Genomic DNA, 63280 nt, shown 5'->3' on the forward strand with positions numbered 1-63280 from the left:
AAATAACAAAAAAAAACTGAACTCCAAGAAAAATTCAAAACGGAAAGTTCCTTATCAAATGGCAGAATCAAAAGCTCAAACACATCAAACGAATGGAAAACAACTGTCATATTCCTGACTTGGTACAGGCATTTCCTTATGTAGAAAATGGTGGATTAATCCTGGTTGTATAGCTAGCTAAACCTCTCACTGGTATGACATTCGCATAAAATTCCATTATAATGACAACAATGTGTGAACAAAACAAACAGACATAATAAGTAAAAATGTCAAAAATAGGGATACAGCAGTCAACATTGTGTTATAATCTTAATCACTATAAAAGCAAACAAATATGCCAATAAAGAAATTCAAAATGGCATATAGACAACGAACATAGGCAAATATGAAAGACAAAAATACAAACAATGACCATAGCACAATACCACAATGACGGGATGTATAAGTACGGAGCCACGCCAAAGGGATATTACCAAAAATGCACCAAACATTAAAAGTAATAATTTACAACGACAAATAAAAGAACGCTATAACACGTAATCAAGACGATAAACAACATCAGTACCTAAAATATAGGGTTGAGCGCTCACAAACATGTTTAACCCCGCCACATTCTTTATGTGCCTGTCCCAAGTCAGGAGTTTGTAGTTCAGTGGTTGTCGTTGGTTCATGTCTGTCATATTTGTTTTTCGTAAATTGTTTTGTAATGAATGAGGCCGTTAGTTTTCTCAATTGAATTGTTAAATATTTTTCATGTTGGGGCCTTTTATAGCCGACCATACGGTATGGGGTTATTCTCATTGTTGAAAGCCACACGGTTGCCTATAATTGCTTACATCCACTTCATGTGAACTTTGGTGGATAGTTGTCTCATTGCCAACCATACCACATCTCCTTATCTTTATATTCAAGACCATTATGTATTATTTGTGAAGCTGATACGGAATATTTATGAACAAGGTCTTGGTATCTTCCGATGATTTTTTTTTGAAAAAGGACGAGACGTTATTTGAGATAACCCTGGTTCATCAGCTTTCTGCTCAGACACTGGTGACATTTTTATAAAGCTTGAGTAGCAGCTGCAATCTCTTTAGTACCGAATGAGTTTGGAAATGTATATTCCATAAACAGGTGAAGTTGGTATATTGCTACTGAGGTGGGAGAAATTGATAATTTCAAAATTAAAATCGTTTCGTTTGTCATAGATTCTGGTACTTAGATGACCGCTTATGTCAAATTCGAGGTATAAGTCTAAAAAATGAGGCGGAGGAAGCCGTGTCTGTTGTTTCTTTCATTTCTAGTTCTGGAGGATTTATAAAAGAACCCAATCAGAAAAGTTCTGATTGTTAATAGAAATAACATCATCAATATATCTAAGTGTGAAATTAAATGATCTGGCTTCTTTTGTCGTCTTGTTTTTGACAAGTGTCTGAAGGAATTCCGTTTTATATCAAAATAAGAAGAGGTCGGCGAGGAGATGCGCACAGTTCGTTTCCATAGAAATGCCGACAATTTGTTGAAAAAGTCTACCTCCAAATTCAATATTTATGTTGTCAATAAGAAACTCCAGCATTCTGATCACTTGTTCCTCTGTGTAGCATGTTTAACCTTTTTGTTTACTATTAACAAACTATGCTATATTAGGTCGATGTCAGAAAATATCAACTTTTCTGGGATGCTTAAACCGGGGATAGGCTAGATCTAACGTGTCCTTCAACGGTTTATTGCCGACTACTAAGGAGTTCTTTTTTCAAATTGATTTTAATTGTTGTTTTATAACTACAGTTATAATTGCTACAATAAAATCAATTACAATGGTTACACTGAAACAAAGAAATGAAACATGAAATTAACACTATTGCTATATTTTGGAAGGAAATACAACATGAAGGGTGCCAACTGCATTACAGTCTATTAATTTTCTGCTACAAAAAAAAATATATATAAAAGTATCAGTTTATATGACTGCTAAGTAATCAGGTTTCATAATCCCATTTATCGAAACTAGACAACTTGATCCAAATGTTGACCTTCAGGGACACTATGAAATGTATAATTTTCAATGATAATAAGAGTCTCATGATGTACATGTTGACACTGAGCAAAAAGCAAACGATGGACAGTAGAACTGTCAATGTACTTTAGTACTGTAAGCCTTTTCTTATATCTACTTTAGATAATATCGACAAAAGAGAAAAGTAATTCATACTTTTAAAATGGCTTTCAGTTTTGTAAGTTTCTCATTATTTATTGATAGTATATATCGTTAAGTTGTTTGTCACTTATTAGACATCGAACCGCAATTATTGTAATAATGTTGATTGTGTATAAAAATGTCGAACATTTTATATCAATATATTGTATATAAGTACTCGAAAAGTAATGCAACCACCATGAAAAAATATATAGATTTGTGCTAAGAATTCATACTAAGCAGTATGGAAACATAAATATGTATGCTCTCTTCTGATCAGAAACCTTATATGCGGTACACAAGATAATTGCCGTATATTTTTACGAAATATGTATTTTTCACTGCAAATCAGAATATCTGAATGACATTGTTCGACCGATTTTTTCTTAAACATCTTTCTTATTCAACATTTAATATTGATATTGTCGCCATTATCATTCTTTGCAACAAACCCCTGAGAACGCCGTCTTCCGTTTGTTAGCCGGCATGGCGTAACAACGACGAATCATTTGTTATTTACCATCTTCTCTCTATGACATCAATAGAAATTATTAAGTACTTAATAGTATATTATTGAAAGCAACTTCAATGGTGATATATTTGAGTAAGAAGTTTAAGAATATGCCTTTGTTTTATTTAAAATCAAATCCCTGAACTAATGTAAATGTATAAAAAGTGTAAGACGATACCAATGGGCCCAAACAGAATATACAGGAAAATATAGATAGACAAATACACAGTAAAATTAAAGCAAAAACGACTAAAAACACTATAACAACAAATATAGAGCAAATATAACCCCATCAAAACAGGTTTTCAACACAGACGTCCCGATAAGTTAAGCAGTTCTAGTGTACCTAGTAGTACTGGTATATTAATCTAAACGTTAATGCCTTGGAAGAGTCATAGGTTTATCCGAAACTAGTGACAGACATCTTAACAATCCTTTGAGAATTAATCGACGGGTTCTAACCAGTTCAATACCTAAATAAAAGGTAGCGTTTTACACAATTTACATTCAGATATCACTGCGGACATTGATACATATTTCTTGCACTAACTGGGAGAAAAACATAAATTTAATCTTATTTTGAAATTGTTCCAGACCAGTCAAAATAAATTCCATGTTTTCTTTACCTTTTTAAGGTTTTTGTCTTTATCAAAGCTTCATTTTTTATGTTCTGCTTTATATAGAAGGTGGTTAGATTTCCTGCTTGTACCCCCCTCCAACTGCCTTCCGGTATCAGGTTTGAGTTCTGGTTATATATTCTGTACCATAAATTTGAGTCATATCAACTTGAAACTCAGTACAAAGGTTTGTTATTATATGTGCTTTGTAAAATATATACAATTTTGAGGCATTTTTCGCGTTTTACCGGATATGGAAAAGAGACAGCGACTGAATAGATCTGCAAAAAATTCACTTGGTAAAAAAAAGACATGATAAAAAAACCGAGACTATCAAAACCGTTTCAAATCAAAGTGCGTATTACATGTTATAATCTGCATACCTATTTGACGTATCATCACCAATATTGTAATATTATAAGGGACCTTTAACAGCTTGCTACGCGGTATAGGTTTTACTCATTGTTGAGGGTCGTACGGTGATTGATAGTCATTTACTTTTACGTCATTTGGTCTTTGGTAGAGAGTTGTCTCGTTGGCAATTATATCACATCTAAGGTCAATTTTGCTTGAGGAATTGAAATCTAAAAATGTATTAACCTAAATACCGAGCTGCAAGTTTAATTCAGAAAGGGAGAAGTCTACAAAACCTTATATAACTATATGGAGTTATTTCCTTCAGAACGACAGGTCAATCTTTTGAAGAATCAACCTGGACGATACCAAGTTTCAATGAAAATGCGCTTCATGGCATTACATAATGACCTGCATCAGGTCATTATTTTCCATGATCAAAATGCAAAATACAGAGAAATTAAACATTTAATTCGTGTGTTGTTGAGAATTGGGGTTTTACTGTACAATTTTCTATCTTGAACATAAAAGAAGGAGTATAATATTTGATTTTAATTCTCAAGAAAAAAATTATATTGCCAGACATAAGGGAGAAAAACAATTATTCAAAAAATTGTGGAAAAAATAGTCTGCTTTTCCGTGATAAAATTGTCATGAAACAAGAGAAAAAAGATAACAACCCCTTTATATAGTTTATATGAGAAATTACTTACAAAATTACCTGTATTTTTCATCATCTTACAATTTATTTGCTTCTTACTTCATGCAATTACTGTAACATTTATATTGAAACTGGACAGTGATTTGTAACGTTTATATCTAGATTAATTAGTGAGTTTTAATTCACATAAAAAATGAGCCGTAGGGTGTGTTTATGTCTGAACGCTGAAGAAAAGAATATCCCACTTCAATGTGATCGGTAAAATAGGATACAATTCGTAAAAATATTAGCAAAAAATAATATTTTTTGACGGTATATAAGTCAGATAATGCATATTTTAAGGTGTTTCTTGTCGTATAACACACCTCGTGGTGTCAGGATTGCCTTTCATCTGATCAATCCTGATCAATCCTGACACCCTCGGCGTGTTATACGACAAGAAAAACCTTAAAATATGCATTATCTATAACATGATCAAACGCACGACTATATCAACAACAACAAAAACGAACAGAAGACATATTTCTGACTTGATACGCGCATTTTCTGAAGAAATTGTGCGCTAAACCTTGTTTTCTAGCTAGATAAACCTCCATCTTGAATGACAGTGCTTTGTAGTTCCGTTATATTTACAACAGGTGTCAACTTGGCTACAACGCAACCCAAACAACCATAATTGTTTAACGTTACAATAATTGTCATTCAGCAGCCAAAACTGTGTAAACATACATCACACACATTCAATCATAAAACTAACCTCTTAATCAACTTGGACTTTTGTTTGAATATATCATAAATCATTTAAGTACCGAATCACTGACTACTGTGCTGGAGATACTTTTTGGAACTAAAAGTAAACCGGCAGTGGTATCGAACAAGTGCTGGTTAATGAAAATAACACTTAAATACATATTTCGCTTGTTCAAAGCGCTTTTCATTATTTGCATACATAATAAACTCTAAAAAAAACTGAAAGTGTCAAAGCCTAGGATGTACAAGTACATAAAACATGATGAGCTACATGACCAAAAATGGACCTACAAGAATGCCCAAATTCGTAAATGGTCAACTACTTTGCCTGACGGAGTTCTAATCAGATTTTTTTAAAATTTATTAACGAGAATTTATAGTTTATGACAGTACGACAGCACTGACGACTGATACAGAGCAAACAAAAAAAAGAAGATACAAAAACCAAAAAAATAGAAAGTGATTGCTTTTGGAATATAAGAAAATGAGAGTAATACTATATGTAATATTTACCTGAGTTTAAGGTATTATACATTTAAGAACAATTTGTTATCAAAATGACGAAAAAAGAGGAAAAACGTGATATGGCCTTACAATTTAATATATTTAAGAGTATAGAAATAAAGATTCAAGATTCAAAATTCATAACCTAATGGGTTATTATCTAGCAGAACTATGGAACATTGTAAAGATTTATTGCAAAATTTATTTTCGTAATAACTTTCTCAAAGTTGAATTTGAGGAGAAATATATCAATAAACCTAACAAAATTCGTAGCATTCCTTTCAAATATTTGCATCTCAAATATGAATTGATATTATAACTTCTTTTTAGCTATAAATAACATTGTAAAAACATTTAAATAACCCTAGCGTTTAATGGAAATCAAAATCGAAAAAAGAAAAACGTAAACAAAAATACGTTTCGCATCATATGTTTTAATATTCAGAACTACCATATCCTATTCACTAACAATACGGATTTTCTTTATAGGGGAGACTGGAGAGAAAATCTTCCTATTTTGCGTTTTGTGTTTTCGACGTGTCCTAGAAATAGTAAAATAGATTAAAAATCCCTTTTGTTCAAAATAATTGCAATGTTAATTATCTCTTCGTCCTATTTTTGGGGCTTATTTTGGGCTTTCGTATGACCAATAACCTCTATAATTGTGCCACTGTTAACTTTAACTTATGGTAAAAAGACGTTAAAGTTTCATAATTTACGAAATATGATATAGCGCTACACATTGCTTTTGGGAAAAAAAAGATTGCAAGAAAGGCATTGTTTCATTCGAAATACAGCTGTAACCAAAATGAATTGATTCGTATTTAAATGACAATACACAGCTGCTGTTTCGAACTATCTGTAAGGATTTTTTATATCGAGATTTGTGTTATTGATCTACGCAATAATATTGTTAAAACAAATTATGCATTTGGCCGTGATGATTAAAAATTATCAAACATGTCAAGGTTTTCTAAATGTACACCTTAGAGACCCTTGTTATTTTAAATCTCATTTTGATATCAGAAAACTGCAGATACAAGGTTGCTGTACGAGGTTGCCATTAAACGTTACCATCGGTAAAGTTACTGCTTAGTCAATTACTAAAATTAAATCTTCAGCTAAAATTTTCAGCTATTGAGTATTAATGTTTTTTGGTGTAATTCTGAAATTGAAACCGATTTTATATGCCTATGGATGTTTTAAACTAGTGGCGTTGATTGATTTTGTAACGTGGTGAGTTTTATTCTTTTTTTAAATAAGGATATTCTTAACCAGCACAAATATTTGGCCGCGACAGTATATTTATATATATTATTTCCGATATATATCAAGTCATTTTAATATTAGATTTTTCTCTAATACAACATTTCACCAAAACATGTAAATTTAACTTTGATGTTTTAAATCTGACCAATACATAAGATGGGTCAAAATATTTGTTTTGAAATGTTCTATTTATACCTTTTTTAAATTCCTGTTGGTCTTATCAGCATTTTGATTTTGGTCTTAAGGGTGAAAGTAATACAAATATAAACAGAAATACTGTAGCGCTGATCTCTCCCGAAAATGCAAAGCACAAATGAATTTTCAATAAGGGTTAAGTAGAGAATAGTTATAAAGTTGTTTTTCTAGTTTTGTGTTAAGTATGTTTACGTTTTGTTGTCTGTTTCGTTTTTTTGTTTTTTTCGGGGTTTTTTTTTTTTGCATATTTTTTTCATCTTTGTTTTCATGCTAGTGTATTTTAAAGTTGATATTTGTTTTTGTTCTTTTAGATTTTATGGTTTCTTTTTATCTCCAATATCGATTTCCAGAAAATGATTGTGAAATCATATAATTTATCATTTAAATGTGCTATGTTTATAAGTTTTAGTTTCCAGAAAATGATATAATAAAAGTCATTCAAATATTTGTTTCCAATTTGTTCCCTTTAAATCATCCTATTAGGAAACCGGTACCTTCTTGCTTTCGTAAAATTAAATTCAAGCTATAAAGGTAAGTTATCTTAGTTCATGATAACAATTTAACAAAGTGTTAATTCATATACATTTTCCTGATTAAACTAGAGGAATAATTTTATGCTTTACGAAAATTTTTAGCACAACCAGGGTAGGAAATGCAGTGCTTGTCGTTGTTTGCTGTCTGTTGTATTTCTTTTCTGGTTATTGTTAAGTCATAAATCAAGCCACTGATTATTCGATCAAAATGATTTTATGGGATTTGTTTCGTGCATTGGTGCATTGTTAACGACCTTACAGTGACACTAACATTCATTAATCAAAAAGATCGATGAACATATTAAACATTGATTGTGCAGGATTTTATCTTATCAGCCTTTTATCTGTGATCTTTATGAGCATTGTCTGTTATAATCACATTTGATAATCTTTGTTGACCTCTTATAATTTAGGATATTTACAATTTAACATATTAAGATGTTAAGATATTCATATTTGTTTTTACCCGTTTGTTATATTTAATTTATTTCTTATTTTTTTTTATGATTTCTTTTTTACTTCCATTTCGATTTCCAGAAAATGATTGTTATATTCTTACATTAGAAATGTGCTATATATTTCCGTTCGTAAATAATAGTATCTTTGTTTTCTTTATCATATAAAAACTTGAAAAAAAGTGAGTGAATAGAATAGTCTATGTCAAACTTCTCTCGAAGTTCAATTTATAGAAAATTATAGTGAAAATCATTCACATATTTGTTTCCTTTGAACAATTATATTGAGAAACCATTAACTTCTTCCGCTCTCGTTAACATGAGTGTTATATTGGCAAGACAAATATATATTATCTTGATATATATACATAAAACTGGTTATAAGTTTTATTCTAATCTAAAGTATATACATGTTTACAATAATTTTTGTTTTGAAATGTATCTCCTTTTTACGAATGCAAAGTTGTGTTGCCCAATGCCGATCACCAACAGTTTTAATTGTTCCCAGAAATCCTTCATAGGCCGAATAAACGCTTACTGATTCAACTGTTCTTCCGGTGTTGCAACATTTTGCGAAGTGTTTGATATTTAAGCACTTGAAACATTTTGCTCCTTTAGCTGGGCATTTTTCTCTGGGGTGAATGGAAAGGCGGCATCTGCTTTTTCACAAATTTAGTTTTGTTGAATTTCGATTTAACTGCATCTACAATTGAGTTCAGATTTTCAGATTTTCAGATTGGCGGGCCATGTCAGTTGCTTTCTTAAGAATAATCTCCGGATCTAGCTGCGTTTCCAATGATAAGTTGAAATCCTTGATACTGACAACTATCCTGTCTCTTATCATTTCTTGTCTTAAATTGTTGTATCCACAATATTTAATTTATGTGTAAAAAGATGTAACAAAACATTCTACACCTTCATCATCAAGTTTTTTCGCGTATTGAACTTTGCACGTTGAAAGATTACATTACTTCTAACAATGAAGTATTTGTCAAATTTCTCTTGTACTTTTGCATATTTCTTTTTGTTTTCCTCCGACCAATCTTTTTTAAATGCTATCGTCATCATTAAAACAACCAAAAAATACTCAACAAAGTGTTCACATGATAAACAAAATGAAGGGAAATTATTCATTTTTTATTATATCTTACACTAAAGTACAAGATAACAAACAATTATAGGGAAGGTTTTCAATTACGACACAGGAAGATTAACGTATTTTTTTTACACACCGATTGACGTTCTACTCTTGATAATGTTGTTCTCACCCCATATGGAGTTTACTGACCCCATAAATATCGTATAAGGTCACTAGCATACTGTGTTACTGATAAAATCTGAATCAAATATGTCTAACCAGTCAATATATTGAAATTTTATCAAAAACATTTAATCAGGCAGTATAATTACGTAATGATATACTATACTGATAAGAGCAAGGCCATCTCGTGATAACAACGTAATAGTTGTAACTGCTACTTGGAAGGCTTTCTGGTAAGACAAATATTGACCGTTAGAGCTATGGTATTATAATTAGTTTTATTTGACCTTGTTTCGATATTACGAACTAACTTTCACATAATCATGCGAAATAAAACAAAGTGATTTAGAACGTATGAGTACTTGCTTCTGTATCCACACTACATGCATATTCTTTATAAACAACAACAAAAATAAAACAAATAAGATACCATATGCTTATATCGAAATTTATAATATACTAAATATGTGAATATTTGATTTATATTAAAACAAACACATTTGTTTATGGATTATTGTAAATAAATTTGTTTTATGATGACACGTTTGCATTTGAAACAATAAAAGGAAATATTTATTTATTGCCATTTTGTTATTAAAAAAACTTTACATTTTTATCATTTGTAATTGTTTTGTTCATACATATATCCTATTGAAAAGATATATTTACAGACATTGGAACAAAAATCGAAGCGGCAAAAAGAAAGATTAACAAGCCAGCGTAAAGTAATATGTCGAAGGTAAATTGTAACAAACTTTTATGTCTGTTTGTTTTGTTCGCACATTGCTGTCAATATAATGGAATTTTACGCGACTGTCATACAAGTGGGAGGTTAAGCTAGCTATAAAACCAGGTTTAATATACCATTTTCTACACAAGGGAATGCCGGTACCAAGTCAGGAATATGACAGTTGTTTTCCATTCGTTTGATGTGTTTGAGCTTTTGATTTTGCCATTTGAAAAGGGACTTTCCTTTTTAAATTTTCCTAGGAGTTCGGAATTTTTGTTATCTTAATTTTAGGATTCTTTAAAGAGAGATGAATGAAGGAACCTTCTAAAATTTACACGAAAGGTTGCCTTTGATCTCCTCGACATATTCCCGTTTAGCAGTGAGAATCGATCTGGTTGGAGGTGAGTTAAGAATTGCGAGATGTATAAGTGCTCAGTACGGTCTTGTCGAAATACGGACCTAACATATCATACCTCGTGTTGAGTGCGACGCTCTATGAACTCAAAATACCCATGTACACAAATGTACCTAATCCTAGATGGGTTTGCATATTTCCTGACGCATAGCTTAATTTGTATTGTAGTCTTACATACTCTCTTCGTATTTTGAAGCCAATTTTTAAAAGTCTTATTCGGTAATTATCCATCATACACTTGTTAAACTATAATTGTCTCTTTTAAAATAACAATCGGTACATGTGTATTTCAGAAAAAGCCAAATTGAAAAAATACTTTACAGCAAAAAGTGAATTTCTTTTCTTGAACATTCAATTTGTATTATGACGATATTTTCAAAGTATATTCATACATGAATCAGGTATGCATCTAATTTCGTAATATTGTATTCTACAGATACTAAATGATCCAATACATGGCACAATCGAGCTAGACCCACTACTGATAAAAATAATTGATACACCACAGTTTCAACGACTGAGAAATATCAAACAACTTGGAGGGTGTTATTTTGTTTATCCATCTGCATCACATAACCGTTTTGAGCACAGTATTGGGTAAGTAACATATTGCTTATAAGTATTTAGTAAAATGATAGTAGAAGACACCAATTAAAAACCTAAACTCAAAAAAAAGGAAAACACCATAAGTTTTATTTATATAACACTTAAACCTGTAAAGGGAACAATACGGACCTCTTCAAACAGGGATGAAATCATCAGGAGCTCTGGTCTAAAAAGCAGTTCATAATATACTAGTGGTGCCCGTTGCGTTGCTCTTTTTAATTAAAAATGTGTTAATAAGTCACATTCGCTGATGTAAAAATCGAGGAAAGAAGAAATAAGTGTGCATACGACAAATAGAAATAACCATGATAATATGTGATACAATATTCAATAACGATCAACCAATGAAAATATCACTTTATAAATTGCATGCGTACGAAGCGCTGTTGTGGATTTACCTTCATTAGGGTCACTGAAACCCAAATATTTGAAATAAAGGGATGTGTAAATGCGTATGAATGTTTGTAGCTTTATGACGACATCTGTAAAACATTTTTAAAAAGAGTTAGGTATACATTTTTCATAAAAAAAATAATAAATTTGAATTGTCGTCCAATTCAGTGAACTATTCTTGATTTATTTCGTGGAAAATATCCTAAATTTGTCGGAACTTGAGATAACATTTAATGTTCAGACATTTGATATGATTTTGATATCGGTTTGATCGTTTAGAACTACCATTCAATACCAGGAAACATTTCAATGGTCCAAATTTGTTTCTAGTACAACAAATGTTATATCCAAAACATTCAATTGTTATTTTCTTGTACTGCAACCGTTTAAATTATAAGCGTTGCAAAAATTAATTATCTATACTATAATTGGAGGTTGTCTAATTTCCTCATGAAAATGTCGTTGATTTGAGTGGTGGTTGAATTCCATGATGACTCAAATAATATATATCTAAATTATGTGGTGTCTCATATTGACTCATGATAATGCTCTAGTTGCGCTTCATGGTATATGTATCTACCATCCAAAAGAACCTCAATATATAGACAATAACTGTTTAGTGTCTTTAAATATCATCTGTATTTGTACGAGGCTAAGACACAGGTGTAATGCTAGCTTCAGCGAGCTATTACTCCTGTTTCGAGCCGAGTACAAATACAGCTGATATCTAAATTATGTGGTGTCTCATATTGACTCATGATAATGCTCTAGTTGCGCTTCATGGTATATGTATCTACCATCCAAAAGAACCACAATATATAGACAATATCTGTTTAGTGTCTTTAAATATCAGCTGTATTTGTACGAGGCTAAGAAACAGTTGTAATGCTAGCTTCAGCGAGCTATTACTCCTGTTTCGAGCCGAGTACAAATACAGTTGATATTTTTAGACACCAAACAGTTATTGTCTTTATCCTGCAATTAATTTTGTACATTTCTTTCCATCCCAATCGTTGAATTTGTTTTTGAAAGAAATCGACATGACTTAAACGCGGACCGCAATGATGACCCAAAATTGAACTGTGACGTAAACAGTAATTTGACATAACCGTTCGCTCGCAACAGAAGCAGGATACCAGGGGACTATATACGTCTAGTTTACGTATACCGCTTCGTGTTATCTGTACACTTGTATTAGTATAGTAGAAAGGTCGATTGCAGGATAAACGTTTATATGTCCCTCTTCATTCATGATCAAAATGCTTGTTTTAAGTAACAGATCGTTTTCGTGATTTTGATGAAATTCAGCTTTCACATTACTTTTTTACATTTCCTTCCTTCTGGCATGCACATGATATGAATTACAAATAAGGATGATTTTATTTATATTTTTTTATATATATTATTATTTCCTTTATTATCTCAAAGTTTGATATTTCCATATATTTTGTGTAAGCTATCAGTTTTTTACATATTTGGATAAAACAAACACATATTCTTTCTTTGGTTTAGTTTATCACTGTTATATTTGCATGAACACATGCTTCAGTTTAAGATATAACGCTGAAACACAGTTTTGGTACTTTTAAAATCTGATATAAGCAAAAACATAGAAATTGATATAACCCAATCTGGTGTAGTAATATGCAGCTTTATGAAAATAAGGACAGTGCTTAATTTTAGGTTGAATTCCATAACTTTTAAAGCAAAATACAAAATAATATTATATACATATATATTCAGAACATGTTTCTTAGCCAGTAAACTAGCACGTCAATTGCAAAAACGGCTTAACAAAGACATAAAGAAGTTAGAGAAAGAAGGGGACGATGAAAAGAAAATGAAATTAAAAAAAGCAGAAATGAGCAAGAAAGACAAACTGTGTATAGAAATAGCAGGCTTATGCCATGATATAGGTATGCAAAACATTAAGACACATACCAATTCGAATCACAATTATCAGTTGAACGATCAGCAACACCATGCCTTAAAATATATATATCAAAAGCAATCAGAAGGCTTGGATTTTACACCCTGGATAAGAGACAAACCCGGGAATTCAAACAACTGGAATCAAATAACTCTAAATTGAATGATACCAGGGCTCTCAGACATAAAACTTAACTCAGTACTTGGCGAACAAAATTTGTGCTCAAAACACCAAATCCAAGTACGATCGTGCTCGAAATGTCAGGTTATTCGACTTCATCTGTTGAAATACTTGCTTCATTCGTCATTTGATTCAAGTTAATTTGAATAGACATCAAGACGTCAAGTCCAAGATCTTTTGAATAGCAATGGTGTCAATATCAATAGTAGTAGACATATTGAAAAGTAGGACACTGAGTTAAAATATCTCAAAGACAGTGGCAATCAAGCAATACATAATAGCTACTGTTACAGTATGAACACACGGACATATTAAACGCTGTTGATATATTAAATGTTAATTTGAATACGGAATGCTTTCCTCTCTCACTTCTCTCTCTCTCAAACACGGTTTGTTCAAAGAACCTTTGTTTGCATTTTTTAAGGACATGGACCATATTCTCATTTGTTTGATCAATTGTTTAAAAAAGCAATGAAAAAGAAGGACCCGAGCACGAAGGAATGGAAGGTTTGTATTAACACTTTAATGGATATTCTATAAAATTAAGGTTATACGGGTAAGTATAGGTTTCACTATTGAATGTTTCTACACACAATAGTTAGAAAATTGATCTATTGAGGATGTTGTACAGGAATAAGTCTTGAGACACATATGCCCAACATTTAAAATACTAGTAATACATGTATACAAGCCTATGAAAATTTACACAGATGCAAAACTGTTCAGAATGATTCAGAACATTATTGAATACTATATATATATGAATAAATATTCTTTGGCCTGTTGAAATGTATCAATTTCAATGTATCAATAAATTCCGTGCTACGAATGTCAACAATGGTCTAATGACAGACTTTAAGGTATAGTGCATGGACAAACATATGTGTAAATGACTGTAAATATATATATTACTAAAAATTAAGTAGCAAAATGCTTTTTATCATTGTTGTATTGTAAAACACTTTCACAATACAACAATGTTGTAAACAAAACGGTTGAAAACAAAACTTTACGACAAAAGAGATGATTTCAGCTTCCCAATTGTGAACTTTCCATTTCTATGTAGCAACATTCCAGCAGCGCCTGCATACGGAGTGTATATCTCCCAATTGATACGATATTCCCGGGCTTGTGTTTCCTATCATGATTTCCTTGATAGAGGATTGCTGCTCACAAGGAAGCTATTAAATCAAGAATTCCCAATGGTGAAGTTGCAATCATCCCTTCGTAAATTTTACGGACGCCATCACTAGTTGGTTGACCGTTATGGAATAACCGTTTCACAGATGATATCGGATATGTTCCTTATTTCGTAACTACAATACCCTCCCTTTTCACGAATGTGATTTACCGAATTAGACTATTTACCGGATCTGTAATAAAATAAGCAACACGACGGGTGCCACATGTGGAGCAGGATCTGCTTACCCATCTGGAACACCTGATATCACCCCCAGTTTTTGGTGGGGTTCGTGTTGCTTAGTCTTTGATTTTCTATGTTGTGTCATCTATACTATTATTTGTCTGTTTGTCTTTTTATTTTTGGCCATGGCGTTGTCAGTTTGTTTTCGATCTATGAGTTTGACTGTCCCTCTGGTATCTTTCGTCCCTCTTTTCAACCATTCGGGACTTGTCAAGACTATCACGTTGTCATGTACGACTTCGTTAAGGGAACACTATGTGTCTATGACTTAACATCATTGTTGACACGGGTACATCGGAGATATTATCGGCCGTTTAACTTGTCAAATATTTAAATAGATTTCTACACTCCTCTGAAGAGACTTTGCACTTTAATTTCCTTTTTTTTTTATGTCCCAGCCCCTTTCGATGAATACAAATGTACACGTTTAACAATGAATTGCAGAATTGTTTTCTTTTAATATCCCGTTTATCAAGTATAAATAAATAATCTGAGTTATCTCTTCTTACAAGGCTGAAAAAAGGTGTTTGTAAAATATTCGTTAATAATGTCACGAGAATATGGTGATGGTATGCGTTCGTCCGTACGCCCGCCAACCTGTCTTTCATTTCGTTAGTTCGGAGCACATCAATACTGACAGACTGTTTCACATAAAGCTTTCATGTTGATAGGATTACTTGTCGTCATAACTTCTATACAGTACAAAGCTATATTGTTAATTTGATTTGACAACTTGTATGGGATTAATGGGAATGTGGCAATTTCTTTGTTGGGTATTGTAATGGAATTTGACCATTTGTTGGAGTATTGTATCAAACACACCCTTAATAAGTCATCTCCTGAGGGACTATTGGATAGAATGTTTTATTACTGGGTGCTATTGTTTGACATCATGTGTAGTTGAAAATATTGTACTGCCATTTTGTTGCAAGCTATCTGAGATTAGTTTACAGAAAGCTGTCATACTTTGCAGCATTGTCTGAAATCATGTGTAGTTGAATATATAATATCGTATTTTCTATCAGATCATTTCTCTAGGAGCCTGGATTATTCGATTATAATTCAACTCTTAACTCTTATAATACCAATTGACAGATAGCTCTCATATATAGTACGATTGTGTGCCACAGTGTGTGGTTGACCATACTATACAGTCATTATGATATGGACATTTTAATGGGAGTGACTGTAATTTTACCTTGTTTTGACCATCTTACCATAATTATAGATTTTGACAAACAATTTGTTCCTCCTTTTTATATCTCAATGAATAAAATATATTCAAAAACGAACCGATGTTAATAGCCCCCACACTACTCTATACAATCTGTTCAGTCTATCGTTTAAACTCACCGGATTTATTAGTACGAAAACTACTCTCTCTTGACCAAAAACTGATGTTCTGTAAATTTAAGGTCTGTTTTTTTACCTTAGTCATACTCTTAAATGGTTTGTGTATTTTACTTTAAAAAGTGTTCAGTCTTCAGCATAATTAATACGGATATTCAAAACAATATTCTTTGAACTGAAAGCGGTAAGAATCGCTTTTGTGTACCTTTTTTAAATTTGATGTCTTTCGAACAAATTTGCTAGTGGTCTACTTATATATGTACAGTCACTTTTAACATAGCGGTTATTAACTTTCCTAAATAATAGATACTTGTTTTCAAAATAAATGAATACTTATATATATGAAGAATGGGTTAGCCAATCTTATCTGACCAGAGAAGTTTGCAGGTATAAACTCTGCCAAACATTACCGTAACAATTGGCGAAAGAAACAAAGGGGCATTCGAAACTCGTAGGTCAAAGAACAACTGACATACATCAATTGGAATACTCAAACTAGAATCGTTTATCTTTTTTGGAAATACAAAATCGCTAACATAATGAAACCTTACGATAAAAGAGATGATATTACATTTCCTATTGTTAATTATCCATTTCAAGATGTTGACCTCAAAAGCTAACCATCCTTTAAACAGCTAACATGTTTAACCCCGCCTCATTCTGTATGTATGTGCCTGTCCCAAGTCAGGAGCCTGTAATTCAGTTGTTGTCGTTTGTTGCTGTGTTACATATTTGTTTTTCGTTCATTTATTTGCACATTAATTAGGCCGTTAGTTTTCTCGTTTGATTTGTTTTACATTTGTCATTTCGGCGCCTTTTATAGCTGACTATGTGGCATGGGATTTGCTCATTGTTGAAGGCCGTACGGTGACCTGTAGTTGATAATTTCTGTGTCACTTGGTCCCTTGTGAAGAGTTGTCTCATTGTCTATTATACCGCATCTTCTTTTTTATAATTATTCAGAAGCGAAATAGTTACAATACTGTTGACAAGTCATTAAAGATAGCATGCTTTGAAATTGATATTGATTCACTTATAGGGTCTTTGCATCGGAAATAAACACCTTTATTCTAAAACCAGTTGCTGACATTATACGGGTTATGTTCTTATGATGGGATGATACTCAACCCCTAACGGAAGGGATTGTGCTTGATTTTCATATGATGAAGACATAATCAGTTTGATTGAGGTGTGGAGCTGGCATGTCAGTAACTGCTTGTAGTCCTTTGTTAATTTATGGTGATCATTGTCATTTTGCTTAGTTTTTTCTGTTACCTATTCTGACATCAGACTCGGACTTTTTTAAACTGAGTTTTAATGTGCGTATTGTTGTGTGTTTGTTTATTCTACATTGGCTTGTGGTATAGGGGAGGTTGAGATCTCACAAAACATGTTTAACCCCGCCGAATTTCGCGCCTGTCCCAAGTCAGGAGCCTCTGGCACTTGTTAGTCTTGTAGGTTTTTTTTAATTCAAATTAATTTATATGTTTCGGAGTTTAGTGTGATGTCCATTTCATTGCATTTATTTCACATATTTGTTAAGGGGCCAGCTGAAGTCCGCCTCCGGGTGCGAGATTTTCTCGCTGTGTTGAAGACCCATTTGTGGACTTTGGCTGTTTTCTGCTCTTTGGTCCGGTTGTTGTTTCTTTGACACATTCCCAATTTCCATTCTCAATTTTATTGTATTGATCTAAAAAACGTTACAGGGCTCGTAAAATAAAGATCTTATAAAAGGAAGTATTTAAATTAGTATTATCTATCTTAGCATGAAGATGTTTCAAGAATGATGATAGACTATATGATTAAAGAAAATGATGATCTTAAAGAGGCATTCCAAATGAAATTTGGTGCAGATACGGAGAGGAGTACGCAGTTCATCAAAGACCTTATCGACGGAACTAAGGTTATTTCCATCTCTATGTTTCAATAATTAAAATATATGTATTTTTTTCAAAACCTGAAAGGGTCCATAATCATAATAATAATAATGCAAAATAAAAACGTTACAGTGATATTTTATGATTTATTTTCATTTAGATACTAATACAATGGAAAAATATGGGATCATTTTTTATAAATCTTTTTTGGCTTAATAGATCTTTTTTCTCACATTTTATATAGATTATATTGTTATTCGACAGTTAGTCTCTTTTGTAATGTATCCCATAGAAAGTATTTATCCTATGACCAGACAAACGCTTGTATTCAATAAAAATTGTTTGATTGTTTTTTGTGTTTATACTACTTTTTAAAACTGTGTTAATATTCTTGATGTCTCACATAATAGCAAAATGTATGCATATCCAATCATGTTGAAAATGACTTTGTTATTCATTCGTTTGATGTGTTTGAGCTTTGATTTAGCCATTTGATTACGGACTTTTTGTTTTGAATTTTCCTCGGAGTTCTGTATTTTTGTTATTTTACTTTTGACTCTTCCATTTAAGACTTAATATATCTGTTATTCTTAATCTACTAATGGTTTAAGCAATGAATAGTAGAATAACACACAAACTCCTCGTCTTCAAAATAATCAGAAAGTTTAATGCTACCTTATTATTCATGTAGAAAATTTCATTTTCCAGAAAGAAACGGAAGATAAAGCAAGACATTACATGTATGAGGTAAGGTTGTAAGTGTATTTTACTTGAAGGTATCAATTCTGATTTTGTTTATACTGGTAAAGCACAAATAAAGGCAACAGTAGTATACCGCTATTCAAAAGTCATAAATCGATTGACAGAAATAAATCCGGGTTACAAACTAAAACCGAGGGAAACACATCAACTATAAGAGGAAAACCAAGGAACAGCAGAAACACTGAAGTGGAACAAAAACAAACGCCAACATACATAGAAACGAACTATTTGATAATAACTGCCATATACCTGACTTGGTACAGGACATTTTAAGAAAAAATGGTGGGTTGAACCTGTTTTTATGGCTAGTTAAACCTCCCGCTTACAACAGTAAAGTAATTGATATACCTTTTATATCTTCGTTTAGATATATTAGCTCCATCACAGAGCCTGAACAAGAAACAAAAGAATAGCCAAATCAATCTAAGGTCGACTTTTTGTGGAACCTTAGTTTCTTCATGATTTCTAAAATAAGTATAAAAAAAACAATAATGTATGGTTAAAATCATGTCAGTGCCAAAGCATTGACAACTGAACTGATGATAACATCAGATACATCATTTCACCAGCATTGGTAACGATCCAGTGCTAGAAAATGAAAAAAAGAGCGTTTGTCAACGTTTGATGTTGTTCTTACGCGTAGAAAATGTAGTTGCATGTCACTATTACTCTTTTTATTAGAGATTGGTTAATTATGAAAGATTCTTAAAAACGATTGATAGAATCATTTCGGATTTTAATGTTTTGATGAACAACGTTTTATACATTATTTTATTAATTTTGTTTGGCGTTATTTGAAGATTGTAGCAAACAAGCGAAATGAGATAGATGTTGATAAAATGGACTATTTCGCTAGAGATTGTCATGGACTCGGAATGAAAAGTAACTTTGACCATCTGCGTTTCATCAGTCAATGTAGAGTGATGTTCGCAAGTGATACCCCTGATGAAACTACTATTGCTGTTCGAGATAAGGTAAAACATTTCTTTTCATAAACGTTTAAATAAAATAAAGTATACAATCCAATATTCTAACATCAATTCTATAATATTTTTTTAATCATACTAAAAGGAGTGTGATACGAAATTCTAATGCAACATCGTTTGTAACGTTCATTTTGATTGGATAACGTCACCAATTTTCATGGCATCAATTCACAATTGATACTATGAAAACGTACGGGCAAGCGCAGACGACGTTTGACAGATTTTAAATGTATGATTTGACGTTGTTTTCTGTCAGTTCTATTAGAATGGAGATAACAATATTGTATTTTAAGCTCCTGGGGCATCAATTGGTGATTTGTTGGTCGCAAATACCCGTGCACTGGCTCCGCTAGCGCGTCACCAGTAAACTTAATTTGCGACCATTAAATCACCAATTGATGCCGTCGGAACTAAAATACAATATTGTATTCTAATGCAACATCGTTTGTAACGTTCATTTTGATTGGATAACGTCACCAATTTTAATGGCATCAATTCACAATTGATACTATAAAAACGTACGCGCAAGCGCAGACGACGTATGACAGATTTTAAATGTATGATTTGACGTTGTTTTCTGTCAGTTCCAATAGAATGGAGATAACAATATTGTATTTTAAGCTCCTGAGGCATCAATTGGTGATTTGTTGGTCGCAAATACCCGTGCACTGGCTCCGCTAGCGCGTCACCAGTAAACTTAATTTGCGACTATTAAATCACCAATTGATGCCGTCGGAACTAAAATACAATACAGTTATCTCCTAAATGTGATACGAAAAAAATAATTGTTAATAATTTGTTTGGATAATCCAGCATACTGACACAATATTGCGATATTGCCTTTGGCCATTCGTTAGTCATTGAAGCCATTCAAAGTCAAAACGATGTACATTTCCTCCATTTCAACGCTGATTTTTACGATAAGATACAAAACACTCACACTTTTCACTTGAAACATTATATTTAATTTAACATTCTGAAGGGCAAAATGTCTGATGTAAAGGTTCCACTTTGTAAATACAGCTGTTTCACAAGCCACGCCTCTTTTCGGGAGATATATAATATTCATAGATATGTTAATTTGTTAACGTACTGGTTCCCAGATATGATCTCTGTGTTTCATCTCATAGAGACATAACTTGAGAATGTTACCAGTATAGAAAAAAATGGTAGCGCCTAAAATTTAATTCTTAGGAGGTCCAAAAGTGGAGGTAGGGGTAGTATAGAATTCTAGTATAAGTTTATTTAAACTCTTAGAAGTTCAGGGCATATAAATGTTGAAAATATGCCGCACAGCCCTATATTTTGACCTTTGAATAAAATAGAAGGGCATATCAATTTTCCGTTCTGGGTTATAATTTTTCACGAAACTTCCTAGTAAAAGTGGCACAGTTTTAGCCGCAAAGGGAGTTCCTATGGGAAATTGCATTGTGTATATTTATAGAATTGCAACCAAATAGGGTGAAAAAAGAGAACATATAAAATTTCGCCAAATCTGATTTATCTCAGAGATTTAAATGAAATTAACTCAAATACAAAGTTTTATGAATATTTCATGACGATTGAGAAAATCCTGGTCCTTTACTATGATGACTCAGCATAAATTCACAGTTTATAGTATGCATAGTTTACTTAAAGGCCTGAATTCAAAATAAATTCTTAATGTATGCATATGTGTAATTTGAATTGTTTAGAAGTGCTTATATTTACTCCTCGCAGTCATTGAAATCATAGATCCTTCCTGAATATTGTTTTTGGGGTGTTTTTGTTCTGTCGATAACCCAAAAGTAAGCCGTAACACCTGAATGTGCTCTTTTGTGACCGCGGAATAAAAAAATACAAGCTAGAAATACAAAAATACCTCAATAAAACTAACAATAGTGTGTTCTATCCTAAATATGTATTGAATATTCCATATTCACAGAAAAAGCAGAATAATTTAGCAAATGTGAGGCCCCAGTGGCAAAAAACAGACAAATGCCTACCCCCTGGGTCACAAAACAGATAATTTAACCTGTAAATGCTATGATTTTATTATTTTAAAGGTCTTTTGTATAGAGAACAATAACTGTGCTTTGAAATTATGCAAAAAACAGATGTTCGCAGTCAGTTCTATGAAACTTTTAGTGAAGTCATACATAAGACTGGTAACTTCATACATACAACTTTTGAAAATATGGCTTTGTTTAAACACTTCTTGTTCATATATTAGCTAAATTATGTTAGATATATGATTAGAGATGATATTGTTCTGACAACATTTCTACACTGACCATTTGAGGTAGAAACTGTTAACTTTAATTGACAAATAAGCATACAGTAAGATGTGGACTGGAGACAAAGGCAGGATTGGATACTTTATATAATCTTGAATGTTGGAATGATTAACTACTAAACTTTACATTTATAGTATTCTGAAATGCTTTTAATTTGTAAAAGAATAGTTTCAAACAGGTTCTAGACATTTCATGTCAGAAAACATGCACATAGGATAAGCTGACAATAATTAAAGTCTTGTTTTCCAATTCTTTGAAAAATTGAAACAGGGGTTGGGGTATAAAATGTACTGTAAAAGAAAAGTTAGAGTATATGCATTGATTTCTTTAAGGCTATAATTCTGATAAATAAGAATTGTTGTGAGAAAAAGTGTTTTTCAAGAGTTTTCTATTTGAATAAATGTGTGTATAGGTTGCACTTTGTAAATACAGCTGTTTCACAAGCCACGCCTCTTTTCGGGAGATATGTAATATTCATAGATATGTTAATTTGTTAACGTACTGGTTCCCAGATATGATCTCTGTGTTTCATCTCATAGAGACATAACTGGAGAATGTTACCAGTATAGAAAATATTGTAGCGCCTAAAATTTAATTCTGAGGAGGTCCAAAAGTGAAGGTAGGGGTAGTATAGAATTCTAGTATAAGTTTAAACTCTTAGAAGTTCAGGGCATATAAATGTTGAAAATATGCCGCACAGCCCGATATTTTGACCTTTGAATAAAATAGTAGTGCATATCAATTTTCCGTTCTGGGTTATAATTTTTCACGAAACTTCCTAGTAAAAGTGGCACAGTTTTAGCCGCAAAGGGAGTTGCTATGGGAAATTGCATTGTCTATATTTACAGAATTGCAACCTATAGGTGTGACGTCAAAAAGGACATCTGATGGCATGCATAACTAGACTTGCTATTCATGGATTTTTCTATTTATGAATTTTTACCATGAGAAAAATAGGTTAAACGCGTCAGAATTAGTTTTTGTATGATATCAACTCTCGTTTTTTAAATCTAAATAGTGTTAATAACTCGCCAGATGCTCGCTTATTATCATATTAAAATTCAATAACTTGATTTGATATTAAGCGATATCCAATTCTCACTCGTTAGTCCATGTTAACACTATACGGACTTCATTAACATGTCTCAACAGTAATATACCATCTGCTTATATGACATGTTTATATAATAATATGTAACACTAGTCCATGTTAACACTATATGGACTTCATTAACATGTTTCAGCAGTAATATATCATCTGCTCATATGGCGTGTTCATATAATAATATGTAACACTAGTCCATGTTAACATTATACGGACTTCATTAACATGTCTCAGCAGTAATATATCATCTGCTCATATGGCGTGTTCATATAATAATATGTAACACTAGTCCATGTTAACACTATACGGACTTCGTTAACAGGGGTGTGCACCTCAAACAAAAACTGATACAAACGAAATATGGGGAGGAACTATTGATATCCAATGAATAATTTGTTAGTTTATTTTATGTTATATTTTCAGTTAGGCTACGCTTTGTAACATAGTACTAATAATAATGAAAATAAAGCACAAATAAAAAATTAAAACAATTTAAAAAAAAAGAAGAAGAAAATGTCATTTCCTCTTAAAATCGCAAAAAAAAAACAACCCAAAGAAAACAAAAGCTGACGTTATCATATTACGTTACTGCAAAGTACTCCATAACTTTTAGATTATAATTTTGTATATGATTGTTATGTATGGTTTATATCTCATTTACTTATACACACTATTCTTTAAGCTCCAGTGGTATTTGTAACAAAAAAAATATTAATTATACATTCTATCTCATTTCAGGAAGAGTATAATTTGTATGAACTGTTTCACACCAGAATTGGACTTTTCAGAAGAGCTTACTACCATAAAGTAACTAAGGCAGTAGAGTTAATGTAAGAGAAAAAAATCATATTGACTTATACATGTGATTTTCCGTGTTTAACATATTGTTGCAATGAAATTAAATATTTGATAGCTTTCAAATAATTAGTTAAGTGGGTAGTAAAGATTACCACCAAACTATACAATATATTATGTCTATTTTTTTTTTTCTTGATTAAGACTAAACAAAACCACTGTTCATAATATTACTTTTATACAAGAAGACAATGAAAATGTAGCTTTTGAACCAACCAAATATGTATATACATTTTAAAAACAGATATGTATTGCTTTTTTTTTTGTGACTGTCGAAATAAAAAAAAAATGTAAAATCTTAAAAGGCAAACAAGAAACAAAAGACAAATACCGTTTGATACTATGATCTGCCAATATTTTTTTAGTACCTGCATTCTATACAAAATAATAAAGGCATGCATCAGTTGTCAAGATATTTTTATAACTGATTATTTTTCACTTGAAAGTGTATCTTCCTGCGAACGGTAATTTTTTGCATTATCATAAATATGTATAAAACACTAAAAAATATAATAGAATATAAACGAACTGGGAATGTGTCAAAGAGGCAACGACACAACAAAAGAGAAAACAGTCCAAGACCACCAATGGGTTTTCAAACTGTGTATTCATGGTTATTTGTTCAAATCAAATACTGAGGGAGCTGAAAACGTAATAGTACACAGTACATTTGCTTTAAGTATAAAACAGCGGCAAAATGTACCACCACAGTACAAAAGATAAGCAAATGAATCTTTATCGTCTGCACTAAATTGTTTTTCACGTGTTAAAACAAGATTTGACCACCAAACAGTTAAAAACGCATACGAATCCGGAGGAAATACCTCTTAATTAAAATGTTTATAAAGGCACGTTATTCTACTCAAATGTGAAAGGGAACATGTTTTCGTCAAAGTATTGCTTTACTATAAGAAGATAACAAGACCTTGTTGATAAATATTTCGTTTTGATTTAACAAATAATGCATGATGGTCTTGAAGTATAGATTCTATGTCCTGACGTTAGGTGTTCATCTTAATTACGTGATAAAGTTCCCTTTGTTTAACTTTTACTGTTCAGTCCATTTTTTATTATATACGTATGACGTGGCTCGGTACTTATACATTCCGCCATTGTGTTATTGCGCTATGGTCAATTTTGAATTCTGTCTTCCATTTTTGCCCATGTACTTTGTTTATATGCCAGTTTTTGTTTCTTTGTTGAAACAGTTATTTGTTTCTATAGTTATCACGATTATATTACAATGTTGACTGCTGTACCGAAATTTTGGACGTTTTTACCTGTTATGTCTGTTTTTTTTGCTCACGCATTGTTGTCAATATAATGGAATTCAATTCAACTGTCATACAAGTGAGGGGTTAACCTAGGTATAAACCAGGTATAATCCATTCAATAGATTTCGTAATTATTAATAATTGTAGTGTCAATTAGATATCAGAATGATATCAAATAAAAGAGTAAAAAACACATTGATTATGTTAAATTTATTTAAAGACACATTTTGAAACAGATAAATAAAAAAATGTCGATGCTGAAATACGTATGATATTTAACAAGTGTGAGGTTTAGATAGGTAAAAACCAAGGTTTAATCCGCAATTTTCTACATAAGGAAATGTTTAATCCGCAATTTTCTACATAAGGAAATGCCTGTACCAAGTCAGGAATATGACGGTTATTTTCCATTCGTTAAATGTGTTTTAGCTTTTAATTTTGCAATGTTATAAAGGACTTTCCGTTTTGAATTTCCCTTGCAGTTCGGTATTCTTGTTGTTTTACTTTTTAATCATTGATTAAAGACATCCGCTACGTGTTTAAATGTGTCTATGGAAACATCATCTCTGTCACAGAAGGTAACTTTGTTATTAATGTTTTCTGTTTACCATTGTATCCACAGTTTTGTCGGAATACATTTAGTAACGCAGTGAGAACATACCGCTACCGGTGGCAGGCTTCAGCTGGCCACACAACAATAATGTATACTAGATCACAATATACAGTGATCGCCCTATTAAACACCAAAACATACAAATGAACCCAAAATTATAAAAAAAACGTAGGCTTGAGATTCCAGACTTTGGACAGGCAAATACGTCGAGGTTAATAAAATTGAGAATGGAAATGGGGAATGTGTCAAAGAGACAACAACCCGACCATAGAGCAGACAACAGCTGAACATGTTTTGTAACAAACTAACTTTGTTTATAATTTTAGTAAATGTCAAATATTTTTCCAATGCATTGAAAAACCATTCCATTATTGTTTGTTGCAGATTATTTATGAAACATCGGTTTGATTTATATTGCTTATATAATTCGATATTCAAAGACAGTTCTAAATTAATATAGAATTTTATGATTTCAGGTTCACTGACGCTTTAGTAAACGCCAATGACCATTTCTTGTTTCAAAATAATAAAAGGTAAGAAAACTGAAAGAAAATAATTCTTGTCATAATCATATAAAACTACACTCGAAGCACGGAAAGAATCATTTGATCCAAAACATTTAGATATTAATCAATTGTTTGGATAATAATGACAGACAGGTTCAACAATCAACTAAGACAATTGACCAAATGCATATCTAACAAACAAGACCTCATAGCAAAAAATGACTGTGAAATTGTACAATATCAGGCATAGAATGCAACATTACTGCTGTCTATAAATATTTTTTAAAATTTGTATATGCAATATAATTTGCTTTATAAGGATATAGAATTTTAATAACAAATAGAATAAAAATTCATGAAACAACTTTGAAAAAAAATCTTTAATTATTAGAATGTCTTGATTAAAGCTAAGATTACGAATTGTTTTATAAAAAGAGAAGACGTGAAGATGAGTGAAGCCTGGGAACACCCGGAAGTATACGTGAAGCTTACTGATAACGTTTTTGATGGAATTTTAATGGAAAAGAATCCGAAAAAAGATATGCAAAAAGCACAGGAGTTGATCATTAACGTCTATAAACGCAAACTTTACAGGCGAGTTGATGAAACATTACCAGTAAAGGTTATTATAATTATTGTATTATCTCTTAGTAATTATACTTATTAATTCTAAAACATAGTAGATCTATATGAAAACCCACACAAATTCATTCGGTATGATAAGTTTAAAAATCTATATAAGCACGTCATTGAAAACTTCAGACATCATATGACAAAATTGTTTGTACTCTGCTCATTTGCATTGTGGCTATGTTGACTTGTTAAACGACAGCCATGGGAATTGTTTATATATGTATACATGCCTGTGGAATTTTTAGTGGAAGTAACTATTTTATCACCTTTTTTCGTGACCTTGAATATTTTGTTAAAACCCTATTATTCCATGCTCTAATTGAACATGTTGAATAAATAGTTCAATTTTTTTCATTTCCAAAATTACACAAAATATTTGAGAATATTTGTCAACGAAAGTTTTCAACGATAAGTGAGTTTAAAATCCAAGACTGATAAAAACTTGACTGTCCGTAAATTTAATCAACTTTCAATTAGCAACCATGGAAGGTTTTTTAATTAAAAGGGCTGGTCGCGTCGAGATTCAAATCTTGTGAATAAATTACCAAAGTTTTTGCAATATGTCAGAAATGACTAGTTATGTACACTTAAAGCGTTTCAAACCGAACAATGGTCAAGGTCGTAAAATCAGCAAGTTCGTACTGTTTTTTTTTTACATTGATATATACATATATGAAAAGTACAGTAGCAGATGTAAGTTTGTAAAACAAATAGATACCTATCAGATGTGGGATTGCCTTCAGTAATTACGAGCATTACTGGAAATACTGCATAATATTAGTTATAATTTTGAGGTTTGTTGAATATCATACTGTTATTTAAAAGATAAGTGTTTTCTGATTACTGATTGCTCTATTATGTTTTATATACGCTGTTCTTGTGCACTAATCAAGATATAAAGGTAAATTAAAGGCGGAAGATTGATAATTAAAAGCGAAAAAAAAAATAAACTCAAATAACTATGCATATGATTTACCCTTCGGTAAGTTGTTGCATCATATATTAATGAGACTTATTATCGAATTTGTTGGTGGGGTTCGTGTTAATCTATCTTTATATTTCAGTATAGTGATTTGTTGTTTGTCTTATTGACGTTTTTTCTTTTGTGTGATAGTGTGATCGATGTATCACCTGCTTATAAAATTTGATTGTCCCCTTGGTATCTTCGGCGTTATTTTTAATGGATTGGAAATTAATCATTAAGTGTTGATGTCAGGTTTTAATTGTTTGTATTTAATTTAAAAGATTTTTTGCAAGACATGGAATGATTGGAAACCACATTTTGTATAAACATCTGTCAATTGTTGGAAACTATGATTAGTTTTGGTTCTTGTTTGTTTTTTCATTGACGTATAACCATCATCTTTGTATAAACATATCATAACAAGAACATTGTTGTAGTCAATTTGATATTTAGCAAATTTAGCAAATATATTTTATCCCAATTTGATATGTGGTAGATGAATGCATATCCAATTTTTTTTTCCTTATACGTAAAATATGAATAAAATATACGAAATCAGACATTTTATTTTATTTTTGGTCAATGTATAAAATATGATTTCTATTCGATTTTTATACAAAATATGTATCTCACAATCCGTCTTTTACAAAGGGAAGAACAGTCAATGCCTACAGCAGCTATTCAAAGTCTTCAAAAATACCATTCAGTCAATTAAAAAAAATATGTATCTCACAATTACCATGATGGTCTCCATTCATATCCTAACTATTATGTTGATTATTTATTTATATACAGTCATTTACCTTAATGATAAGCCTTTATACGTCCTAAACAATGGGCAACATTTTTTTTTAACTTATTGCGAGAGCTTGTACATAATAGGGCCAGAAATGTAAAAATCTTACTTAAATTGAATTAGACAAATCTGAAGCAGGCACAAAAAAAAGAATAAATAAATAAAAATACCTGTATCGCGCATAAATTGACAATACTCGCAAGTCAGTTCGGAAGTTCGCAAACAATTAAAGCTGCATTGTTAAAAATTATTGAGCAGTACTGGAATGCTTAATCATATTTGAGAGAAAAATTTGAATAAGAAAAGTTTTCAAATATAAAAAAATGAAAAGAAATACTAGTATACAAAAAGGTAAATGAAATAATAGCAGGAAATATATGCAATAAAAATCGTTCAAAAAAGATCATTTGCAAATGATCTCATCAGAGATACTAGGATTTAAAAGTTGTACGATGGACCCGCATTTCATTTACAAACGATTCACCAGTGACGCTTGAATAACAAAATTAAAAAAGGCCAAATTAAATTCGAAGTTAAAAGCACTTAGGAACCAAAATCCGAAAGGTTTTTGCCACATACAGCTAAGGTAATCTATTTCTAAGTTTTGTAGAGTATCAAAATCACAGTTTTGGTTTATTCCGTCACAATTGAACAACAATAAATACCAAAAAGTATAATCTTTTTCTTGCTTTGAATTTCTATCCTTCAGAAAATTCAAGGAGAAAATGATAAATTGGAAAGTCTTTTGCTACAGACAGAACTCACCGAAGATGATTTTGCAGTGCAAGTAAGATTTTATAGTTCGTTTTGACAGGCTTTCTGGTGAACAATTAGAATTTGGAATTAGATGCCCATAACTTATCAAGAATCACATTTGTATCAGTGTTTCGGAAACTTTCAACTAATCTACAAGGGTGACCAAGTCAATGCATGGGTAAATTGTCTCGTAATATTAGTTGGAAAACCGAAGTACGGATCCGAACAATGCAAGTTATAATTACTGAAATTAAGAATATATCGAATCGAATCCATTTTAATTTGTCGGTTAATCTTATAAATTAGATAAGCAGTATTATACATGTAATATGGATATTTTGTGTCTGTTCTAAGCGACGATATCATCCCTTAGATCGAAGCTAACAACATGCGAGTGTTTTACGAGCAGATAGACTGTCGGAATTCCAATGGGAACCAATTGTGCCCTTCTTCTTGCCTACTTTATTATTATGAGGCTGACTTCATACAGGAACTTCTTAGGAAGAAAGATAAGAAGTTAGCAATATCCTTTAACTCTACGTTCCGCTATATAGATGATGTTCTCTCACTAAATAATACAAAATTTGGTGACTATGTTGAACGAATCTATCCCATCGAACTAGAGATAAAGGATACTACAGATACAGTTAAGTCTGCCTCATATCTTGACTTACATCTAGAAAATGACAATGAGGGTCGGTTGAAAACAAAACTTTACGACAAAAGAGATGATTTCAGCTTCCCAATTGTGAACTTTCCATTTCTATGTAGCAACATTCAAGCAGCTCCTGCATACGGAGTATATATCTCCCAATTGATACGATATTCCCGGGCTTGTTTTTCCTATCATGATTTCCTTGATAGAGGATTGCTGCTTACAAGGAAGCTTTTAAACCAAGAGTTCCAAATGGTGAAGTTGAAATCAGCCCTTCGTAAATTTTACGGACGCCATCTCGAGTTGGTTGACCGTTATGGAATAACCGTTTCACAGATGATATCGGATATGTCCCTTATGTCGTAACTACAATACCCTTCCCTTTTCACGAATGTGACCTACCGAATTAGACTATTTACCGGATTTGTAATAACATAAGCAACACGACAGGTGCCACATGTGGAGCAGGATCTGCCTACCCTTCCGGAGCACCTGAGATCACCCCCAGTTTTTGGTGGGGTTCGTGTTGCTTAGTCTTTAGTTTTCTATGTTGTGTCATCTGTACTATTATTTGTCTGTTTGTCTTTTTATTTTTGGCCATGGCGTTGTCAGTTTGTTTTCGATATATGAGTTTGACTGTCTCTCTGGTATCTTTCGTCCCTCTTTTGTTAATACGTTTTATGTATTGATTACAGATATACTAGTATCTGATATAGCTGGGTTTTATTTACTCAACCTCAGACAATATCAAATTCACCATGTAAACGACTCAAGTCACACAGGACTGTTTATTACATCGGATAAGTTTATTGAAACTTGCTAATTGACAGAACTGAATGTTAAAGAATGAAATATAAAAGACAGGTTTTCCTTTATGGCATCTTACAATCAATGTGTTTTACCTAACATCCCATATTAGATGTACGACACTTCTTATTCGTTCAATAACTAAAATCTCTAAATGAAACATATGGTGAACAGTGGAATTTTACAAGGATATTGCTCATTACAAGCAAGTTATGACAATGTTGGTTTAAAAGCAAGAAAAGGTGAAAGTATTGAAAATGAAATAAATCTTGCGGAATGATGATAACGTTTTTGATGAATGAACGTCCAGTGCCAAATAAAAAAAGAGTGACTGAAAATACCAAAGGAACATTCAAACTCATAAGTCAAACATAACCTGACAACGCCATGGCTAAAAAAGAAAAAGGGCAAAAGACAAAACAACATTATACAAAACACAACATAGAAAACTAAAGACTGAGCAACACGAACCCCACCGGATGATCTCAGGTGAACCGAAAGGGTAAGCAGATCCTGCTTGCATGTAACACCCGTTGTGTTGCTCATGTAAGTACAAACCCGAAAATAAGTCTAATTCAGTAGGTCACATTCGGGGAAAAGGAGGTCGTGATAATAATAAGCAGATTATTTTTTTAGAAAAGATATTGGGAACTGAGAACCTCTTTAATGCATGATTAAAATATTGGACTAAATAATGCAACATTAGAGACAATAATAGCTTATCGATGGATATTCATAAATCCATTCAGGGCACACAAATAATAAGGATCGAGACCGCAGGTGTTAACAGGGTAAGTGTCTGTTGCTTTGTATGCATCTTTCCTCATGCGAGTAACATATTCAGTCAAAAAGTAATAAAAGAGAAAAGGGCACAACCGAGTAACATATTCAGTCAAAAAGTAATAAAAGAGAAAAGGGCACAACCGGTAATCGGAAAATCAGAGGAAAATTCTGCCATCTATAGATCTAAGATCGCGTGATAAGCTGCTGGTGAGCTGAGATACATACACATCGTATCTGTCAACTGATTTGTGAAAGTGGTCGAAAAAATACATGTCTACTTTAGTTTTCTCTACCTCATAATCCTGTTGGGTCAGTTTTTGTTCAGGAGCAATTAAGTCCGTTTGATGTGAACTTACCCGAACGTAACGTATCGATTACATTTCTAGAAATGTAAACACGATATGTGGAGATTCAAAATTCACGACCAAGATGGCATATAAATTACCTTTAATATAATATTTAAAAATCCCGAACATGATATATTTGTACATAGTCTTACAGAAAAGTGTTGTTAGTAAATTTTAAGCAACAGTGGTTGACAGATGTTCAATAAAAAAGCACACGTACATGTACATCACCTAATTAGTGTGCTTCTCTTTTAGTACATAATAACATGTCAAAGGGAGTTGATAAGACTTATATTTTTCCGTTTTAGTAATTCACCTATCAAAACATACCTACGTTGATAAACACTCAACACAAGTATTTAAAATAACACCAAAACTCGGGACTTGTCCCTGGAACAGCTACGGTTGATTCTACAAATTGAGCCGTGTATACCTGGGACAATTTTGAGCTTGATATATAGCTGAAACAACTGTCTATTGTTTTTTGGGTTATTTTTTGTCGTTGTTGTCTTTATCTCCAGTTATTCATATACAACTTTCAAATTCTGTCATTGAATATTTCGCAGCCCTGTGCGTAACTCGATTTGCTATGCGTTACCTTTTGGTATTTTTAGGTACTGGACAGTGTTTCTTTGCTTAAATAATATTACGCATATCACAAGCTTTCTGGTTCATTTAACACCACTGGAAATCAATGTTGTAATACATCAAGGTCAAATAATTAATCTAAGGAACATTTTAATGGCCAATTAGAAGCTTGCATTTCCTTGTTTGCCAATGCATTAATGGGTCGTTTCCACGGATTGAATGCTACAACGATCCTGATTACTGTATTTATATTTTCGTTCACAGAAAGTTACTTATTCATATGGAAAAGGGCCAGACAATCCGATCACCTCAGTTTATTTCTATACGAAAGAGAATGATACGGACTGTTTTCCAAGCACCAAGTCAAAAAAGGTACTAGCTTAAGCGTAATATAGTATACAATAAAAGATTGTTTTTTTGCTTTGTTTGGTTTTTTTTTAGCTGTTGTTTTTTACTGCTTTTTTACTTTTATAGACATAAGGACATACTTTATAAATGACACATTTTTCTCCAAATATACCTTTTCATTACAGTAATGTCTTTGTTTATCAACATATCAATATGAAAATGTTATTCGGTAATGGTATTATTTGTTTTGTTTCCAGACCTCACTGTTTTTGCCAGAAACATTTCAAGAGGAAACTCTTCGGGTGTATTCAAAGAACGATGAAAAAATCGATATATTAAAGAAAGAAACAACTGTATGTTTAAAACAGGTTGGCTTATATTCCGTGAATGATTCAGCAATCAAACAGGAACACCGGGAAAGTGCGGAAGCTGGAACGGGAACTAAACACAAGTCGAGTGCAGAGGGAACACCCGGTCCTTCGAAGAGGCCAAAGTAAAAACGACGAACAGATTAACTTTCATTAGTTGATAATGATCAGGATTATCTAAACATAATTTATTTTGCCTCCCTTTAATTAGCATACTCTCATACTTTAAATATTTGAGCTTTAAATCCTAATTTATTATTGTATTATTTACTCATTAATTAATTTATATATATATCTCTGTGTGTGTGTGTGTGTGTGTGTGTTTTGTTTTTGTTTTTTGTTAATGTTTTCAGCTCACTTAATGACTTTATGTAAATACCAAGCATGTGATAGATTAAACATAATTGTGATGCTAATCTACCGATGCACATTAGTTAGTCAATGTTGAAATCTAATTTATTAGTTTGAAAAAGTTCTTACAATACATCGATATATTCCTCGGTTTTAACCTTTTTACATATCAAGTAAGGGCAAATTGGTTTATCATATAATCAATGAAACCAAACTACGAAATTAATGTAAAGAATATCGCTACAGCTCTGAAGTGACTAATCAAAGATGTAATGAGAAACACTATTGTACAATCATTTACTTTGAAATTTTAATCAATGTGATTTGTGTCAAATATACATCATTTACATTTTATAATGGTTATCAGTTTATTGTGATATTTAACCAGTTTGTCTCCTATAAAGTGCATTAGCTGTCGAAATTCATGTTCACCGGTTTGACTCAAATGCTCAAATTTGATTTATAATATACTAAAACGTTTATCCAAATAACAAAAATATTAGATAAATAATTAACAATGCATGGACTCGATTCTATGTATCAGCATTTCGTGTGTATTTTTGTCTAGACCCCATCTAATTAACCATCGAAGACCGCCGACCTTCATATAACCCGTAATAAACATAAATATAAATATACAAAGATAGCTATCACATGTAATTGAATTTTTTTAGGCCTGTGTGATTTCATATTATAGGTTAAAAAATAAGTTAATCATCGTTTGTACCTGTATAAGAATGACTTTTTTTATGGATCGAATCAGTCAACCAAAATGGTTCACCCTTATTTCACTTTCAATGTTGATATTCTTTTACTTTTATACCTGAATGCGTTACCAATATCTAGCTAAGGGGTTAAATTGAAGGTCAATTCAATACAAAATCAATGAGGTTAAATTATTGACTAGCAAGTCAATAGTACATCAGCGGTGTTTGTGCGCTTATTTTTACAAATTTGACTGCTTATTACGAAATACTACTTAATTTTTATTAAATTTTTTGTCTAAATTGTAGATAATGCCCCTTTAAGGACAATATCACTTCTTTATAAACGAAGCTTAATTGTTGTCGTACACTTTATTAAGTTTTATTATTTGTTTAGTGTTGATTTAACAACTAATTGATTGCGTAATTATTAATAATTGTAGTGTGCTTTAGTCATCAGAATGATATCAATTAGAATTGTAAAAAACACATTGGTTATGTTAAATTTATTTTAAGACACATTTTGAAACATAAATTCAAAAGTGTCGATGCCGAATAAAATTACGTATGATATTTAACACAAGTGAGAGGTTAAGCTAGCTATAAAACCTGGATTAATCCACCATTTTCTACATAAGAAAATGCCTGTACCAAGTCAGGAATATGGCAGTTGTTTTCCATTCGTTTGATGTGTTTGAGTTTTTGATTTTGCCATTTTGTTAAGGGACTTTCCGTTTTGAATTTTCCTTGGAGTTCGGTATTTTTGTTATTTTACTTTTTAGGGATATCAACACAGTGATAGAATACAATTAGGAATATGATATGAGCACAAACATATTGTTTAACTATTAGTATCGGTGTTGTCGTCGTTGTATGTGGTTGATTGAGTATAGAGTATTATAAAGATCATTTTATTGGGTACAGAATGAATAAAATTCTCTTTTTAGGTTTACTTATTCAATTTTTTTATTTTTAATTTGAAATACTTATTTCATTTATAAAAATAATACTATATGCTTATTGCAAGAATTTGATCCCGAGTAAACTTTTATTGTGCATATTAACCAATATTCATGTAATATCCCTTTTAGTGATAAACAAAGCATAAACAATTGTTAAAACGTATATTGATGAAGACATAATCTTTCGATGAGTTAAACTGATGTCTGGAGCTGACATGCGAGTGACGGCTAGTAGTCCTTTGTAAATTTATGTTGATCATTGTCATTTTGCTTTGTTTCTTCTGTCATTTATTCTACCATATCAGACTCGGGCTTCTTTTAAGAGTTTTACTGTGCGTTTTGTTGTGTATATACAAATAAGAAGATGTGGTACATATATGATTGCCAATACGACAACTCTTCACAAGAGACCAAAATGACACAGAAATTAACAACTATAGATCACCGTACGGCTTTCAACAATGAGTAAAACCCATACCGCATAGTCAGCTATATAAGGCCCCGAAATGACAAATGTAAAACTATGCAAACGAGAAAGCTAAATATGATATACAGCAACAAACGACAACCACTGAATTACAGGCTCCTGACTTGCGACAGGCACATACACAGATTTTGCGGGGATAAACTAGTTTGAAGGCACCAACCCTCCCCTAACCTGGGACAGTGGTGTAACAGTACAACATAAGAACAAACTATAAAAATCAGTTGAAAAGGGCTTAACTCATCAGATGAATACAAAGCAGAAATACATCTAACAAAAACAGTGTTTATCTATTCCACATTGGCCATAGGGGAGGGTGGACCATCTGTACTTGAGACTCTTATAGGTTGCACTTTGTAAATACAGCTGTTTCACACGCCTTTTTTGGGGAGATATAATATTCATAGATATTTTGTTTGTTTACGTACTGGTTCCCAGATATGATCTCTATGTTTCATCTCATAGAGACAGAACTTGGGAATGTAACCAGTATATTTACACATGGTTGCAGGGAATTTTGAATTCTGAGGGTCACCTAAAGTGAAAGTAGGGGTAATACAGAACTTAAGTATAAGTTGAGACTCTTAGAAGTTCGAGGCATATAAATGTTGAAAATATGCCGCACAGCCCTATTTTTTGACCTTTGAATAAAATAGTAGTGCATATCAACTTTCCATTCTAGGATATAATTTTCACGAAACTTCATAGTAAAAGTGGCACAGTTTAAGCCGTAAAGGGAGTTCCTATGGATAATTGCATTGTCTATATTTACAGAAATGCAACCTATAAATATAGGCAGTACAGATGGTTAACAGAGTGTGTCAAAATCACCTGACATCATACATGTATTGCAATAAGCATGTTTTGTGTATTTCATTATGCTTTCCTTTAACTGGCTGTCTGGCAGACAAAGAATGGTAGTTCCAAATGGAAATTTAAAATACTTTAATCTCCCTTAACATTTAATGTAAATTGTTTTTGTAGTATTATGTGCAGACAGTTGTTATAGAGATTTATTTATAGATTATGCAAAACGTTTCAATCATCTTACCTTACAGTTGATATCATGTACATGTAGATATGAATGGTCTGTTTTCAAATCTTAATTCCATACAGAATGTATATGCATAACAATAAACTGAGATCAATGCAAAGAACTTTGCTTAAACAGAGAGCTCAATCCAGTGATATACTTTGTAATACTGGCCACAATCATGATACAATGTAACTTGAATTATTACAGTCTGTTACTAAACTGTATTGAGATCCTGAAAAAATATGCAAATTACTTCTATTGGGTGTAAAATACAAATAAAGTAGGGAAGCTGTTTTAAAAATACTCAGTGAAAAGCTAGTAATGGCGGTACAAAATGGCAAATATTGATTGATTATTGGTGCTTAAATGCCACTTCAAAGCACACATGGGCTATTTCGTGGAAGCCGGTTTTTATTGGTGATGGAAACCAAAGTGCCTGGAGAAAACCACCGACATTCGATATGAAAACAATTCTAGTCAATTAAGATAAGAGTGCATCCGCACGAATACGGTTCGAACTCACAACCTCAGTGTTGACTAGATAGTGATTACAGTAATAATTACTTAGACCACACGGCCACCGAGGCCCCTTAAAAAATGGTAAATACACAAGATGACAATAAACTGAGGATTAAAATTTTGTACGCCAGACGCGCGTTTCGTCTATAAAAGACTCATCAGTGAAGATGGAATAAAAAAAATCAAATAAGTCCAAATCAAATACGAAGTTGAAGAGTATTGAAAACTCCAAATTCCGAAAGGTTTTGCCAAATGAGAAGCTATAAATAATTACATTGTATCATTTAAGTGTTTAGTACATGTATCACTTTGGGGTGAGTGAAGGCTCCATGTTGAAGACCGTACTGTGACCAGTCACCTTTAATTGCTTATATATACTACTTTAAATCTTGAATTGAGAGTTTTCTCATTGGCTAATGGCTACATCTTTTTGTGTTTTTAGATATACATCCCAAAGCAATTTAGAAGAAAGTAGTTTATACACCAATCCTGAATACATGATATTGGAACAAATTTAGTTTTGCACAAACATTGTATTTCTCATTTTTGTTTAACATGTTCCTATCATTCAAAAGTTTAACAAAAATGATTTTTTCATGCTAAAACATATAGTTAATCAGCTATAATTAAATTGATAAATAAACATCCGCAGGAAAAATGTCAGTTTCAAATGAACAGACGAACAATTAACATCATGTGTATATTTTTAGGTGGGCTACATGTACATGTATTTCAGGAATAAATATATTCACAGAGGTCCCCAATATCTGGAATTTTGTGGTTGTCGTATGTTGGTGTGTTTCATAAGTGTTTCTCGTTTCTCGTTCTTCATATAGATTAGACCGTTGCTTTTCCTGTTTGAATTGTTTAACACTAGTCTTTTTGGGGCCCTTTATAGTGTGCTGTTCGGTGTGAGCCAAGGCTCCGTGTTGAAGGCTGTACTTTGACCTATAATTGTTTACTTTTTACACATTGTGACTTGGATGGATAGTTGTCTCATTGGCACGCATACCACATCTTTTTATTTATATATAGTAACTGTAAACCCCTTATGATATCATTATTTGCATCGGTTTTAAAGATGTTACCATTTGAAATTGTATGATTATTTTTCCAGTAGACTTCTATATATTTTAAACCCCTATGATCTAATTTTAGCCATAGTAGCCATGTTTACCTATGTCAAATTTGCTCTTAACCCCTATGTTCTCTTTTTAGCCACGGCATCCATCCTGGTTGGTGGGTGGGGTCATTGTACAATTTTTTTAAACTATACACCCTAAGGATGATTAAGTCAAGTCTGGTTTAGTCTTGCCCAGTAGTTTCAGAAAACAAAGATTTTTGTGAAAATTAACGACGCTAGACGCCAAGTGATGAGAAAAGCTCATGTAACCTTTCGAAAAAATAATTATTTATATCCTAATCATTTAATTGTGCTAAATGGTATTATCACATTTTTTTTAATTGTGCAATATTGATGTTGGACATCTGTCAACATTTTGGAAATGTCAATCTTCTCTGCATCTGTATTTGATGAATGTTTAACAGATGTAGATCGTTCAGTAAAGCTTGATTTATCGGCAAAAACAGTTTCAGATTTTTTCATAGTAAGTATGACAGTTTCTACTTTTTGATTCATAGTATTCTAAAAGTTCATACAGTGGGAAAATCATTATCAAAAGCTTCTGTACTAACTATATCATCCAATAGCAAAGGGAATCTGGGGGATAATTGAACTTGGTTGGAGGTTTCTGCTATTGAAGAAAATGGATTAATTGCTGTACATGAAATATTGTTCACTAGTTTCAAGTAAAATTCGTTGGATCTATGGTTGGATGTACTAGTACTACATGGATTATTGTTATTTGCATCACATTCACTTCTCTTCACCTTTGTAGAACATTTTAAGAGATGTGCTGCATACATGCTTCACAGATATTACATTCTATTAAGCAGTTGTTGTGTTGCTCTTTAGATGTCTTTTAAAACTCTGTTTTGAACAAAACTATTTGTTACATATACTGCACATGTGTTTCGAGCAATCTGACATTATTTCCACTCTTTTACACATTATTACAAAGCCATTCAAGTAAAATTCAGTCGAAGTTGAAAAAAAATGTTTAATCAAATATATATGCAAGTCGGCAAGTGGCTATATAGAAATAAGAAGATGTGATATAAGAGCCAATGAGACAACTATCCATCAAAGTCACAATGTGTAAAAAGTAAACAATTATAGGTCAAAGTACGGCCTTCAACACGGAGTCTTGGCTCTCACCGAACAGCAAGCTATAAAGGGCCCCAAAATGACTAGTGTAAAACAACTCAAACAGGAAAAGCAACGGTCTAATCTATTTAAAAAAAAACTAGAAACACTTAAGAACCACATCTACAAACGACAACCACTGCAAAATGTTAGGTTCCTGACTTAGGACAGGTGCAAACAAATGCAGCGGTTTTAAACGTTTTAACAGGTGCCAACCTTCACCCTAATCTGAAATAGTAGTGTAATTATTAAAACATAGAAAGACACACTATAAAATATCAATTGAAATGGCTTAACTCAATCAAAAAGATATATTAACAAAAACAAGTAAACATACACTGAACGAATAAATTTGATCTATGACACAATCTCAAAAAGACCACCATAACCTTGAACAAAATCGCGTTTAAAAAAATAACGTACACAGGTAAATTTAAAAGGAATAATGTTGTTGTTAGGCACAATTAAAACATTTACACGATTAAATTAATACAATTAATTCCCCATTCCAAACTAAAAGACAAATTGAAAGAGTTGGTATTGCACTGTTTCATAATAAAGAATGGCCAACGTAGATACAAGTATCTTGTCTTAGGGAGGGATACATCCTTCTTTGTAAAAATTACTCTGATTCAAACAAATAATTCTCTGAAATTGACATTATCAAGATGCTTGATTTCTTGATTGACAACATATTTGTTACGTTTGGAGGACGTGTTTTTCAACAAACTATCGGCATTCCCATGGGAACCAACTGTGCCCCTCTTCTTGCCTTTTTGCTCCTTTATTCTTACGAGGCTGATTTCATACAGGAACTTCTTGAGAAGAAAGAAAAGAAGTTAGCAGTATCCTTTAACTTTACTATCGGCTATATAGATGATGTTCTCTCACTAAATAGTTCAAAACACAGATACAGTTAAGTCTGCCTCATATCTGGACTAACATCTAGAAATTGACAATGAGGGTCGGTTGAAAACAAAACTTTACGACAAAAGAGATAATTTCAGCTTCCCTATTGTGAACTTTCCATTTCTATGTAGCAACATTCCCGCATCGCCTGCATACGGAGTATATACCTCCCAATTGGTACGATATTCCCGGGCTTGTATTTCCTATCATGATTTCCTTGAAAGAGGGTTGCTGCTCACAAGGAAGCTATTTATCAAGAGTTACAAATGGTGAAATTGAAATCATCCCTTCGTGAATTTAACAGACGCCATCACGAGTTGGTTGACCGTTATGGAATAACTTTTGCACAGATGATAGCGGATATGTCCCTAATGTCGTAACTACAATCTCGTTCCCTTTTCACGAATGTGACCTACCGAATTAGACTATTTACCGGGTTTGTACTAACATGAGCAACACGACGGATGCCACATGTGGAGCAGGATCTGCTTACCCTTTCTAAGCAACTGAGATCACCCCCAGTTTTTGGAGGGGTTCGTGTTGCTTAGTCTATAGTTTTTTATGTTGTGTTTTGTGTACTATTGTTTGTCTGTCTGCGTTTTCTTTTTTAGCCATGGCGTTGTCAGTTTATTTTCGATTTATGAGTTTGAATGTCCCTCTGGTATCTTTCGCCCCTTTGTTATCAGTGATGCATTGATTACGTTCGTTAAAATCTATGACATCACTACACACACGGGCATAACGAACGAGTTGGGATATATAAACACCGTATGATGGAACCAAAGGAACATCGCTGTCTAAAAAAGGAAAATAAACAATAGGGAATGAAAAATCGTCTCTTCTGTCGTAAATTTTAGTACGGAGATTCCCTTTAGAAATTGAAATGTTTAAATCTAGAAAAGGACAACTACTGCTGTTTATGTTAGATTTATTTAAAGTAAGTTCCTTTGTGTAAATTTCGGTAGTATATTTACAGACTACTAAGAGATTACTTAACGAAAAATTACCATCAAGATAACGGTAGGTATTGTTGAAGGTGTCAACCAAATGTAACAATGACGTGTCTTTTACTGAGTTTGGTCATAAACTGAGATTCATAGCAAAACAGGAATAAATCTGCTATTTAAGGGGCGCAATTAGTGCCCATAGGAATACCTACTACCTGTCGATACACTTTATCGCCGAAACGTACATATATGTTAACCTACTTTATCTCTTTATTCGGATACTTGCGGATATCTTCTCAAAGGGAATATTAGAAAAGAACCCGGATAGAACCAAGAAATTGGGTTCCTGTAACCAAACAACAAGGATGTTGAACCAGTTACCATTGTTTCGAACCAAAGAACTCGGATAGAGCCAATGTTCAGAACCAAAAGACTGGAACCAAGGTTTTGAACCAGAGTGCTCGGATAGAATCTAATTGCATTCGGAAATCTAATGACTTTTTATACCTTCAACTTTTTTTCCAAATCATTTATTTATTTAGTATATTTAATACAATTTTACAGAAAAAAACTTATTCGTACGGGAGAGGAGATAATAATCCAATCAACTCAGTATATTTCTACAAGAAAGGCAAAGATACGGAATGTTTTGCAGGAAAGCAGTCGATAAAGGTATTGTTCATTATTAAGATCTAAGGTCATTAACTTTCGATAAATTTCTTACTATAATGTCCATTTTTTGTAAGATTTTATATGCTTGACCTTTATTGACTCATCATAAATAAGTTTGTAATATTTGTCACTGATTGAAAATCAACCATAATTAAATTTTCTTTTTCAATGATCCTTTAACTGTGTTTGATTTTGAATTATTTACAATTAATAGATATCTGCTTTCGGACGTCTCTTTTCATCTGAAAACTTTCAGGGGGAAATTATTCGCATGTATTTATAAAAATAATGCAAAGTTCGAAGTTCTTATGGAAACACAGAAATGTCTGAGGACCTTCAATATAGCTAAAGAACGAAAATTGCATGATTGATTCGACGAAACGATGCAATCCAGGAATACATATTATATATTTATTGAAATAATGGTTTATATTCATATTCACTGTTAGTAATATGTTATTTTCCTCGTGTCCATATACATATTTGATTGTATATTTATACTTTATATGCCTGGATATGTAGTGCATGCCTGTATACACCTTTAGTGAATTGATATTATTTTAACAATATATATATTCATAAAAATGCAAGCAGCTACCGAGCATACGAATTGTACAATAATAACGATAAACTTAAGTATAATCATTTAATCTTTAGCTCTCTATTTTAGTCAGACACAAAGCCTGTTAGTGATAATTTCAATGCACACCCAATTCGTACGTCTACGATAAGCTGCAATATCTCTCAGCAAAACATTTTATAAAACATTTATAACTTTTGGGGGGAAATGCTATTATTTGACTTGCAAAAGATCAATAAGATTCATGAAGTCTCTGAAAATTTTGAAAAATTTTCAAATTACAATCTTAATTCAATACTGTTCAATCGTTAGTTTTCCGTGTTTTGTTTTGTTGACTGTTGTTTGTCTTTTCGTCGTTTCTTACTCTTAAGCCATATTTTGTCTATTTTTCTTAGACTTGCGGTTTTTTATTCTATTAAAATTTACACCGAGATGGGGTTCTTAGTTGAGGTAAGCGTACATGTTTGCTACCGACAATTATTAAACACTACACAGTATTATGTGTCTGATCATTGATGTTCCTTAAATGGTTTTGAATGCGACGATGAAACATCGAAGCTTTCTAGTCAGTTTAACACTATGTTGAGTCGCATTGTCGTATTCGTTATCCAAGATCGATCTTACTTTTTCTCAACCGTCTTTGACAACCGCAGTTTTATTTTGTCAAATGAGTGAGCATGGGGAATCATTTACCAGGATATTGTTTTTGGCTTAAACGTTCTTACCCCTGCTCTAAGAATGACATTACCTTCTTGTTAGCGAACGAGAAATATTTTCTGTTTTAACCTGTACCCGATATTTTCATAATTGTCGATAAGGCATAGATATTTATTCAACGGAATGGCGAACGTACACATTGTCGTGTTGATCGGTTTAATATCTGTGATTGATTGCATCTCATATATACAAGTGATTTTAAGCATAATGATACTACCGAAATAAGAAAGGTCTTTCTTGATTTTTTTCAGGATATTGACACAGAATCTCTGACAAATGTGATGATTGCAACTTTCAAATTGTCAACTTTCCATTTTCAGCAGTAACATACCCTCTGGTCTCGTGCATTTCGTACCAAGTATTGGTTGATGGTTACGAAATATCTCATCTAACTTTCTCTCTAGGCATATTTTCGTCGTCTTTGATCTTTTTATACCACAACAGACGTCTAATATGCAGTTTTACTAATTGTGTCATCTTCTCCTGAATGTAACATTTTTACTGAGTGGTGATAGCTTACCCCGTTGACACACACGTGCTCGCTTCTTTAAGAATTCATGCGATTCCCTAAATGTTGTTTGTTACCTTTATTAGTCTTTTTTATCATTTTCTTATAATTGAAATATCGTTGCCTATATTAGATGTTTATTACGCTCCCGTTTCGTTTGATCTTTGTATTATAATTATTTTAGATCTTTTGTTGTGTTGTCTGGGTATGACAGAGCCTTCAAATCTGGTGTTAATACGTTCATATGGTTATAAAGAGTATTATCACACCTTTTTGAACCAGTCAAATAAGATAAACATCACCATACACCGTTCTGTTAAGTTCTGTCAGTCCTTTGAAGTCGTCTTTCCCGAATTCTAAGATGATTATTACTTTTCCACAACTAGTTGATCATTGTTTATACAATAATCGTTTGGTTAGTATGATCTAGGCTCTTGATTTGTCAAAATTTAGTCAAGAGGGAATATTGTTTTACTTTTCCCTGCTTTCGTTATTAGACGTCACAAAAGGCAAACATGTCATGACTACTTTAAAAGTTTTTTGATTGTTTGTTTTGTAAATACTTTGTTAGCAATTCACACTACACTTGACCAATAATATTTTCTAAATCACATTATTCATAGCCTTGAACTGTGTTTAGCGGTGTATAGTTTTGGACTGCCTTAAACAGTGTTAAACACCATTAGTTATGAACATGTTTCATAACGATAGGAAAAACGGATTTTTTTCAGTATCGAGGTAGCTGGTAACCTGAACTTTGCAAATGATTTATAATAAGTCAAATCTTTTTTTACCAAATGTTTCGCAACATATATGTTTAAATGTTACGGGCGTGTTTTGGCAAAATTAATTATGCCATTATCGAGTTTTTTTTTAATATAGGCTCTGCAAAATGTTCAATTATATAAGGATTATGCCTTTGTCAGTTAACTCTTATGAGTGCATGTGTGTCCTCTGATCGTCTTTGCACTGCATTGTTTGTTGGAGATCAACGTCTTTTCCTACTAACTTGTACTGATACAGGTTAAAGAGTTTCTGTTATAAGACTTTATTCCTTAATTGATAAATGCAACTTTCAAAACTAATACAAACGTTCAAGAGCTTATAAAACTAGAAAGGATCGAAAGTAGAGCAATATCCTGACAAGGAACCAGAGTAATCCATAATAAAGAAGTATGAAAAACTCTGACCTAATAGTCTTCAGACCTGTTCTTTGTGCTGAACATCAAGTAGTTCAACAGCGTTTACTCAAGAAGCGCTTCGATTTTGCATAGATCTAGTACATCGTTCCCTTGCTCGAAAAAGAACATATAGAATCTAAAGAACGATTTGGAGAGGAAAATGTATCAAATATGTTTCACAGTGGATAACTTTTTATTTACAAAGAGAAGATCATGTATGTTTTTTTCGAGAACTCTTTTCTCCCATGGCTGGTGAAGCGATTTTTCATAGATGCACAGACCCTTGTGATCTAAACATCTTAATCGAAGAAGTAGGGGTTTTAACAATTTAATTTTATCACAGTCAGAATTCCCAATGATCATACATCTTATCCATTTATATGAAAGGGAAGCAATTGTTTCTTTTTGCATTAGTTTCATTATACAAGATGTCTTCAAAAAGAGAAGCAAAAGATATCAGAGAGACTTCAAACTCATAAGTAAAAAACAAAACTGGTAACACCATGGCAAAAAAACCGAAAAACAGCAAGTATACAAAACACAACATAAAGAACTAAAAACAAAGCAACACGCACCCAAAAAAACACCAAAGTTGATCTCATATGCTCCTGAAGGGTACTCAGATCCTGCTCCACATGTAGCATCTTTCGTGTTACTCATGTAAGTACATACCAAGTGATAAGTCTAATTCGGTAGGTCACATTCGATGAAAATAGTACTGGATTGTGTTTACGATTATTGGAACATATCCGTCGTCATCTGTGAAATTGAAATTCCATAACGGTTAGATGCTTGATTTCTTGATTGACAGCATATTTGTTACGTTTGGAGGACGTGATTTTCAACAGACTGTCGGAATTCCAATGGGAACCAATTGTGCCCCTCATCTTGCCGACTTGTTTCTTTATTATTATGAGGCTGACTTCATACAGGAACTTCTTATATGTAGCAACATTCCACCCGCGCCTGCATACGGAGTATATATCTCCCAATTGATACGATATACCCGGGCTTGTATTTCCTATCATGGTTTCCTTGATAGAGGATTGCTGCTCACAAGGACGCTATTAAACCAAGAGTTCCAAATGGTGAAGTTGAAATCATCCCTTCGTAAATTTTACGGACGCCATCACGAGTTGGTTGACCGTTATGGAATAACCGTTTCACAGATGATATCGGATATGTTCCTTATGTCGTAACTACAATACCCTTCCCTTTTCACGAATGTGACCTACCGAATTAGACTATTTACAGGATTTGTAATAACATAAGCAACACGACAGGTGCCACATGTGGAGCAGGATCTGCTTACCCTTCCGGAGCACCTGAGATCACCCCCAGTTTTTAGTGGGGTTCGTGTTGCTTAGACTTTAGTTTTCTATGTTGTGTCATCTGTACTGTTATTTGTTTTTTTGTCTTTTTATTTTTGGCCATGGCGTTGTCAGTTTGTTTTCGATCTATGAGTTTGAATGTCCCTCTTTTAATCAACTCATCAAATCGAAGGCATGATTTCAATTGCACCACTTGGAACTTTTGGTTTAATAACTTTCTCGTGAGCAGCAACTCTCTATCAAGAAAATCACGATAGGAATTGCAAGCTCTGGAACATCGTATCAACTGGGAGATATATACTCCATATGAAGGCCCTGCTGGAATGTTGCTACATTCAAATGGAAGTTCACAATTGGGAAGTTTTAATCATTTTGTTGTAACGTTTTGTGCTCAACCGACCCTCATTATAAAAATAAAGAGATGTGGTCTGATTGACAATGAGATAACTACCCACCAAAGTTCAAATGAAGTGGATGCTAGCAATTATAAGCAATCGTACGGCCTTCATTGTCAATTTCTAGATGAAAGTCAAGATATGATGCGACGACATTCATTTATGGTGGGAAATGTTGGAAGGAAACAAATATGATAAATGTCCTCGTGACAATGACCAGCAGACGACGAAAGACGTCAATAAAAACGGTTTGTGGGTACAAGACTTTGGTTCCACATGTGTTGGTGTCATGAACTAGCGGATTAAACGTTTGATGCGATAAAATCTGTTGTCATATTTCTAAGTTGGTACACGCTTTATAGCCAGCTGAACCTCCCATTTGTATGACAATTCTTTATAGTTCCGTTGTATACATTATAAAATTAATAACCACTTTGTATAGACAAACAGAAATAATTTGTTAAAGTGAAAATAATCGGGACACAGCAGCCAAAATTGCGTAAACATAGATCATAGATATATAACACAACGTACTTAAAAAATCCAAACAAACATAAAAGTAAATCTGACAAAGATGCAGATAAAAAAGTAATGTATAGTAAGACATAATGACATATACACAGATAAAGGGCAAATTAAGTAAAATAAATATACAAGGGTTTACAAAATGAAAACAATACTTAAAATACCTGGTGGTAAGTCTTATTCGGAAGGTCATATCCGTGGAAAGAGGACGGGAATGTAGTTACGAGAAAATATATGTCGTCATCTGCGAAACAGATATTTCATACCAACCAACTCGTAATGGTTTCCGTAAAAGAGATGATTTTAACTTCACTATTTAGAACTCATGGTTTGATAGCTTAGCTGTGAGCAGATCAGTTGGAAATGACCTTACTCATAAAATCGGCACTGAGCACATAAAAACCCTAACAAAAAGACAAAAAACACAAGATTCCAATAAACTCGCAGTTTTCACAAGTAGCTCAATCTCTATTCTAACTAACAGCTACACAATGATATCCCAGAACACAATTTCAATCAGTGGATATTCATTGAATTAAGGTAAGTGTAATGGCGACATAAACAATCTGAGTAAAGCATGGCCTTGGGCGATGCCAAGAAATAAGTATTGACAAGATGTAGGACAAACAGTGATCACATCTAAGTACATATTAAGTTCTGTTATAATTTGTCAAAAACAAAATCAAGGTTACTTCTGATGAAAACAATATACATGTATACGCATTAAAGATGCACTTTTCCTCAATTATGCTACTAATTTATCTATTAAATTGTTGTCTCAAAGCACAAATTCCGTTTCGTCAAAATATCACTCTTTTGAAAGCAATTTTAGTACGTAATAAAAGCAACAGACATGGTAGATGAAATTATCAATTAAGTATACTTCGTCAAAAATATCATCGTGACATTATGTTGAATCCCCCACCATGTCTCTGGCTTCCAATGCTTCATCATTTGGTCGGAGGATGTCAGTCCATAAGATTCGAAGTATACTTTTTTACTTTTAAGGTCATGGCTGGTTAATTGCATTATTTATTACTTCCAAAATTCCAACAAAGTAGAATTAAAGTCGTCCAACAAAAAAATGAAAGACCAAAAGAACACAAAAAATATGAAATGTTTAGTTCTCGTACGTTAATTGTGTGCCATGCGTTGATAAGGGGTTTGTTAGGGAGAACAATACATACTATCAAAATTTTGAAATGGCACCAATTCCCATCTCCTTACTGAAGACGAGGCCATTTATGATATAAAGAAATTCGTTCTCGGAATCGATAGTACTCTGAACTTTCTAAATTGGGTCAATTAAATACATGCTTATCCACTTACATTGTCTCAATGACCAAAGACCAAAGACTTGAAAAAGTATAGGCCAACGCTAGGCTTTTAACAATGAAAAATACCAATACCGTATAGTAAGCTTTTTGAATATCACATTTTGCGAATAATTTAGAAATATAGAAATGGGTATATAATACGCCTACTTCAAGAATAAGAAACATACCTCAGGTACTCCCAAAGCGGTTCGTGTTCCTAACGGATGACGAAGCAACTAACGACGTTCTGATGGTATGAAGTAAAAACTACACGGAATTTTGTAAGAATGAAATTATAAATTCTTCTACATTCAGGTCCAGGTGATCCACGGATAATATAGTTATTTGGGGTCCTCAATGTTCTTCAATTCCGTACTCTATTTGGTCTTTGTACTGTTTTTGATTCATCTAGCGTACAAAATTTTAATCATTGAAATTTATTATGAGTTTATTTACAACCACTTGGTTGATGACACTGCTTTTACAGGTTTCCTCTTTTGTTTCGAAAAAACAAAGGATTTTCTTCACCACGAATAGGTAACCTTAGCTGTACTTTGCAAAACTGGTCAGAATTTTGTTTCATTAATTCTCCATTACTTTGGGCTTTATTTGGCCTTTTTACTTTTTCGATTCTAGCGTCACTGATGAGTCTTTTGTAGACAGAACGCGCGTCTGGCGTACAACATTTTAATCCTGGTATCCAAAATGAGTTTATTTACAACCACTAGATTGATGTTACTGCTGGTGAAGGTTTCCTCTCCGAGTGTTGACATGAATCATCATTGATATGGTCATAATTATAGATTAACTGCTTACAAAATTTTCTCGAAATGCATCTGATTTTCTACCCTATGAATAGATCACCTTTTCTGTATTTGTCAAAATCTTTCGGAATTTCAGGCCCTCCAACTTCTTACTTTATTTGGCTTTTTTACATTTTTGTTTAAATTCGCGCGTCACTAATGCGTCTTTTGTAGACGAAACGGGCGTCTGGCGTACAAAATTTTTATCCTCGTATCTATAAAGTGTTTTTTGTATATTCAGTAATCGCATCATTTCCACATCTCAGCTGAAGGCATCGTCTGAACATTTGAACGTCTCGACTATGTATTGGTCACTTTAATCACACAACAAAAAAACCATAAAACATCGTTTCTTTTGGTCTCTTGTTAAAGATCTTTAACTAATCTTTCGGTGTTTTTTAAGTACGTCCTTACCTACTATCACTTATCAATAACTTTTGTATTAAAGCATATGAAAATAGTGGAATTAACTCTTTTCTCTTTGAGAGTATAAATAATTCTGTTGATATTTCAGATAAATTACGTGCTTTTGGTAGTCTTGTTATTCAATTGACATTTTTAACTTTTCAACTCTTAATTCTTCCCTCCAACACAAACTTATCAAACTAAAGTGTTCCTATTTTATTAATTGGTTGTTTGAAAAATCTGATTTCAAACTTGTTTACTGCAACTCATATAATACCTTTCTTCTCCAATGAGAAAGGTAAAAATGCTAGATAAATATACTGGATGTTTAATGAGATGATAAAAGCTGTAAATTTTCTCCTTGACAACATTTATGTACGTTTCGTCAATAAGGTTTATCGACACGTTGACGGTATTTCTATTGGCACCAACTGCGACTCTTTATTAGCAGACTTGTTCCTGTATTGTTATGAATCACAGTTTAAGTTTCTGATCAATCAGATGTGGATTCTCATAAATTCTAAAGATCTACTGCTAAATCTCTAGTCACAATCTCTGCAATTTTGCAGCAACATTATGACCTTTGATTTTTCTACGCTTCCCCATGCTCAATTGAAAGATCGACTTCACCATCTCATTAAACAGAGCTTTTTCTAAAAAATGGGAATCGTTGATATGAATTTCTTGTTTCCGGTTACAATAATTCATATTTTGTGAAGAACCACACTGATTCTATCAGAAAATACACTGAAGATGATATTATCAAAATTCTGGACTTTTCAATAGACAATATATTTGTTGAGTTTGGAGGATTGATATTTCAACAGACAGTCGGTATTCCAATGGGTACTAATTGTGCACTCCATTTGGCCGATATGTTTTTGTACTCGTATGCAGCAGAATTCATATAGAACCTTCTAAAAGACAAAAAGAAAAAGCACCTTGCAAAATTCTTTGATTTTACTTTCAGATATATTGATTATGTCCTATCACTGAATAACCCATATTTTAGTCAGTACTTGCATCTCATATATCCCAGTGAACTTGCAATTAAGGATACTACTGATACTAAAAGGACTGCTTCATATCTTGATCTTTTCCTCAATATTGACACTGATGGACGACTTCATACTAAAATCGATGACAACGGGTTGATTTCAACTTCCCAATTATCAATTTCCCATTTCTCAGCAGTAACATTCCCTCTATTCCGTCGTAGGGTGTTTACATATCTCAATTGATACGTTATGCTCGTGCATGTTCACACTATACGGACTTCATATACAGGAGTGTGCTCCTCACACAGAAACTGCTCCAACAGAGTTATGAGGGGGAAAGATTAAAAATGACACTCCGTAAATTTTATGGACACCATCACAAATTGGTTGATCTATACGATTTGTCTGTGTCTAAACTAACTAACGACATTTTTACCACATCTTAGGTTGTAGTTTACCATCTACGTCGTCTGTCTGCTATGTAGCGAACGTGACATTTTATCAAGTTGTATTGAACATTATTATCATACTTGTCTTTTTATACTAATGTATGCAATGTATATGTTTGCATTTTGTTTGATTTTTTATGATGAGGGCCTCAGGGAAGATTAGTTATTTAGCTAACTGTGTAACCCCCATAAAATAAAAGTATTGTTGTTGTTGTTGTTGTTGTTGTTGTTGTTGTTGTTGTTGTTGTTGTTGACCTATTACCGAATATGACTGTTTTGCCGAGTGTGAATTCGCATTGCTATACGACGTGTCTCGGTATTTATACAAAAAACAATCATGTACTTAGTTATGATGTTTCTTTTGTAAGTTCGGTTGGATATTGTGTTATGTCTTATCGTTTGTGGTATGAATTCCTATATTTTCGGTACATTTCACATATGTCTTATTTGTCAGTATAGTCGAGTTGATTTCCATTTTCCATGGATAAAGTATTGTTTTTGTCCAAAAAATTATGACGTCGTCACAGCATCAATTTAAAATTCGTGTTGCTATCTGTTTGTTTATTCTACATTGGTTAGAGGTATAGGGGAGGGTTGAGATCCCACAAAACATGTTTAACCTCGCCGCATGTTTGCGCCTGTCCCAAGTCAGGAGCCTCTGTCCTTTGTTAGTCTTGTATTTTTTTTTTAATTTTAGTTCTATCATATGTTTTGAAGTTTAGTGTGACGTCCATTTTCACTGAACTATACAGTACACATTTTTGTTGAGGGGCAAGCTGAAGCCCGCCTCCGGGTGCGGGATTTTCTCGTTGTGTTGAAGACGCATTGGTGTCCTTGGGCTGTTTTCTGGTCTTTGGTCGGGTTGTTGTCTTATTTGCGGTTTACATGCTGTAATGTATTGGTATATTATTCATTTATGCATTTCTCTGTGCTGAGTGTTCTTGCGTTTGTTTGTACTTTGTTCCTGTCACGTAGTGTTGTCATGTTAGCGATATTTTTTAACATTGCCATATAAACTGGAGGTTAGGCTAGCCATAAAACCAAGTTCAACCCACCATTTTTTTCTTAAAATGTCCTGTACCAAGTCAGGAATATGGCAGTTGTTATCAAATAGTCCGTTTCTATTTATGTTGGCGATTGTTTTTTGTTGAAGTTCTGTGTTTCTGTTGTTCCATTGTTTTCCTCTTAGTTGATGTGTTTCCCTCGGTTAGAGTTTGTAACCCGGATTTGTTTTCTCTTAATCGATTTATGACTTTTGAACAGCGGTATACTACTGTTGCCAAGCTCAATAAAAGACCCGTCTACATTCAATTTGATTGAAAAATTCAACAACACTAACCGTTTTCTTGATGATATTTTTCGTTAAATAATCAAGAATTCTCTGAAAATGCTGCAATAATTTTCCCAAAGGAACTTACTTAAAATTAATCAAATTTTAACAGCAATAATTGTCCTTTCCTAAATTTAGATATTTCAATTTTACACGGTATACTCTACACAAAAATTAACGAGAAAGGCACGATTTGTCGTTCACTATTGTTAATTTTAATGAAATTAACCTAAAGGATCTTGCTTAAAATAAATCAAATATAAACAGCAATAACTGTCTTTTCCTAGATTAAGATAAAACAATTTTCACGGGAAACTCAACGTAAAAATTTATGATAAAACGGCGGATTTAACGTTTCCGATTTTGTTTTTTAACGGTCCTGTTCCTTTGGCAACACCTTTCGGTTTTTATTTATCCCAAGTGTCTGTAGTGACGTTTTGGGTTTCAATGAACGTTATGAGTGTATAACAGGTAAAATATTAAGTCAGGGATATCGTTACAACAAATAACATAAAACCTTCACTCAATTCTTTCATAGATACAAAGATTTGGTTTGGAAGTTTGGTTGTACCTTTAGAAAATTTATTACAATTTACAAACGGGATAGCACATCCTACGTTTTACGGTGATGTTGTTTACCGAGCCAATACATATAGATACTATCTGAGTAAACTTATCGATCGTATAGATAGGGTTGGCGCGCCTTCAAATTAGTTTAACCCCGCCACATTATGTATGTGCCTGTCCTAAGTTAGGAGTCTGTAATTCAGTGGTTGTCGTTTGTTGCTGTATATCATATTTGTTTTTGTTCATTATTTTGTACATAAATATGGCCATTAGTTTTTCTTGTTTGAATTGTTTTACATTTGTTATGTCGGGGCCTTTTATAGCTGACTATGCAGTATGGGTTTTACTCATTGTGGAAGGCCGTACGGTGACCTATAGTTGTTAATTTCTGTGTCATTTGGTCTCTTGTAGAGTGTTGTCTCATTGGCAATCATACCAATTCTTCTTATTTTTATAGTTAGCATTCTAACAGGTTACCCCAAGTTTTTGCAGGGGTTAGTGTTGGTTTTAGTTTGTAGTCTTTAGATTTCTATGTTGTGTTTTGAGTACGGTTTCTTTTTTTTTTCTGTTTCCTTTTTAGACATGGCGTTATCAGTTTATTTGAAACTTATTAGTTTGAATGGTCCTTTGGTATCTTTCGCCTCTTTTTTACCAATTCAACGCTGTCATTTTATCTTTGAATATTGTTTTTATCGGTACAAATATTGATTTTGTTGTCAATAAATGTACATGTAAACCCAACAAATTGTTATTGATACACATGTGTACATTCACGGTCCTACAATATGTCTATACCTATATTTTGGAATCGCACAAAGTCATGTTTACCTGTGACTGTTAATGACGTTTTTACCCTATATCCATTGGATGGTAGATGTGTACTGATTAATATTTTAGTCTTAAATACACGAGTTAACACTTTTCTATTGATATTTATTGTTTTTATGTTGTCTTGTAACATCACTGTCGCAGGTAAGCGAGATGGTTTGCCGCCGGCAATCATGTTTAACCCCACCAAATTCTGTATATGACTGTCACAGGTCAAAAGTCTGTAATTCAGTGGTTGTCATTTCTTGCTGTATATCATATTTGTTTTTCGTTTATTGTTTTGTACATAAATCAAGCCGTTAGTTTTCTCCTTTCAATTGTTTTACATTTGACATTTGGTGAACTTTTTAGCTTTCTATGCGGCTTAAGTTTTCCTCATTGCTGAAGGCAGTAAGGCGACCTATATTTGTTTCTTTCTACGTTATTTGATCTATTTTCTAATTTGTATGTTTAAAAGGTACGGGAATAGCAAAATCCTTAAAATTCCTTAAAATTCAATAGAGAAAAACAAGGACCTTATACAAACTAAAACAATGAACGCCACAAACATTTGGCAGACAACAATAAATGACAACCGTTGGATGAAAGGTGAAGATTCTATTCGTCACACTTTTAAAAAGCGCCGCTACTATATGAAAATGTGAATAAATTAAAAAGAGACTCTCCAAGAGATGATTTCAACATAATTTGGCAAAAAACAAAATAACACTTTTACGATGAATCATAAGATAAGCACGTGCATGACTTTGGACATGTCATGACTATGGTGCTCGTGTAAATCAGCTTTTTAAGTGTTTACCACTCCCCAAATTTAGTCCCGATCAGTAGGCTAACCAAAGGTACTTACTAGAACATATGATAAAAATCAGAACACAAAATTTTGTTAAATATTCCGATTTTAGACTACAAGCACAACAAATAGAACGATAATAAACAATTCCGGTTCAAAGAATGCTTGCAGTCTCTGAAAGCAAGCTCACTCAAAGTAATTAAACTTTTGATATGAAAAGCCGATAATACTGGACTTGCGTTTCCTATTATGATTCCCTTAGAATACTATGACAGCTTTAGAGGAAGATATATTGAATCACATGAACTACGTGGTAAGTTGAGAACATCTCGAATATTTTACGGACACCAACATTAATTCTTAGTTAACCATTACGGAGTAGCTGCGTTACAAATGACGAAGACAATGCTACAGACGTAGCTAAATGTCTTTTTAAATCGATCATGACATTACTGAGGTGTACTTGCCATTATCAGCACGAATGATGTCACTGAAGGAGCAGGAATGAATTTCACTTCGGAAAACTGGAGTAAATCCGATGTTTTTGTCGGGATACGCTTTATTCAATTAATTATTTTATGTTAAGTGGTTTGTCTATTCGTCGTTTCTTTTTGCCATTGGACATGTTGGATGGTCTTTTTGTATAAGAATGACAAGTGTCCTTTTTGTACCCTTATTTGATGTTCTTTATTTTTATTTTTATTCTTTATTTCGTTCCTTTGTTCATTGTGTTGCCTTTTTGTCTTCCACGTATGTTTGTGATCGACCTTAGTTTCTTCTTTCCCTACTTTACAAATCAGTTTCTGTAGTTAACATGTTGAAAAAAAGAATTATAAAACCGTTTACAATGATAAACATTTCAAATTATTTCATTTTTCGTCGACTGATCATAAAAGTCTATCACGCAATTATTAAGAGACAGAAACAAGAATATATGAAAACTAAAACCTTAGCAAACAATTGCAATTCAAAATCCTTTTACACATAAATTCCTTAAGCTTTTATTATCATTGGACCAATTCGTTGTTGACAATGATGTCAATTATTTCATTTTATACAAATACTTATCTAGTGATTAAAGTTACATATCATTTTGTAAAATGACATGTAACGCGTCCTTGTTATAATATTATTGATATACGTGTTCATTTCTTGTGTAATTAACAATATTTGTGATGTATATCTATATAAAGCCTTGACAAACAATTGTTATTAAAAATCATTTCCACACAATAATTTTTAACCTTTTATTAGCAATTCGTTGATGTAGATGTCAATTCTTTCATTTCATACAAATACTTATCTAGTGATTAAAGTAAAATATCAATTTATAAAATGACATGTAACGCGTCCTCGTTATAATATTATTGATGAACGTGTTCATTTCTTGTGTAATTAACAAGATTTGTGATGTGAAAAGTACCATCTATTTATTTGTTACAGTTAATGTATATTTAATAAATGGTATGTCCATTTACTTAGGGCCATATTTGATTCATTATGTATACTCTTTGGTAAACCAATAAAGCATGATTTAAGTACAAACAATATATGTTTCATGATGTCTTCCAAAATGACAGCTGCCCATCTAATCATTTGCAAATGGTATTATTATTATCGTTTAGCCGTGATAACGATTTTCCGAAATTCAGATAATATAGTATATGCATTTTATGTTGCAATATTTGATAGAAAAAAAACTTTATCTCATATATTCATCTCGTGATTACACAACGTGTATCACTTTTGATCTGGATAGGGAGACTTCTCTATGTAAGTTTTTTGACTGGTATTCCTTCCAAAATTGATATCGAAACAAAATAATTAGTATAGTTAATATTAAATTAAGAAAGTATATATATATATATATATCTTTAAATCTCTATTGGCATTTGAATGTTGAGCAAACAAAGTACCATAAAAGAAATGAGAAAATCAAAAATTACTAAGAAATTTTAAATATAGAAAAAATAAGAATACATAAACTGCTTTATAAACTGCTACGCAACATTTTAGAATCTTTTCGTTCCATGTTTACTCTATAGACACAATATTTCTACATGAAATTAAAGGAAAATTCTGAAAATCAATTTCAAATAGTAATATTTGACTGCTTTGAATGCTGGAATTTGATTTTATAGGGCATTTCGAACGAATCTTTGTAAGATAAGTTAAACCGTATCATAATTTGCATTGCGAACAATGGCCCAAGTCGATATTAGTAACTTTCAATATAATTGCCTTTGTCATACAAAAACGCACGGAATAGAAACAGATATGCAAAAAAGTAAAATAACTAAAATACCGAATCCAGGGAAAATTCAAAACGGAAAGTCCTTTATCAAATGGAAAAATCAAGAGCTCAAATTCATCAAACGAATGGAATATGCATTATTGAAACAGAAGCATAAACAAAACAAAATATAGGCACCTTAAAATACGGTCTAAAAAAGACAAGCGTCAATACAGTGTCAAGCTTTAATTTTGAAAAAACTTTTAATACTAGTACATTAAAAAGAATGATTCTATCAACGATCTGCCTACAAAACTAAATTCTTAGGCGACAAAAAAAAAAATTTTAGATATTACACAATTTACCTACTGAAGAGATTCCTTATTTGAAACAGCCGCAAAAATATTTGGAGGAGTTTAACATGTTTAATTTTCTTCTGTATTTCGCAGTTCTCGTTTTACGTTCGATCAGTAGTATACATATGTACAACTAAAAACGTAAAATTAAACTCAGATAAAAAAAAAAACAAGAAAACAACGAAGAACGTAATACCATATAATTCACAATAAAAATACAAGTTCAGATAAAGTTATGATTATTAAAGTTGTATCATATTATGCTTGTATAAACATTAGAAGTGGTAAGTTTGACAATCAGACAACTATCCACCAAGAGTTCAATGACGTGATGTTAGCAATTAAAAGCCACTGTACAGCCTCCAAAAATGAGAAGAACTCATATAGTATAGTTGGTTATAAAAGGCCCCAACATGAAAAATGTGACTCAATTAAAACGAGAAAATTAATGGCCTAATTTATAACAAAATATTTGACTAAAACAAATATGACAGAAATTAATATGACAGACATTGTTCATTGAAAGGAAGTTGTTATAAATATTACCCTTCTGGGGAACCGGAGTAAATCCCATGTTTCGTCGGGATACGATTTATTCAATTTATTATTTCATGTAAAGTGGTTTGTCTATTCGTTGTTTCTTTTGGCCATTGGTGGTATTTTTGTTTGGTAATGATAAGTGCCCTGTTGGTAACCTTATTCGATGTTCCTTATTTTCGTTTTCTTCTTTCTGTCGTTTCCTTTTTTCCTTCCACGTATGTTTGTGGTCGACCTTGGTATCTTCTCTCCCTAGTTTACAAATCAGTTTCTGTAGTTAACAGTTGGAAAAAAGAATTATATATCTGTGTATAAGGATAAACATTTCAAATCATTTCATTTTACGTCGACTGATCATAAAAGTCTATCACGCAATTATTAAGGGATAGAAACAAGAATATATAGATATAAGAAGATGTGGTATGAGTGCCAATGAGACAACTCTCCATCCAAGTCCAAATTTATAAAAGTAAACCATTATAGGTCACAGTACGGTCTTCAACACGGAGCCTTGGCTCACACCGAACAGTAAGCTATAAAGGGCCCCCAAAATTACTAGTGTAAAACCATTCAAACGGGAAAACCAACGGTCTAATCTATATAAAAAACGAGAAACGAGAAACACTTATGAACAACATCAACAAACGACAACTACTGTACATCAGATTCGTATATTTAAGCCTTTACAAACAATTGTTATTAAAAAACCTTTTCCACACATAAATGTTTAAGCTTTTATTAGCATTCGACCAATTCGTTGATGTAGATGTCAATTCTTTCATTTAATACAAATACTTATCTAGTGATTAAAGTAAGATATCAATTTATTAAATGACATGAAACGCGTCATTGTTAATTAACAAGATTTGTGATGTAAAAAGTACCATCTATGTATTTGTTAGAGTTAATGTATATTTAATAAATGGTATGTCCATTTACTTAGGGTCATATTTGATTCATTATGTGTACTCTTTGATAAACCAATGAAGTACGATTTAAGTACAAACAGTATATGTTTCATGATGTCTTCCAAAATGACAGCTGACCATCTAATAATTTGCACATGGTATTGTTATTATCGTTTAGACGTGATAACGATTTTCCGAAATTCAAATTATATAGTATATGCACTTTATGTTGCAATATTTGATAGATAAAAAAACTTTTATCTCATATATTCATCTCGTGATTACACACCGTGCGTCACTTTTGATCTGGGTAGGGAGACTTCTCTATGTAAGTTTTTGAACTGGTCTTCCTTCCAACATTGATATCGAAACAAAATAATTAATATAGTTAATATGTAAGTAAGAAAGTATATATATATATTTGCACCTTTTGTTTGTGATCCGTTTATTTGGCAATCGCCAATGGCAGTCAGCAGGGTTTAAGAACATCTGTTGTTCGACCTGTTAGTCAAATGCGTTTTGTTAAAATATACTTTTTCACTTTTTTGGTCTTTTGGAAAATGTTGTTTGTGCTGTATTTAGACCCCTCTACCGAGAAATTTGTTTTGCATGCACACGTATAAAAATTGCGGTTTTTATCCAACGCATCATAGGTTTGAACGTTGTTTTCAATTTAGACTTGTTTATATTTTTTCGTTTAAGCTTGTATTATATTTGCCTTAGGGTGTATATGATCCGTTCATCCTATTTCGACTCTTTCAAAATTCAAGAGTCTATCCTAAATTGAGGTAAATTATATGGCCTTCCATATACCGTTTCGATTCCTAACATCACTGAAGAGACATTAATTGTCGAAATCCGGATATGGTGTACTAATTTTTGCACCTTTTGTTTGCGGTATACCATCTTTTCCGCAAGTTTATTGTTTTCTGTTTGGTATTTAATTAATAATTTTAAGAGATCCATTTTGTAACATCTTGTAATCTGTTTATTTGGCAATCGCCAATGGCAATCAGCAGGGTTTAAGAACATCTGTTGTTCGACCTGTTAGTCAAATGCGTTTTGTTAAAATATACTTTTTCACTTTTTTTGTCTTTTGGAAAATGTTGTTTGTGCTGTATTTAGACCCCTCTACCGAGAAATTTGTTTTGCATGCACACGTATAAAAATTGAGACTTGTTTATATATATATATATATATATATATATTATATATATTTAAATCTCTATTGGCATTTGCATGTTGAGCAAACAAGTACCACAAAAGAAATAAGAAAATCTAAAATGACTAAGAAATTTTTAATAAAGAAAAAATAAGAATACAAAAACTACTCAACAAACTGCTACGCAAAATTTTAGAATCTTTTCTCTCCATGTTTACATTATAGGCACAATAATTCTACATGAAATTAAAGGAAAATTCTGAAAATTAATTTCAAATAGTAATATTTGACTGCTTTCAATGTTGAAGTTTGATATTAAAGGGCATTTCGAACGAATCTATGCAAGATAAGTTAAACCGTATCATAATTTGCATTGTTAACAATGGCTTAAGTTGATATTGTTAGCTTTCAATATAAATGCATTTGTCATACAAAAACGCTCTTGAACTGAATAGAAACAGATATGGAAAAAAGTAAAATAACAAAAATACCGAACTCCAACGAAAATTCAAAACGGAAAGTCCTTTATCAAATGGAAAAATCAAGAGCTCAAATTCATCAAACGAATGGAATTATCATTATTGAAACAGAAGCATAAACAAAGCAAAATATAGGCACCTTAAAATACTGTGTAAAAAGACAAGCGTCAATACAGTGTCAAGCTTTAGATTTGAAGAATTTTTGATACTAGTACATTTAAAAGAATGATTCTATCAACGATCTGCCTTCAAAGCTTAATTCTTAGGCGACACAAAAAAACATTTAGGTAATACACAATTTACCTACTGAAGAGATTCCTTATTTGAAACAGCCGCAAAAATATTTGGAGGAGTTTAACATGTTTAATTTTCTTTTGTATTTCCCAGTTCTTGTTTTACGCTCGATCAGTAGTATACATATGTACAACGGAAAACGTACAATTAAACTCAGATCAGAAAAAAAACAAGAAAACAACGAAGAACGTAATACCATATAATTCACAATAAAATTCAAGTTCAGACAAAGTTATGATTATTAATGCTGTATCATATTATGCTAGTATAAACATAAGGAGAAGTGGTAAGATTGACAATCAGACAACTATCCATCAAGAGTTCAATGACGTGATGTAAGCAATTGAAAGCCACCGTACAGCCTTCAAAAATGAAAAAAACAATACGGTATAGTTGGTTATAAAAGGCCCCAACATGAAAAATGTGAATCAATTCAAACGGGAAAATTAATGGCCTAATTTATAACAAAATATTTGACTAAAACAAATATGACAGAAATTAATATGACAGACAGTGATCATTGAAAGGAAGGTGTTATAAATTACCCTTAGGGGAACCGGAGTAAATGCCTTGTTTCTTCGGGATACGATTTATTCAATTTATTATTTCATGTTAAGTGGTTTGTCTATTCGTTGTTTCTTTTGGCCATTGTTGGTATTTTTGTTTGGTAATGATAAGTGCCCTTTTGGTACCCTTATTCGATGTTCTTTATTTTCGTTTTCTTCTTTCTGTCGTTTCTTTTTTTTCTTCCACGTATGTTTGTGGTCGACCTCGGTATCTTCTCTCCCTAGTTTACAAATCAGTTTCTGTAGTTAACAGTTTGAATAAGAATTATATATCTGTGTAAAAGGATAAACATTTCAAATCATTTCATTTTACGTCGACTGATCATAAAAGTCTATCACGTAATTATTAAGGGATAGAAACAAGAATATATGTGTATTAAAGCCTTGACAAACAATTGTTATGAAAAACCATTTCCACACATAAATTTTTAAGCTTTTATAGCATTTGACCAATTCGTTGATGTAGATGTCATTTCTTTCATTTCATACAAATACTTATCTAGTGATTAAAGTAAAATATCAATCAATATATGTTTCATGATGTCTTCCAAAATGACAGCTGGCCATCTAATAACTTGCAAATGTATTATTATTATCGTTAAGCCATGATAACGATTTTCCGAAATTCAGATTATATAGTACATGCATTTGATGTTGCAATATTTGATAGATAGTAGACTTTCATCTCATATATGTATCTCGTGATTACACAACGTACGTCACTTTTGATCTAGAAAGGGAGTCTTCTCAATGTAAGTTTTTTAACTGGTCTTCCTTCCAAAATTGATATCGAAACAAAATAATTAATATAGTTAATATCAAAGTAAGAAAGCATATATATATATATATAAACAAGTCTAAATTGAAAACAACGTTCAAACCTATGATTGCGTTGGATAAAAACCGCAATTTTTATACGTGTGCATGCAAAACAAATTTCATTGCGTTTTGTTAAAATATACTTTTTCACTCATTTGGTCTTTTGGAAAATGTTGTTTGTGCTGTATTTAGACCCCTCTACCAAGAAATTTGTTTTGCATGCACACGTATAAAAATTGCGGTTTTTATCCAACGCAATCATAGGTTTGAACGTTGTTTTCAACTTAGACTTGTTTATATATATCTATATATTTAAATTACTATTGGCATTTGAATGTTGAGCAAACAAGTACCACAAAAGAAATAAGAAAATCTAAAATGACTAAGAAATTTTGAATAAAGAAATAAGAATACAAAAACTGCTCACCAAACTGCTACACAAAATTTTAGAATCTTTTCTCTCCATGTTTACTCTAAAGGCACAATAATTCTACATTAAATTAAAGGAAAATTCTGAAAATCAATTTCAAATAGTAATATTTGACTACTTTGAATGTTGAAATTGATATTAAAGGGCATTTCGAACCAATTTATGCAAGATAAGTTAAACCGTATCATAATTTGCATTGCTAACAATGGCCCAATTTGATATTGGTAACTTTCAATAGAATTGCCTTTGCATACAAAAACGCCTTTGCACTGAACAGAAACAGATATGGAAAA

At 32.4% G+C, this 63280-nt stretch overlaps 1 protein-coding gene across 1 annotated transcript; it reads left to right on the top strand.

Annotated features, from left to right (window-relative positions):
- The first annotated feature begins 9452 nt into the window (after window positions 1–9452).
- Window positions 9453–35631, top strand: LOC127700816 (deoxynucleoside triphosphate triphosphohydrolase SAMHD1-like). Its single transcript, XM_052204495.1, has 14 exons — window positions 9453–9537; window positions 9976–10043; window positions 10886–11046; window positions 13192–13364; window positions 13983–14065; window positions 18097–18234; window positions 18917–18955; window positions 19771–19944; window positions 24076–24167; window positions 26556–26612; window positions 27021–27207; window positions 29688–29765; window positions 33179–33286; window positions 33520–35631. The coding sequence occupies exons 2-14, from the start codon at window positions 10035–10037 to the stop codon at window positions 33757–33759; spliced, it is 1539 nt and encodes a 512-aa protein (XP_052060455.1). The 5' UTR covers window positions 9453–9537; window positions 9976–10034; the 3' UTR covers window positions 33760–35631.
- The last annotated feature ends 27649 nt before the right edge of the window (window positions 35632–63280 follow it).

The sequence above is a fragment of the Mytilus californianus genome, unplaced genomic scaffold, assembly GCF_021869535.1.
Source record: "Mytilus californianus isolate M0D057914Y unplaced genomic scaffold, xbMytCali1.0.p SCAF_5, whole genome shotgun sequence".
Lineage (NCBI taxonomy): Eukaryota > Metazoa > Mollusca > Bivalvia > Mytilida > Mytilidae > Mytilus > Mytilus californianus.

Excerpts from the sequence above, each read along its gene's own strand:
- LOC127700816 (XM_052204495.1), top strand. Across the intron at positions 18,956-19,770 it reads CAAGACATTACATGTATGAG|ATTGTAGCAAACAAGCGAAA; the intron begins GTAAGGTTGTAA and ends CGTTATTTGAAG. Across the intron at positions 33,287-33,519 it reads CAAGCACCAAGTCAAAAAAG|ACCTCACTGTTTTTGCCAGA; the intron begins GTACTAGCTTAA and ends TTTTGTTTCCAG.